This window comes from Pinus tabuliformis, chromosome 5_2 (genome assembly GCF_031772625.1).
Source record: "Pinus tabuliformis cultivar Carrire ecotype Pingquan chromosome 5_2, CPIR1, whole genome shotgun sequence".
NCBI lineage: Eukaryota > Viridiplantae > Streptophyta > Pinopsida > Pinales > Pinaceae > Pinus > Pinus tabuliformis.
The window spans coordinates 392,172,389-392,244,477 of record NC_142306.1 but is presented as its reverse complement, the minus strand read 5'-3'; positions in this window follow the sequence as shown (position 1 = coordinate 392,244,477).

Below are 72,089 nucleotides of genomic sequence, written 5' to 3'. Positions count from 1 at the left end.
ACCTACCAAAGTAAAAGGGACTTAAAGAAAACATATCAATGCCTATGAGTAATGAAATTCAAATCTAAAAAGGGGATTTAAATGAAATCAATGAAAGCTAATGAAATAAAAGAAAAAGGCTATTAAGTAAATGGTGGAAAAGTAGTGTCAAGGAAGAGGTAACTCAAGTAAGGCAAGAAATTCTTCCACAAAGACACTCACGGATGATGGTCTTGCATAGCCCATGTATAAGACTATGACATGTCAGACGAAGTACACCCTAGACCATATCACTTATTACTTACACTTATTGATTGATTTTTTAGTCTAGGAACTATTCTTCTCCCTAGGGTTGGGAGCACCTAATAGGAGAATTTAATGATCCTCCAATACCTAAATATGGAAACTTGTATAAGGATATAAGCTAGTGTAAATTTTGAATTTCATACTTGATGGCATAAAATTAGGTGGCTTTAACATTGAAATGGTCCACTTTTTATGGTTCAATGACTCTTGCGCCCATGTTACTTGATCTTACTTGATTCTTAGAGCTTGTAATTGATGATGATCTAGACATGGTCATGGTCCTTTGGAGGATGTTGCTGATGCTTCTACTACACTTCATGGATGATTATACATACTCTTTGAATGGTATTCTACTTCACCTTCAACATTACAAACTTCATGGTGATTTAGCATGAACCTAGTGACACTCCTCCATCCCCAACACCTTATACATTTCCCATTGGTCCTAGACATTTATTGAGACACTTGACATGGGTTTGAGGAGGATGACATGTTAGAAATGTGTTGTAATTGGTGGAAAATATGATGAAGATGATAGAAATAGATGAGATGAATGCAATGAATACTCAAGGTAGAGTTGGTGAAGGTGCAAATATTTGAAGCCATTTTTAGTTAAGAATATCACTTCAATTGTAGTTGGGACCCACTTAGATGGCGAGACCTCTGAAAGAGCTTTCAAGTGGTATGTGGAAGATAAAAAATGGCCTCTTGGATTGTAAGTTATTACCATTCAAAGTTGAGGACCCCAAATTCAAATGAGCAAAGCTAATGTTGGTTGGAGAACCTATGGAGAATGTGTTAGTTTGGAATTTTTCTAAACGTAGTAGAGTGGCTAACCAAAGCTTCGAGAAAATGTGGCTGACAATAGAGCAGTGAGGAGCATTATTATTGGCTGAAGGTGAAGCCCGTATAACAATTGAGCCTAATGGTAATAGCCTGGAGGAAATTAAAAGCACACACAGAGGAATGTTAGGGATGGCGTAACTCCAGGAGAAGTTAGAAGGTGTAGAAAAATTTGATTGACATAGGTTTAAAGAAAAAGGTCCCCACTTGATAGCTAAGCCTGCAAAGGCTCGACTAGAAGAAATTAAAGCAGAGCATAGACAGAGGCACTAGGTTGATTAAGAGGCTAGCTAGCGTAGCGAAGTGGTGTCGTAGTAAAGGCCCAATGGAAAATTACTTGAGATGACAATGCAATTTTAATGAAATGGCCAGGACCCTTATAAAATTTACAAAGGAAATGGTTGCAAAAAACAAGGCCCGAGACCCTTTTCTCTCTCCTCTTTGATAAACATGTGGAAGAGTTTTAGTGGATGATGATGTTAGCATGACATCAGTATGGATGCAACATGGTAGGAATATTCACTGTCTTTGGTTACCCTCGTGGACCAAATATGAGTGAAACGTGTCACCACTCAGACGGCACCACGTGGTAGTGTTAATGTAAGCATGATGTCTTCCCGTAGGTTTTATCCTAAAAGGTTTATAAAGTGCTCGAAGGAGGATCTATGGGATGAATCAACGTTGGGAGAATGTGGAAGTTTTCAGTAATAGTTAAGCTCAAATTGTCGTTTATTAGTGCACATGTGTAGTGGGCGGAGCCTCCGGGATAGCTCATCTTGATCCTTAGATCCAAAAGCAACATATGTTAGCAAAATGAAAAACCTCTAGGCTAACAGGCTCTAGGACATGGTAGATGAACACAATGGAGTTGAAAACTTATGGAAGAAGGTGGAAAGGCAAACCCATGTTCACACATAACCCCAAAAGGTGTCTCCCAGAGGTGTTTATGAAATAACAATGAGGAAAAAAAGTTTGGGCCAAGGCTAAAAGTGTTAGGACATGGTTTAGTTGTGGCATGAAAACCAAGTGTAGCAGAGGTGTTTGTAATGTAAAATAAGCCCTCACGAATTAAGGTAAACTGAGCCCGACAAAGTCATGTTTTGGAAGAATTTTACATATAAAAAGCGCTTGGGCTTGAGAGTTATATAAAAGCATTTGGGCCTATGTTTAGAGGCCGTGGATGAACAAGTTGGCAATGTTAAATTGTGGTATCTTTGGATGTCTAAAGCCACCACAATGGCAGGAATAAAATTTCATAATGCAAGCATGAACGGGTTGGCATCTTAGAATCGTGGAAAAAAATGTTAAGAGACAAATTTGGTAATTTGGATAAATCTGAGGATTTCCCAAAAATAGAAAGTCCCAACTAAATCCTTTAAAAATTCCAGAATAGGAATTTGAGCACTGTAATTCAACATTTTCTTGTAGAGACAGGTGAGTAGTGTTTGAAGACTTGAACATCACATTTAGAAGAATTAATTGAAGCGGTACAAAGAAAAAAATAAATATTTATGCACAAGGAAGAGATGAAATGACTAAAGTCCAATTCCAAAAATATCAGTCCATAATTCTTTAAAAGAAAAATTCAAGAAACCAAGTGGAAGGTTGTTGATGCAATGAGATGCATAGTGTGAGTATGCATCAAGGGTGAATCAGAGATCAAATTTGATATATGACGAGGTGAAATTGGTGATTTTTTTGAATGGTGTTTTGTTGAAGAGTATTTTATGGTGATATTGGAAAATTGCAAAAGGTTGATGCTGGTAATATAGTTGGTGACTTGTTCAGTAATCAAAGATTGTTAAAGGTGTTTGTTTGGTGGCTTTGGTGAGTGACTGAGGTAAGAAATTTTATTTGTTTATGAAATAAAGTGGCCTATTGGTTCTAGTTTGAAAATGGATGAAAGATGGATAAACAAGGCCAACAAGTGGTAGCTTGTATTCCAAGGGCAAGAGTCCCTTTCAGTAGTGGTTAATAAATGAGTAGGGGATAAAGAGTCCCTTTCAGCAAAGGATGATAAAGAAGCAGGGGTAGCAGTCCATTTCATCAAAATATGATAAACGAGCATGGATTGAAGTTCCTTTCAGTAGCAACTGATAAACCTACAAGTAGTATCTTGTGGGGAAATGGTGTAATTACAAGTTGAAGCTTATATTTGTCAATTAAATAAAAGGAATATTGATGTCTTATATATATTTTGCACATGGGTATTACAATGACTATAATATATGTTTTACACGATTGAGTTGTGTTTTTTATTCTAGAGTGATTAAGTGATTGAAAAGTGTAATTTGTGAAAAGATATATAATTTGGTTAGACTACCGATTCACCCCTCCTCTCAGCAGTTCCTTGGTTTCCATTGTTTCTAACAATTGGTATCAAAGTAACTTGGTTCCTTTAGGACCTGTTGAATAGTTGGATGGAAGATAAAGGACCATGGTAAACCAGGATGGAGGATTTACCAATAGGGAACCCATGTTCAATGAAATAAACTATGTTTTGGAACGTAAAGAGGAAGACCTACATTCAATCATTTGGAGTTGATCTATGGTATGATATAGAAGAAGAATATAAAAATCCTCTAATAGTGATTACTAAAGACTAGAAGTTGGAATTCACACGTAATTGAAAAGCCATGAATGCACTGCTTGCTAGCCTACCTGAATCAGAACTAGTCAAGGTTATGGACTGTACAATTGCAAAGCTATTCTAGACAAAATAAGAAACTATTATGAAGGTGACAACAAGGTAAAGAACAAAAAAATTCAGGGTTTTAGAATGCAATTTAAGCCTTTGAAGGTGCAGATGAATATATTAAAAAGTCCTTCTTGAGAGTTGATAAGGTTGTGAACGCTATAAGAGGCCTTAATGAGAAACTAGAAGAAACTGTTGTGTTTCAAAAGGTGTTGAGATCTCTCCATCAGATATTTAATCCGAAGTTTTCAGTCATTGAGGAGATTAATAAGTTAAAGAATATCACTTTGGACCAATTACTTGGTACACTCACTACCTATGAGATGAGGATTTTGAATGGAAAGCCTGTAACAAAGGATTCAACCTTCTAAGTAGATAAGAAGCCCAAGGAAGAGCTTGATGATTCATGTCGTGAATCAGATGAAGAAGAAGAAAATTTTGTTAATCTTAAGTGAGGCTCAGGTAAATATAAAGGTAAGCTACCTTTTAAGCTCTTTAATTGTGGTAAAGTTAGTCATTATCCTTCCAAGTGTCCTGAATAGAATAAAAATGAATGTGATCCAAGATTGAAGTTCAAGAAAGTGAAAAAAGATAGGAAGAAGGTAAAAAGTAAGAGCTTCTACACCCAAGAATCGAAATCATCTAAAAGTGAAGGAAACCAATCCTATGATAAGGATAGAGATGATGAAATCAAAAAAGAATTCATGCTTATGGCTATAGAAAATATGGAAGTTGAAGCCAATAATTTTGATGCTAAAGATGCCAAGGTGGATTTATAAGGAGAACTGGTTGGTGCTCTTGAAGAGATTGAAATGCTGATAAGAAAAATAAATCTCAGAAATAGTTTCTTATCAAAGGCAAAGCTGAATTTGTTGAAGCTATGTTGCTGCAAACTAAGGAAGGCAAGAAGATACAAGAGAATTTAAACCAACAATTCAATGATAATAATCAGGCTTGTGAAAGGCTTGGAAGAGAAGTTGTTTTGCTAAGAAAAGAGCTAGAGAATGCAAAGACCCAACTGATTTTTAATCATAAGTTTGGAAAGGGGAATAATAATATAAATGAGCTTTTGGAAGCACAAAGAGTCTCCATAGATCAAATTGGTCTTGGATATGAAGCAGAATCAAGCTCAACAACTGAGACAAAGGGAAAGAAGTCGATTACCTTTGTGCAAGTAGCCAAAAATGGTGACAATGCAACAATAAAGTAAGGGTTAACACAACCACAAGGAGACAAAAATATCACACATCTAAATAGCTAGTAAGAGACAAATCAACAATAGCGTAATAAAAGGAGAATTGTTCCCCAGCAAAAGATAAACAATGTTGAAGAAGATAATCAAAATGCACAGAGATCAGTACAACCAATGTTTAGAATATGTGTTGCTCCCAGGTATGTAGACATATTTCTAAGGTATTTCTTTACATGCACTAATTATTAACAAAATAATTGAATTACAGAGTGAATCTATCCTACAGGTAGCTCAAACCAATAAGAATAAATTATCAGCAAAATCAATTAGTCATACAGAGGAATAGTTTACTCAGGTAAAACAATTTATTTTCTCCTCTGAATAATCTGATTCAATTCTTTAGCTGTCAAAATTTTGGGCATAGAGCAACAAACTGTAGACTTAAGGATAAGAGGCCTACACAAGTTATTGAAAAAACAAGCTAGGAGTCTAAGGTCTAGAAAGAAAAGGAAAATTCAAAATAATGTGATATTGTTTTGTATGCTCAGAATGAAGGTAGTCATTGGTATGTTGATAGTGGATTTTCCAGGCAAATGTCAGGAGATAGAAGCAAGTTTTTGGCATGGAAACTAGTAGAAAAAGGTAACGTGACCTTTGGTAATAATTCAGCTTGTAATATTGTTGGTAAAGGAGTTGTCATTGGTCTAATGACAGAGGTAAAGCCAAGAATGTGTTATTTGTTGATGGGATGAATCATAATCTGCTAAGTGTGTCTTTGATGTGTGACCAAAGTTATGACATGATTTGCGAGGCCAAAAGTTGTCAAATCAAGTCTATAGGCACTGGTGAAGCTGTAGCTGAATCTATGAGAACAAACATCAATGTGTATGTTCTAAATGAGAAGGCAAAGAGGTGTTGCTTGTTAAAGATTGATGAGAGATAGTTGTGACATAGGAGACTTGGACATCTGAATTTTGATCACATAGTTAGATTGGGTAAAATGAATGAAATCAAGGATCTTACAAAGCTATCTAAGCCAAATAATACTATTTGCAAGTCTTTTTAGTTGGGTAAGCAAGCTTGAGTACCATTCAAGTTGAAGGAGAGCTCATCACCTAAATTATTGTAGCTAGTACATATGGACTTGTGTGGACCACAAAGGACGTAGCCACCCTCAGGTAAATTATACCTTATCCTTATCATTGATGATTTCAATAGAATGATGTGGGTTGCATTTCTAAGAGAAAAATCAGAAGATTTTGAGAAGTTTCAAGAATTTAAGGCCATGGATGAGAATGAGAATGATTATAAAATCAAAAGCATAAGATTTGATAATAGAGTTGAGTTTACTTCAAAATAATTTGATGAATTTTGCAAGAAGCATCAAAAGGCAATTCACTATAGATGAGACTCCATAGCAGAATGATGTAGTAAAGAGATCAAATAGATATGTACAACAATTAGCCAGAGCCATGATGGGAGAAAGGAATGTTCATCAAAGGTTTTGGGATGAAGCCATTCTTACGACAATAATGATTCTCAACAAAGCACATTTTAGACCAACATTGACAAGAGTCCCTATGAGCTTTGGTTTGACATACCGCTATAGTTAAGTATTTCAGAGTTTTTGGAAGCAAGTGCTACAACAAAGGGAACGATGAAAATATTTGTAAGTTTGATGCATGAGATGATGAAGGCCGAGTTTGAGATGTTTATGCTTGGAGATATTTCTTATTTCCTTGGCTTGCATATTGCATAAACTTCCAAAGGAATTTTTATCTCACAAAGCAATTATCTCAAGTAAGTATTAAATAAATTTGGCATGGAGGAGTGTTCTTTGGTGAGCACACCAATGGTTATAGGTTGCAAGCTTTGCAATATTAATGAATCACTAGAATTGGACCAAACTTTATACAGGTCTATTATTGGTAGCCTATTATATTTTATAGCCTTAAGACTAGAAATTATGTAGGTAATTGGTATTGTTGGAAGATTTCAAGTAAAGCCTAGACAGAGCCATCTTCAAGAAGCCAAGAGGATTCTAAGATATCTCAAAGCTACGATGGACTATGGAATTTGGTACCCAAGAGGTAAATATTTTTCACTAAATTTTTATACTGGTGTTGATTGGTCAGGTGATGTAGATGATCGAAAGAGCACTAGTGGTGGTGATTTCTTTCTTGGAGAATTTATAGTTTCATGGTTGAATAAGAAGCAAGCTTTGATCTATCTCTTAACTAATGAAGCTGAATATATAGCAGCAACTTCTTGTTGCACTTAGCTCTTATGGGTGAAGAAAACCTTGCAAGATGTACAAGTTTTTTATGATAAGCCTATTCTTATTATTTGTTACAAAACAAGTACCATCAACATGTCAAATAATCTTATTTTTCACTCAAAGACAAAGCATATTCCAATCATGTACCATTTATTAAAGAGAAGGTTGCAAATCAGGTTTTCAAGCCAGAGTATGTTCCTACAAAGAGCAAGTGGCTGATATTTTCACCAAAACTCTCCTAAGAGATCAGTTTGATAATTTAAGGAAAATATTGGGAATATTTCCTCTTGCCTCCCTCCACTAGATCTTCCTTAGGAGGAATAAAGGAAACCAATAAGCTTTCAACATAGTAGGATGAGGCTGCCAAGTCCACAGGATCTATAAGACAGGGGGAGAATATTTGTAGGGGAATCATGCTAGTGTCTTTGCCATTGATTTCAAAGGGGGAGAAGTATTTATAATCAAACAAAGATGGAGAAGAACTTTAGACTAAGGGGGAGATGTATTGGTGATCAGAAAGGAAAGGAGAAGTACTCCACAACAATAGTACTATAGTAGAATATGAGTGCATTTCACATGGAGCAACATCCAAAGGAGGAAGAGATAATGATGCATCCAAAGGAGAAATAAGAAACACAATTTTTTTCTTTATGGTGCTGATTATGTTTGATCAAGTTGTTGCCATCAATGCCAAAGGGGGAGAATGTTAGAAATGTGTTGTCATTGATGGAAAAGATGATGAAGATGAAAGAAAAAGCTGAGATGAGTGCAAATTATACTCAAGGAAAAGTTGGTTAAGGTGCAAAATATTTGAAGAAATTTTCAGTTAAGAAGATCACTTCAATTGTAGTTGGGATTCACTTAGATGGCTAGAGCGTTGAAAGAAATTTCCAGTGGTATGTGTAAGATCAAAAATGGCCTCCTGGGTTGTAAGTTAATGCCAGTCAAAGTTGAGGACCCCAAATCCAAATGAGTAGAGACAATGTTGGTTGGAGAACCTTTCGAGCATGTGTTAGTTTTGCATTTTTCCAAACGTAGAGGAGAAAGTAGCATAGCAACTAACCAAAGCTCCAAGCAAACGTGGTTGACAACATAGCAATGAGAAGCATTATTATTTGTTGAAGGTGGAGCCCATATAACAATTGAGTCTAAAAATAGTAGACCGAAGGAAATTAAAAGGGAATGGAGAGGAATGTCAAGTATGACATAACTTTGGGCAACATCAGTAGGTGTAGGCATAATTGATCGATGGAGTTTTAAAGTGGGAGGCCCCCACTTGACAACTAAGCCCACAAATTATTGGTCAGAAGAACTTAAAGAATAACACATATGGAGGCGTTGGAATGATTAAGAGCCAGACTATCGTATAAAAGTAGTGTTGTAGTAAAGGACCAATGGAAAATGAATCAAGAGGATAGTGCAATGTTAAAGAAATGGTCGAGACCCTTATAAAGTTTGCAAAGGAAATGGTTGCAAAACACAAAGACTGGGATCCTTTTCTCTCTCCTCTTTGACATGCATGTGAAAACATTTTAGTGGATGATGATGTCAGCATGATATCAGTACAAAGGACACGTGGCTAGAATATTCAATGTTTTTGGGTAACCTAGTGGGAAAAATATGAGTGACATGTTTCACCACTCAGATGTCACCACATGGTAGTGCTGATGTAAGAATGACATCATTCGATAGGTTTTACCCTAGAAGGTTTATAAAGTGTGCAGAGGAGGGTCTACGGGCTAACTTGGAATTGGGTGCATGTGGTAGTTGTCAATGAAATTATGCCTAAATTTTTATTTATTGGTTTGCAGGTGCAGCGGGCAGACCCATCAGGATAACTCATCCCTAGACCCCGGAGGTAACATATGTTAGCGTAGGGAAGAACCTCTGGGATGACAGACTATGGGCAATGGTGAATGCCCACAGTGGAGCCAATGACCAATGGGAGAAGGAAGAAAGGTGGACCCACATTCATATGTAATCCTAGAAGGTAGACCCCAAAGGTGTTTGTGAAATAGAATTACGGAAAATAAGTTGGGGCCAAGGCTAAAAGAGTCATAACATGTTTTTATTGCAACATGAAGACCAAGCACAACGAAGGATTTTGTAATCTAAAATAAGCCCTCGGGGCTTAAGGTAAATTGGGCCTGACGAAGTCTTGTTTTGGAAGCATTTTATATAAAAAGAGCTTGAGCCTGAGATTTATCTAAAATCGTTTGGGCCTATGTTTAAAGCCTTAGATGAACGATTCAACAAGTTAAATTGTGGCATATTTAGGTGTCTAAACCCACCAAACTGACAACAATAAAATTGCATAATGCAAGCATGAACGAGTTGGAAACTTAGAATGGAAGAAAAAAAATTTAAGAGACAAATTTGGTAGTTTGGATAAATCTGTATATTCGCCAAAAATAGAAAGTCCCAGCTAAATCCTTTAAAAATTTCAGAATAACAAAATTGAGTAGTTTAATTCAATTTTTTCTTATGGAGACAAGTGACGAGTGTTTGAAGACTTGAATAGCACATTCATAAGGCTTAATGGAAGAAATACAAAGGAAAAAATAAATATTTATGCATGAGGAAGAGTTGAAGATGACTAAAGTCCAATTCCAAAAATACCAGTCCAAAATTCTTTTAAAAGCAAAATTTGAGCAACCAAGTGGAATGTTGTTGGTGTAACGAGATGCATAGTGTGAGTATGCATCAAGGGTGAATCCAAGATCAGGTTTGGTATTGGAAAATGTGCAATTGGTGATATTGTTGAAATGGTGTTTTGATCAAGAGGCTTTTCTGGTGATATTGGAAAATTTCAAAAGATTGATGCTCTTAATATAATTGGTGATTTGTTTAGTAATCATTGATTATTGAAAGTGTTTATTTGGTGGCTTTGGTGAGTGGCTAAGGTAAGAAAGTTTATTTGTTTATGAAAGAAAGTGGCCTATTGGTTCTAGTTTGCAAATGGATGAAATATGGATCAATAGGGCCAACAAGTGGTAGCTTTCATTCCAAGGCCAAGAGTCCCTTTCAATAGTGGCCGATAAACAAGCAGGGGTAAGAGTCCCTTTTAGTAGATATTTATAAACGAGTAGGGGTAGAGGTTACTTTCAAAGAAATCTGATAAACAAGTGAGTATAAAGGTTCCTTTCAGAAGCTACAAGTAGTAGTTTGTGGGGAAATAATGCAATTGTAAATTGAAGCTTGTATTTGTCCAAGAACTAAAAGAAACATTGATGTCTTATATATATGTTGCACATGTGTATGAAAATGGTTATAATGTCATGTTTTACATGATTAAGCCGTGTTGCTGATTCTTGAGTGATTAAGAGATTGAAAAGTGTAATTTGTGAAAAGCTATATAATTTGGTCACACTACTAATTCACCTCCCCTCTTAGTAGTGTCCTGGTTTCCATTGTTTTTAACATGACATTGGGCTTTAGATAGAAATTTTTGATAATGAGACATAACCTTTGATAAGGAAACATGCCCCTTAATCATTCATTGTTGTTTTTAATGGATTGGGATGCCTTTTAAGGATGAAGTCAACCTTTTGAGGCCTCTACACACATGTGTGGTTGTTTTGAGGGTGTTTTTAATGTTTTATCATTATATCTTAATAAAGAAGGCTATGTTGGGGATTATCTTATGACTTATCCACATTGTATGATGGATTTGTTATTCTTAGGGGAATTTAGCCTAATTAAAGCTAAATCATTTGGTTTCCCTAGTATAAATACGAGAATGCATAACTCATTTGTATCATTACACAACTTGGGAGACATACCGTCTATTGGATTATATCTCTTTTATCTAGTTATCTATGGTGAATGCCGAGAAACTTGCTTTGGAACTTCATTTATGTAGATTTGATCTTTCCATAAATGGTTATGGTAAATCTTGGATGAATGCACGATAAATTTATTAGGTTAACTTCTTTCGTATTGGTTTTGTTGGATAGTTGATTTATGATCCAGACTTATGCAGGAATGCAACAAAATACTTATATAAACATAAACACATAGATGCAACAGAAATAAAACTTCATTTCATTAATATCAAAGAACTGAAAGATGCTTACATACAAAATGGAAATAAACTAGTTCGAGTGATGGTAGATTATCTCTGAGAAGAGATATGACAGCTACATGCCTCTAAATTATGTTACAATGAGGCTACAGGGAATTTTTATTATTGAAAAATAAAGGAAAACCATAAACAAAAAAAACCCTAACCCCAAGAGATGAAACACCAAGAGTTTGTGGGCACTGTTGGGGTTAGTTGGGCAACCAACTTCCTGAGGTCATAACTTGGTCATATGATCTCCATTTGGTGCATACGATACGTCATTGAAAATATGTCTCCAAGCACTACAAACTTTTCCACAAGCCCATGCATATGGCTATGGCTTGTTGCAAATCTCAAAAAATGTTGGTTAGTGGGTCAATATTGCTCCGGAAGTTCAGGACCTGAAAAAATGTTAAAAATAGTAAATGCTACTATAATCAAGGAAACATACGAAACCACCTGGAGGCCTAGGTAGAATAGGTAGGTGGCCACCAATATCCACTTGGATCAGTCCTCCCCCCTTAGGAGGCAATGGTCACCATTATGTGCAAAGCCTCCATGAGGTGAGGAAATTTCTGTTGAATCTGGTCCCTAGTGAAGGAGTTAGCCTGCTTTGACAATTCGATATAGCTGGATCCTCTACCAACGAATATTATTGATTTGTGTTTCCATGATATTTTCAGTTGTGGCTTTCTAGATGCAGCTTGGGTTGAGCTCTATTGGTGTCTTCTGCTCAACAACATCGGATGTGTCTAACAATGGAGGAAAGTATGGTCGTAGCCTTCCACATTGAATATTGGGTGCAGAACAGGAAATAGTGGAATGTTGAGCTTGAAGGAATTATCCCCTATAGCCTTGGTGATGGTGTATGACCCATATCAGAGCGGGAAAAGTTTGTGGTGGGGCCCAGCGAGGTGCTCCTTCTGCAAATGTAACCAAAATTTGTCGCCCACCTGGAACTTGTGTGGTACTTGATGTTGATCACGACACTACTTGTACTTAGCATTGGATATGTCCAATATGTCATGGACCTACTTGCAGATGTGCTAAATGTGCTTAATTAAGCTATTAGTTCAATTAGCTTCGAACTGGACATGCGCCAAATTTGCTTGAGTAGCTACAAATGGTATGGCCACATCAATGGGACGTAGTGGCTAGAATCCCAAGCCCACCTGAATGGGTTGTGGCTAGTCATGCTATGGAGAGATCTGTTGTAGATGTGTTGAACATAGGGGAGGCTTTCATCTCATGTGTGTGGATGCTTCAAGTTTTACATGCAAAAAATGTGCACGATCATATTTTTGATGACCTCTTTTTGGCCATCAGTTTGTGGGTGGAAGGTCATGGACTTAGTGAGCTTGGTATACAACATCAACCAAAGGCTTGACCAAAATGTACTCAGGAACCTGCTGTCCTGATTTGAGATAATGGACTATAGGATCCCAAAATATACCCACACTTGTTTAGAGAAGAGATTAGAAATGGCTTCTGCTATGATACTCTTCTTACATGCTGCCAGAATGGCCATCTTAGAGAATTTATCGATGACCATGGACACACAGTCATTGCTATGCTTAGTATAAGGAAGGCCCAACATGTAATCCATGGAGATAGATTACCAAGGCCAACTAGAAGTAGGTAGAGGAGTATATAGGCCTTTCTTCCTGTTTTTTGGTTTGCCAATGGTAAAGGATATGATGTACTTACCAACATATTGTCGAAGGTTCGTCCAATAAAAATTCTTTTACATCACTGCCATTATTTTCTCTACTGCGAAATGTCCAGCAACTCGACTGTAGTGCGCCACCCAAATCATCTCATCATGCTTGCTTGTAGGAACACAAAGGTTTCCCAAGTGGCATAACAGTGTGCCATAGAGGTGACAATATAGAACTTGCCTTCCTTCCAAGAGAATCTGGTATGTGTTGCCAAATTCTGGATCGCACTTGTAAAGATGTGACCACCTCGAAGTCTCGTGTCCACAAGAGTCGAGAACAATGGTTAGTGCCATAACCGGTGGTTGGCTGAGACAGTCTGAAACATTATTGGTGCTTCCATTTTTGTAATTGATGTTCAAATGGAACTGTTGCAGATATGTGGACTATTTCTGATGATGACTATTATGCAATTTCCTTTGTGTTTGTATGAACTGTAGGGGTCAGTGGTTTATGTGGATCACTGTTTCCTTCCCCATAATGTAATGCTTCCATTGTCGGAAAATTTGCATAATAAAATATATCTCTTTGTAATAAGTGGGATACTTTCAGACTATATCTAAAAGTTTCTCATCGTGATATTCCACCAGATGCCCTTGTTGGGTAAGAATTGCACCAATAGTATAGTTAGAGGCACTTGTCTCAAATTCAAATGGTTATTGTAGGTCTGGTAGTGTGACCACTCGTGCAGAGTAGAGGCAATGCTTAAACTCTAAAAATTCCTTCTATTGGGATTCAAACCAAAATAACTTTTCTTTCGCTCTGCCCTTGGTGACTTGACTCAAAGGCCAAGTGATATGAGAGAATCCCAAAACAAACCTGCGATAGAAATTGGCAATACCTAGAAAAATGCGGAGCTCTGTTAGAGTGGTTGGGGCTGGCCAATCTCGAATAACTTGTATCTTAGATGAATCCATATGCACACCCTTCTCATTAATGATGTACCCTATATATTGAACCTAGGTCATACCAAAAGTGAATTTCTCCAAATTGGCACATAATTTGCATTACTGTAGGGTTTAGAGGACCTGCTGGATATGGTGTATGTGCTCTTCCCAACTTTAGCTAAAGATTAAGATGTCGTCTAGGTACACTACCAAAAATGAGTTGGTAAAGGGCCACACGATATCTTCCATTATTCACATGAAGTTTGCAATGGCATTCATCAACTCAAAAGGCATGACCAACCATTCAAAAAGGCCATCCTTGGATTTGAAGGTAGTCTTCCACACATCAGAGGGTTCAATTGGTACCTAGTGATAACTAGACTTCCATTCAATTTTGTTGAAATATTTAGCCCCCTTGAGATAGTTTGGAAGGTCATCAATCCATGGGATTAGATACCTATTCCAGACAGTAATCTAATTCAGCACCCGATAGTCAATACAGAGTCTTCAGGTGTTGTCTTTATTCTGTACCAACACGATCGGGCTCCCATAGGGTGATGACTTAGCCCGATGTTCCCTTTCTGTAACAAATCCCAAATATGCCTCTTAATTTCATCGTTCTCTATAACAGAGCATCAGTAGATTAGCCTGTTGGGTAGCGGCGTGCCCGGGGTCATATCGATGGAGTGCTTGACCTGAAAGTGTAGGGGTACCCTTGTGGGTGAGGTTAATATGTTCTTGTACTCTTCCACCACATTGTCCATATGTTGCTGCCATGTGGAGGAGCCCTATCTGGAGGTTGTGGATATGGCCACAGTCTTCTTCTTTCCCTGAGGGTGAATCATAAGGTAGACAAATTTCCCAGTATGGGAAATGATATTACTGTATTTCTTCACAAATATCAAAAATATGGAAGTAGGCGGTGTTACCTCTGATATCCTTTATAACTTATTTCCCAAATAAATAATGATAGTGTGAGGCCTAGAATCATACACAATATGATGCTTCCAAAAGTATGGTTCGCCTAATATTACATCAAAAACTTCAAGAGGAGAAACATCACACAATACCTCCTCTATGAAGGGCTTGATGTTGTAGGGAAGGCAACATTATTGGCTAATGCAAAGATATTTCCCTTGGTGAAGCCAAGCGATGATTGCAACTGCGGGTGTGGTGTGGTTAGTGGGCCTAAATGCTTCATGACCTCTGCTGAAATGAGGTTCTTTTGTCTTTACCTATTGACAATGAACTACAATAGAGAACCCTTCACCCACATCTGTGAGTGGAAGAGTCTCTCCCCCTCCTCTAGATCTTTGGGCTCAAGCTTCTGGATCTTGGCGGTGGCAATGATGGCACTAGGCTTTGCATCAATAATATTCTTCCCTTTGTAATTCCCCTTGTTGGTTACTAACTCGGAGTCAAAACATGCATCTAATTCAAAAGCCTTTAGCTCAGTTTCCAATGACTACTTGGCTCGACACTCACTTGTGTTGTGAGTGGGGATCTTATGGAACTCACACCTTTTCCCTATGTCCTTCTTTGTCTTTGTGGTGTTTTTCTTTGCTTGTAGCTTCAATGGGTTGTCCTGGGTCACCCCGTCTTCGATTTGTTCTTTGTTCTGTGGTTTGGGGACACCTTTCCCTTGCTTCAGATTCACATATCCAAAGTCTCGCTTATTTTGTTTAAATTTATGCTTGATCTTGACAACGTATTGATAGGAGGTGCCAAGCGAGGAGATGTCTAGGAACTCCATCTCATCCTGGATCTACCTGTGTAGACAATTGTGATACTTTAATACCAAATTCCACTCAAAATTCTTGATACCTAGATTCGTACGAAGGGTATGAAAAATATTTGTGAACTCCGACACATCTTGGTCCCTTCCTTGCCACAACGTGGTCCACTTTATGTATTTATCTTCATATCTTCTGATAGGGTAATATTATTCCTTGATGGCGTCTCAAGAATAATTCCAAGTGGGTGCGAATGAAAATAATGAGGATTCCCTCTCGTCCTGTACATCATAGTAGGTTTCCCACCATTCCTTGACATGGGGGGTGACTTTGAGGAGTGTAAAAGTAATATTTTCCCAATTGGAAAAGTCATGAACCAAAAATATCCTTTTAACATATTTAACCAGATATCTATGATGTATGCATCTATCTAGCCTTCATATATGGGAATATAAAAGTTAACTTGTATCTTAAAAGGAGTGGCACCTCCAAAGTGGCTACTAGATGAAGATGTGTCGCCTGTGGGTAACTATCAAAGGATCTGGGAAAAGTTATCCATCATCGCATTCCTTTATCGCTCAAGTGCTTCCTTGAGTAATATTTTGAAAGGATATCTTGCTCCCTAGTCTTTCTTTTCTTCCGCCATGGGAGGCTGCCAGGGTTTGTGAGGCTCGAAGGATTTGGGAAAAGTTATCCATCATCGCGTTCCTTTATCGCTCGAGTGCTTCCTTGAGTAATATTTTCCTTTATCGCTCGAGTGCTTCCTTGAGTAATATTTTGAAAGGATATCCTGCTCCCTAGCCTTTGTTTTCTTCCGCCATGGGAGGCCGTTAGGGTTTGTGAGGCTAGTCTTGCAAAATTTCAACCAGTTTGAGCCCTAACTCCTTATACCCTGAACTCGTTGGGGACATGCAAATAAAAATAGAGAGAGAGAAGACCGCTCTAATACCACTGATTGAGACTTATGTAGTATTGAAAAAAAATGGAAATATAAACAAAAACACAGAGATGTAGCAAAAATAAAACTTTATTTCATTAATATCAAAGAACTGAAATATGGTTACATGCAGAATGGAAATAAAGTAGCTCGGGTGATGGTAGCTTATCTCTGAGAAGAGATGTGGAAGATGCATGCCTTTGAACTATGTTACAATGAGTCTCCAGGGACTTTTTATTATTGAACAACAAAGAAAAACTCTAATCAACCAAAACCCTAACCCCAGGAGATGAAACACATTGAGTGTGTGGGCCACGCCAGGGTTAGTTGGGTAGCCAACTCCCCGAGGTTGTAACTTGTTCATATGATATTCATTTGGCGTTTATAATACCTCGTTGAAAATATCTCTTTGAGTACTACTGGATTTTATGTAGTCACATGCCCAAGGCTACGACCAATTGCGCACCTGAAAAAAATGTCGTTTAGGGGGTCAAAACAACTCCAAAAATTCAAGACCTAAAAACTGCTAAACATAGTAAATGTTTCTATAATCAAGGAAATATATGAAACCAACATGAGGTCTAGGTGGAATAGGTGTGTGACCACCGATATCCACCTGGATCAATTTATGTATTAATCATTTTATTACAATATTTTTTCATGATCCTTGTTAAAGAAATAAATCTTCCAATTCTATAAGGAAGTAGCATATTAGTTGCTTCCCTTAATTCATTTTTTAAAATTGATATCTTTAATTCAAAACCCTAGGGTAAGTAGGTTACCTTGCCATATTTCTTTTCAATCCTTATATCTACTCAATATTTCCTTAATTTTGTATCTTCCTAGGCTCCATTAAGCCTAAATTTAGAGGGTACCAATCTTGTCTCTCTTGTGACAATTAATTGTACTTTTAAATCATTTTATTTTATTTGTTTTAGGGTAAATTAGTGTTTTATTACAAAAAATTCATACATTTTCATCATTCACTGACATGGACCTTGATGTCATAAAATTAGGAATTATTTGGAATGCATTTGATGAATAAAAGTTACAATTTATTAGCATTTCTATCCACTGGTTATACATGATGTCTATAGGATTTTAAGTGCTACTATATTCCCTTTTAAGCATGGAAATTTGTTGTATTTTATTCTCTTGTCTACTTTAGTTATTCCCCATTTTTACAATTTATTATCATAATTTATAGGGTTAAATTCGTCGTTGTCACAAACTATTATATTGTTTTAATTTCTGATTTTTGAAATTAGTTTATGATAGCCAATGCAATTTCTTAATTATGTTTGGGAACCTATTGTTATAATTGAAAAATCATACTCGTAATTGCAATAGCGAGGATGGAAAACACTGAAGAATGACATGTGCAAGTGTACTAGTGGAGGTAGGAAAATCATAATTCAACAAAAAATTGAAGGTTCCTATGGTTCTCATTAAAATAATTAAACCAGGCAAAGCTACTTCAGTATTTTTAAATGGATCATCGTCGTTGTTTCTTCGATATCCATGCAGATCCATGAAAGTGAAAACTCAATAGACCATGAACCACTTCACATTAAATGAGAAGCCATCTATTGATTGGACAAGGCTAGTTAGCTCAATCTCGAGCCATTCCACTCTTGAATTGGCATTAAGGAGCCTCTAAATGACTTCCCTTGTCTCCCACTAGATAAAATCTCATAAATGAGCTAATGGGAACCAAGGCTTGAGCGTGGGGCTATAAATATCAGTGGAATTGGAAATAAGAGAGAAGCCAATTCAAAGTTATGCTACCAAAGTACCAAGCTAATTAACATTCATTTATGTTTAAAGAGTTGACCATTGAAGATATCTCATAGGACTTCTTTTCGGAGATATCATTCTTGCAATGAGAGGGAAAATAGAACTTCCTTTAGGAGAGTGATAGGTCCCCTTTCCCTTTCAACTCCCTTTAATGTTTCTAGTATTTGTAACTCTTTTCATCAAGAAATAAAGAGAATTCTTTCTTCCCTACTTCTTGTGTTCATTTATTTATTTTTCCATTGTTATTTCATTGTAGCTAATGTTCTTTGATATATTTAGTTACATTGTTCATTTTTGTGTGTTTATTTTTCTAATCATTTGCTAGCTATCTCTATGAACGGAATACAAACCTTGTAATAGATTGGATTTTGGTAGAATATTGTGTTGATTTTCTTATTGTAATTAGGGTTAGGACATTATTTCTGAAATTTTGATAATTATTTTTTATGTAGATATTCTTATAGTGTTGGTATGAAAATTCTTTGCAAGTGTACCAAAAATACTTCACTTAAGTCATTGGTGACAAGTGACCCTAACAACAATATGTGGTTGCTTATGCTTCAGATTTGCAATTATTAAACAAGAAAACCTTGTAGAAAATAGAATGTATGCAATCTAAAATAGAAAACAACAATAGATATCCAATGTAATAACCCAATATGGAAATTTTTTTAAAGTGAATAATATTTATTAATAGCACCTAGTGAAGGAGATCTACAAAAAAGGGTTTGCAAATCCCCCTCTGTGGGATGGGTATTTTGATATCCTTGTGCTTCAATGATCTATTCTCTCTCTCAATATGTGAAAAATCCAAAACAAATATAGAACTCAATTGGGGGATCAAATGTGAGAAGACGATAATGGTGACAATGATAATGATCATGGTGAAAAGTTTTAGAAAATTATATATTATAGAGCAATGGAACACATAAAATATTGAAGAAACACAAACACAGAAAATGCATAAAACAAGAGAGAAACAAATATACGTGGTTCACCCAATTTGGGCTATGTCCACAGAAAAACAACCAGTCCTTCCTATATATTATCTAGCAAATGAAGAGATACAACCTATAGAAGATGTGTTGTAATTTCCCCTTCATTCTCATACATTCTCCTCTCTCTTTCTCGCCGAGAATACAAATATGCACAACTGCAATACAATTCCCTCATATACAGTAAGGGGTTTCCTTCTAGGGAAAACAACCCTAAATTAAACATAACTTCTAATGTCAGATCATCTGCTTAATGAAAAACTTAGATTGACTACGAAATTAAAATATTTTACAAGGAAATTTTACATCTATTTTTAGCTTTAGGGGTGTTTCCCTTGAACCCCCGCTAGGGGGCGGCTCATAAAATCACTGTTGACCCCCTTGCATGCCCCTGACGGTGATTAAACGATGGTGTTTCTACCCCATTATGAAATGGGGTCCAACACAACAATACCTCTGAATAAAGAAGATAATCAAGCTCCACACCCAACAACCTCCTACTTGGAGACTGATTATAGCAACTCCACCGCTACTCTATTTGCTAGACAATGCTTCCACTTTAGACTTTGTTATTCCTCATATTCATCATCATACTTGAATACCAATTGAAACCGAGTAGAATCTCAATTTCTCCCTTGTTACAACTTTTGTTAACATATCTATAGGATTTTGGCTAGTGTATATCATTTCCAGCTTCAACTTTCCATCTTCCAACAATGACCATATGAAATGGTACTTGAGATGTATATGTTTAGTCTTGGAATGAAATTTTAAGTTCTTTACAAGATGAATGGCACTTTGGTTGTCATTATATAACTTGCTCATCTCCTGCTTCTTACTCAATTCATCCATAAACCTTTGCAACCAAATAATTTCTTTACTAGCCTCTGTAGCAGCAACATACTCCACTTTCGTCATTTAAAGTGTAACAACAATTTGCATTTTTGAAACCCAACTAACAGTTGTTCCACCTACAATAAACACATACCTTGTGGTTCTCCTCCTGTTATCTCAATCTCTTGCCATATTTGCATCAACATATCCTTGTAGAGAAATTTTTGAACCACCAAAGCATAATTCTTAATTTGTAGTACCTCTCAAATACCTGAGAATCCACTTCACTGCCATCCAATGTTCTTTTACTGGATCGTTCATGTACCTACTTACAACTCCCACTGGATGTGTAATATCAAGCCTTGTGCAGACCATTGCATACATTAAGCTTCCAACTGTTGACACATATGGAACTTTAGACATATAATCCATCTCTTCCTGAGTCTTGGGACACATCTCCTTACTTATTTTGAAATGGTTAGCCAAAGGTTTACTAATTAGTTTTGCATTCTCCATATTAAATCTTTTCAACACCTTTTGTATGTACTCACTTTGATACAATGTTAATTTGCGAATTTTCCTCTCTCGAGTTATTCTCATACTAAGAATTTGTTTTGCAGCACCAAAATCTTTCATTGCAAATGAATTTTCCAATTTTCCTTTAAGCACATTTATTTCCTGCATGTTAGACCTTGCAATGAGCATGTCATCTACATACAATAAAAATATAATATAGCTTCTATCATTTTTCCTTTTGAGATAAACACAATGATCAGAGTGACATCTAGTATAACCTTGTTGAGACATAAACCTGTCAAATTTTAGATACCACTACCTTAGAGACTATTTTAAGCCATACAAGCTCTTCTTCAACCTGCACACTAGTTTCTCCTTCCCTTTGACCTCACATCCTTGTGGCTGCTACATATACATCTCTTCCTCCAAATCCCCATGGAGAAGGGTTGTATTTACATCTAACTGCTGAAGATGAAAACCTTCTGCTGCTACTAGACTTAAAATAGTTCTGATTGAATTCATTTTAACAATAGTAAAAAGTATTTCATCAAAGTCTAAATCTTTCTTTTGTGCAAAGCCTTCACCACAATTATAGCTTTATACCTTTTTCTACCTCCATCTTCTTCCTTCAACCTGTAAACCCATTTATTCTGCAATGTTGTTTTACCTACAGGCAACTTGACTAAGTCCCAAGTCTGGTTATCTATCAAAGAGTCCATCTCTTCTTTCATGGCTAGCTCCCACTTCTTCCTAGTTTCTTCCTACACTGCTTCTTCATAACATTTTGGTTCACAAGAATTAGTCAACAATACATAATATAATGAAGGAGTATCATTCAGGGGGTCTACTTATCCTAGTATATCTTCTAACACCACTTTCAGGTGTTTGACGTGCTTGTTTTTGTTGTGGTTGTTGATCATTATGATTTTCAGACACCTTTACTTGTTTTGTGATCTCATGAAGCATTGTGTATTCTTTGTTTTCCTTTTCCTATTTATTTTCTTGCATCTGATCCTTATACAAGACCCTTTCATTGAATATGACAACTCTACTCCTAATAATTTTGTGATTTTCATAATCATATAAGTGATAACCAAAATCATTAACACACATCCAATAAAGGTACATTTCTTTGATTTTGCCTCAAGCTTTGTTCTATTTTAGTTATTAATGTGGACAAATTATTCAAAACCAAAAGTCTTTAAAAATGAGTAGTATACTTTTTTAACTGTCCATGCCTCCTCTCGAATACCTCCATCCAAGGAACTTGAAGGCCCTCTGTTTATTAGATAAAAAACAATATCTATAGCATCTGCCCAAAATTGTAAAGGCAATCCTGCATGCAATCTCATGCACCTTGAACGCTCCATGATTTTCCTGTTCATCTTTTCTGACACCCTATTTTCCTGTGGTGTTCCTGGAATTGTCTTTTCTCTGCGAATTCCATGCTTTGAAAAATACTTATAAAAATCTTTTCTGCAATATTCACCTCCATTATCTGATCTGATACACTTCAACTTCTTTCCTATCTCATTCTCAAACAAAGCTTTCCATTTCTTGAAATTATCAAATACATCATATTTATTTTGAATACAATAAATCCATGTTTTTCTGGTTGCATCATGAATAAAAGTAACACAATAATGTGATCCACCAAGAGATGATACCTGAGCAGGTCCCCATACATCTGTATGCACAAGTTCTATTTTTTCGCTCTTCTTTTCTTTCCAAACTCTAAATAATTTGACTCTCTTATGTTTTCCACAAACACAATTCTCACATAAATCTAAATCAACATGCTTCAAACCTGGAAACAAATTTCTTGAGTGAAGAATCTGCATCCCCTTCTCACTCATATTCCTAAGCCTATGATGCCACAATGTTATATCTACTCTTATGGAGGTTAAAGCATTAACCGAATTAGAAATACCATTGCATAAATAAAATGTACCAACCTTTTCTCCTTTTGCTATTACCAGGGCTCCTTTAGTGACCTTCCAGGTTTTATCTGTAAAAGTAGTTACACAACCTTCACCTCCCAACTTCCATGTTGAAATTATAGTTTTATTCAGATCTGGAACATGCCTTACCTCCTTCAATATCCATTGGTTTCCATTTTTCTATTTTATGAAAACATGACCTATTCTAATGATTTTACAGGGTTTATCATCACCTAAACGAACCTGTCCAAAATCTCCTTGAACATAATCATGAAAATATTTCCTATCAGGTGTGGCATGGAATGGGGCCCCTAAATCTATCACCCAGGCATAAATAATATTTTCTAAAGAAATAATCAAAGCATCTTGCAACACATCAGCTATCACATTCAATTCATGATTGTTTTCTTGTTGTGTGTCTCCTTCTTTTCCCTTCTGAGACTTACAATCTTTCTTCATATGACCTTTCTTCCCACATTTCTAGCACACTATCCCCTATCTGGACTTGGATCTTCCTTTCCTTGGCTTACTGTGATATCCTGGGATATTTCCTCTTTCCATTTTTCTTCCCCTAGCCTCTGCAGTAAAAGCATTACCTGATGTATCACCAAAGCTTTTCCGTTGCATTTCCTCACTAAGGATTGCACCACCAACATAATCAAAATTTAAAGCACTAGATCCAGAGACAGAGTTATTATTGGCCATACTAAACCATTCCAACTTTCTCACAATGAGCATAGAAATAACATATCCCTAACTTCATCATCAAAATTTACCCCTATAGAACTTAACTGACTGGAAACCATATTAAATTCATTTAAATGATCAACAACAGATCCACCTTTTGGAATCTTCATATTAAATAAACACTTCATAAGAAATACATTGTTGAGGCCAAGGGTTTTTCATATAGTTTGGAAAATTCCAGCATTAAACCCTTTGTTGTCATTTCCTTTTAAATATTAAAGGCTACCGACACTACTAAGAAAAACTATATTGTTCCAAGTGCCTTTCTGTCGAGAATATCCCATTCTGTGTCTATTATACTCTTTGGCTTCTTTGTTTTTCTGCTCAATGGTAGGTACAAATATTTCGGATACAAATAATATTCCATCTACATCTTCCACAGTGGGTAGTTTTGGCCGTGAAATTTCTCGACCCTAAACCTATCATCTTCCACAATTGCTCCCACTCAAAGCAGCAAGCCTTCTCTCCTATGAGTTTAACAGCCAAATAGACCTTCGACTTTGATATTAGTTGTTAGAAAATTATATATTATAGAGCAATGGAACACAAAAAATATTGCAAAAACACCAACACAGAAAACAAGACACAGATATATGTGGTTCACCCGATTTGTTCTACTTCAATGGAGAAACAACCAGTCCTTCCTTTATACTATCTAGCAAATGAAGAGATACAACCTACAACAGATCTTTTGTAATTTCCCCTTCACTCTTACATAGTCTCCTCATTCTTTCTCACTCAGAATACACATATGCACAACCACAATACAATTCTCTCATATATAGCAAGGGGTAGCTTTCTAGGGAGAAAAAACCTAAATTAAACATAAATTCTACCATCGGATCATAAGCCTAAATAGCGGCTCAGATTGACTACGAAATTTAAATATTTTGTTGGAAATAATACTGAGAGGGGAGGGGAATCAATATTTACAATTCAATAATTTTTTATTTCATAATCAAATTTATATACGCTACTTCAGTGAAGTGAACTTGTGTGTGCACACAACTGTGATTAAGGAAACCAACTTATATCCAATGAACTTATGATTCAATTAATTCATCATGTGTTGATCTTTAATCAGTGCATCAATACTTTATTAAACAACAACTATGTGCAGTAATAGCAAAATAAACCATCACACATAAGAAACACATGAACACTAATATTTTAGGTGGAAACCCAATTCGAGAGAAAAACCACCTATTGTTGTCGTCTCTATCTTCTTTTTAATATAAAGAAAACTTGTTTATAATCTTGTATTGGTGCAGACTCATACCAGTACACAAGAACCCACCTGCAAAAGGCTACAACCTTCTCTCGTTCTCCAACTTCTACTAGAAGGGAGCTACAACCCCCTAGCTCTTGTACTAGCCGATATGTTAACCAATACGTAGGCCCCGACCTATAGAAGGCTACAACCTTCTCTCTTCCTCCAACCACCACGTTTCATAATTTTTTAGATTGGATACTCCTAGTACACAACAACACAATATGAAGGTCATGTTTAATCAATTTTTCACACTGGACCCATCAGTAACATTGAAGCTCAAACTCAATAATAACTGCATCAACCAAAAATCATTCAATTTGAATCGTCAGATTACTGTCACCAGAACACTTTGCTGAACCTAGAAACCTACATCATCCTCCAGAACCAAATGCAGCGTCAAAAATCATATGTCAGAATGCATACACTACTTCAGTGAAGCCAACCTGCGTGTATACGCTACTTCCTTTAATCAAACTTGCATATACCTCCAAAATTACTGAATTGTAAAAAACTTTGAATCAAAATTGTACCAACCAGTAACATTATGAAGATCTATTGTCAAATTATAGAGATCTAAACAGACATCAACAAAGATCACCCTTCTCACTTAATCAATCAATCAATCAGACTCAATCTCCCTATGCATTAAGTTCTACTTTCAGATCTAAGAAGATATCATTGACAGGCAATAGTAAAACAACAACACTGATCAGATAGATCAGTCATTTCTGAACAACATGCTTTTCTTTTGCATACGCTACCTGGAAGAGTCGAACTAGTGTGTATACACGCCTTCACCAAGGCAAACCGGCATATAGATCTGCAAATGCTAACTCAAATCTTCGCTGCTATTCCAAACTTCAGACATACCTAGATCATAACATTTAAATAATAAAACATGTGAAAACAATAAGATCTAGCCTAACTAATATTAGATCATACAATGATAAGTCATTTTAGGTCTCATGATCCTGATCCAACATTGTATCCAAGATGCACAAAATATTTTAGATCATACCATAATCATAGCCCTTGCAACATAAGATATACTTTAGATAGAAGTATTCATGAAAACCCCTTTCACTTGCACACATGGCCCTTTGATCTTCTCCTCCTTATATAGTTTTTGGCCTTTCTCAAAACCTCAGACCGAAACAACACTTATAACCTGTAGTATTCTTGGATGGGATCAAATAAACATTACTCCACTTAATATTGTGGGCTAATACCATGGTATTGACCCTTGGTATTCTTTAATCTTAAATTTCCTTGATTTTCCAACCCACACTGTTGGGTCCCTATAATACTAGTGATTACCCCATTACTATTGTAGTTATACCCCTTATTTATATTGTTGTGCCCCTATTACCCCCATGTTGTTATTTCTGTGCCCCATACAATCCCTCTATTGTTATTTTTGTGGCTTTATATTATTATTGTTAAGTCGGCTGGATTATATTGTGACTCCTTAGACTCCTATATATAGAAAGGAGGTTTTGTCATTTGAATCATCCAAGAATTTTTCATTTATGTAATGTAAAGGAGGTTGCCCCCTCGAAGAGGCTGAATTCTAAGGCGTTGATCTATCTTTTCTATCTTTTCTTGAGCTGGTTTCATAACATTTGGTATCACAGCTTTTGATTCTAGGGTTTCGCTGCTCCAAACAGGTCATCGTGGAATTTTCGCTATAACTTTTTTTTGTGATGTTTCATAAGTCGCAAAAAAAACCCATTTGAGAAGAAATCGTGCTGAACCTTGGGTCTGAATTTCAGAGATTTTAGTGCGACATTTGCGGAGATATGATCTGAGGAAGTTGGTCTTTTTGCAGACTCCTGAATTACATTCAAAATAGGTGACCTGGGGAAAATCATCATAACTTTCTCTCTGGGGATCGGATTGAAATTTCATAAGAAGTTACAGAAAGAGGACAGACTGTAGTTTCTTGTATGGATGTTTCAGATCCAAAGGTTGAAACAGTGACTCGTGGCACGTCGTACAAGTTAGCTCTACTGAACTAGTCTAGAAGCAAGTCACTGTGGGAGATTTCACATAACTCTTCCTTGGAGAAACCAATTTGGGTTAGACTTGTGGCATTGGAAAGAGGACACAAAAGGCTATTAGAGGTCGTAATTTCAAAACTGGATGATCTGAAATTACAGAGATACATCAGATTCAATATCAGGCTTCTACAAAGTGAAAAAAGGTGTGTAATTTTTTTTAAAATTTTTGCTTAAGCTTGGTTTAACAAAATTCAAAGGGTATAGTAAAGCATTATTATCAGTAACTGATGCCCTGAGGAAAGAAAATGCAAACACCTAGTAAGGAACCTGAAAGCTCTAGCATGACTCATGAAGAAGAGGAAGAAATGCTACATGATATATCAAAATTACAAGAACAAGTGCAACAAATGTTACGCTCACAAAAGCTAACAGAAGCTAAGATAAATGGCGTGGAATCTAAGATAAATGGCGTGGAATCTAAGATAAAGGGCATGGAATCTAAGATGGATGATTTGAAGACATATTTGAAGAGAGACATGGTAGATTTGAAGACAGATTTGAAGACAGACATGGCAGATTTGAAGACAGATTTGACAAATTTTCTACAAGAAATACTTACTAATGGTGAAAAGGTTGTAAAGGAAACTCATGATGTGAAAAAAATTAATGTTAATCATGATTCCATAGACTCTAATGTTGGATCGAAGACCCACCATATTCCAAAAATCGATATGAGGAAGTTTGATGGCAAGGATCCCGCCACATGGATATTACAGATGGAGCAGTTCTTCGATCTCAATAATGTGCAAAACACACAAAAGGTATGTATGGCAACTGTATATTTGGAACCAAATCAGTTTGTATGGTATCAATGGCTTTGCTCTCGTAAAAAAATTATCACTTGGGCAATTTTTACGGAAGAATTGATAGCACATTATGAAGATACAAAAAGAAACACTTTTTTTAGCCAATTGATAAGTCTCAAACAAAAGGGTTCAGTAATGGAGCACATTGAGGAGTTCCAAAAATTGAACATAAGGGTAAAAGATATTCCAGAGGAGCATAGGATTGATGTGTTCATAGGGTCTTTAAAGGATAATATCCAACATGATGTTCGCCTTTGGGAACCTGATTCATTAGAGAAGGCATTCAGGTTAGCAAGAAAAATGGAAAGCAAAATTATGGCAACCAGGAAGCATACCACTCACAACTATAAAGACGGAAGTGTTGTTGCCCCTAGTCTTCCACAACCTATAAGGTTGACACCACAACAATTGGAAGAAAAAAGAGCAAAAGGGCTTTGTTACAGTTGTGATAGCAAATACACTAAAGGTCATAAGTGTGCTGAGAAGAAATTATTCTACATAGATTGTGAAGAGGAAGAAGAAAAGGAGCAAGAAAGGTCAAAAGAAGAAGATATACTCCAGGAACAAAGCCTAGATGAAGAACAAATAAAACCGACCATATCTTGTAATGCATTGGTGGGAATTACCACTCCTCAAACCATCAAGATAGAAGGACAAATCAAGAAGAAAAAGGTAATAGTGTTGATTGATTCAGGAAGCACCCACAATTTTATTCATTGTAGGGTAGCAAAAGAATTGAATTGCTTCCTATATCCAGCACCAGAGTGTCAAGTGATGATTGCAAATGGAGGAACAATAAATTGTTCTGGAAAGTGCCATAATATCAAGCTATCCATGGGAGAATATGTATTGACTAGCCCAATGCTTTCCATTCCAATGGGAGGTGCTGATGTTGTACTAGGAGTCCAATGGCTACAATCCTTGGGTACAATAGCTTTTAATTTTCAAGAACTTTTCATCAAATTTTCTACGGAAGGAAAGGAAGTTGAATTAAGGGGTATTGCAGGGAAACCAGGAAAGATAATCAGCTCTAATGGTATGACAAAGCTTCTAAAAAAGGAGCAAAGAGGTGTAATTGCACAATTATGTTCGCTAGATGTTTCCACATTGGAATCATCTATTTCTCCAGATCTCCAAAAAGTCTTGGACAATCATTCCAAGGTATTTGAGACTCCCAAAGGTCTCCCACCTATGCGTGATCATGATCATGCTATTCATCTGATTCCAGGAAGTGTTCCTCCAAACATCAGGCCGTACAGATATCCCTATGTCCAAAAAAGTGAAATTGAACGTATGGTTGCAGAAATGCTAGAGGCTGGTATAATTCAACCAAGTCAAAGTTCTTTCTCTGCTCCAGTAGTATTGGTGCACAAGAAGGATGGATCATGGCGCATGTGTCCGGATTATAGGGAGCTCAACAAGCTCACTATTAAAGATAAGTTCCCCATTCCTGTCATTGATGAATTACTGGATGAATTGCATGGATCAATTTACTTCACCAAGTTGGATCTTCATTCGGGATATCATCAAATCAGAATGAAGATTGAAGACATTCCGAAAATGGCATTTAGAACTCATGAGGGTCATTATGAATTTTTGGTCATGCCTTTTGGCCTTACCAATGCACCTTCAACATTTCAAGGTTTGATGAATTCAATTTTCAAACCATTCCTTAGAAAATTTGTGTTAGTATTTTTTGATGATATACTAATCTACAACAAGTCTTGGAAGGATCATGTTGAACATGTTGACAAGGTGCTACAACTATTGGAGGAGAAACAATTATATGCAAAAAGATCCAAATGTTTCTTTGGAGTCCAGGAGGTGGAATATTTGGGTCATATTGTATCTCATGAAGGAGTTAAGGTAGACCCTAGCAAAATTAAAGCCATTAAGGAATGGAAAATCCCCACATCCATAAAGCATCTGCGAGGATTTCTTGGGTTGACAGGGTATTATCGCAAGTTTGTTAAGAATTATGGGAGAATAGCAGCACCTCTAACAACATTATTGAAGAAAGATGCATTTTTATGGACTTCGGAAGCAACAAAGGCCTTTGAACATCTTAAAGAGGCAATGTGCCAAGCACCGGTCTTAGCTACACCAGACTTCACAAAAACCTTTATTGTGGAATGTGATGCTTCAGGAAATGGAATTGGTGCTGTTCTAATGCAAGATGAAAGACCCATTGCTTTTGAAAGTCGTCCAATCAAGGGAAAGTTTTTAAGCAAAGCTATTTATGAGAAGGAAATGTTGGCAATACTCCATGCACTTAAGAAATGGTGACCCTACCTAATGGGAAGACACTTCAAGGTAAAAACGGATCATGATAGCCTTAAATACTTTTTAGAACAAAGATTATCCTCTGAAGAGCAACAAAAGTGGGTCACAAAGATGTTGGGTTATGACTTTGAAATCATCTACAAAAAAGGGAAGCAAAATGTGGTGGCAGATGCACTCTCAAGAAAGGATGAGGATGTGGAAGCATTGTTGTGCGCCATTTCTATTATCCAACCAGATTGGATAAACGAAGCAAGGGAGGAATGGAAGAATGATGAAGAAGTGTGGGCACTTATTCGAAAGCTACAACAAGATTCCAGTACATCTGATACATTTAGCTGGAAAAATGATTCGTTATGGTACAAAGATCGCTTATACCTCTGTAAGAATTCCCAGCTAAAACAAAAGATTCTTATGGAATTGCACACTTCTCCCTTAGGAGGGCACTCAGGATTTTTAAAAACTTACCACAAGGTTAAGAAGGAATTTTTTTGGGATGGCCTTAAATCAGATATTCAAAAGTTTGTGGCGGAATGTTTGGTTTGCCAACAAAATAAAGTTGAAACAATTAAGTCACCGGGTCTATTACAACCTTTATCCATTCCAAGCCAACGTTGGGAGGAGGTTTCAATGGATTTTATCACAGGTTTACCCAAGTCTGAGGGAAAGAGTGTCATCATGGTGGTAGTTGACAGACTTACCAAGTATGCACACTTTTGTGCATTATCACATCCATTTAAAGCCAGTACAGTTTCTACTGCATTTATGGAAACAATTCAAAAGCTACATGGAAACCCAAAGATTATTGTAAGTGACAGAGATCCCATTTTCACTGGAAATTTTTGGACAGAATTATTTTCTTGTCTTGGTACTCAGTTAGCTCATAGCTCATCTTATCATCCTCAATCTGATGGGCAAACTGAGATAGTAAACAAATGTTTGGAAGGATATCTTCATTGCTTTGTATCTGATAAACAGACACAATGGGTCAAATGGTTGCCTCTAGCTGAATGGTGGTATAACACTTCCTTCCATACAGCAACAAAAATGACCCCATTTATGGCACTTTATGGGTATCAACCACCATCCATCACATCATATTTAAGAGAAAATTCTAAGGTTCAGGCAGTGGAACATCACATCGAACATCAACAACAAGTCCTCCAACTCTTAAAGGATAACCTCGTGTTGGCACAAAATAGAATGAAACAATAGGCAGATCAACATCGCAGTGAAAGAAGTTTTGATGTAGGTGATTGGGTATTCCTACGGCTACAACCATATAAGCAAATGTCCCTAAAGCAAGCTAAGAAGGATAATAAATTATCACCAAAGTATTATGGTCCGTACAAGGTGTTGCAAAAGATTGGTACTATGGCATACAAATTGGAGCTTCCTGCAACTTCTCGATTGCACCCAGTTTTCCATGTTTCATGTTTAAAGAAGGTTATAGGCGACAAGCTCCCAGTTCAAACAATATTGCCAGAACTTGACGAGGAAGGAAAAATTATATTGGAACCGGAAGCAGTCACAGAAACAAGAACTCGACAGCTACGAAATCGATCAATTTCAGAGTATCTTATCAAGTGGAAGAACTTATCCACTGAAGATTCCACATGGGAGGATGAGAATTTTATGCAGAAGTATCCAGAACTACTCAAGCGTTGAGGACAACACTTTTTTGAAGGAGAGGGGCATGTTGGGTCCCTATAATACTAGTGATTACCCCATTACTATTGTAGTTATACCCCTTATTTATATTGTTGTGCCCCTATTACCCCCATGTTGTTATTTTTGTGCCCCATAGAATCCCTCTATTGTTATTTTTGTGGCTTTATATTATTATTGTTAGGTCGGCTGGATTATATTGTGACTCCTTAGACTCCTATATATAGAAAGGAGGTTTTGTCATTTGAATCATCCAAGAATTGTTCATTTATGTAATGTAAAGGAGGTTGCCCCCTCGAAGAGGCTGAATTCTAAGGCGTTGATCTATCTTTTCTATCTTTTCTTGAGCTGGTTTCATAATACATATGCGCTTTTCCTATGTGAAAGTGCGTGCATATGTATATGCTTTTTCTGTATAGTGAAACTGCATGTATACACTGCTTGGACAAGGTGAAGCTACATATACAGCTTAAACTAACTTAAAACATACTTTTTCTTCAACTTCTTGATTCTGATCATTAGTCCTTTGTTCCAACATCCAGTTCTTCTGTACCATTTCCTTGTTACCTCTTAATTGACCTGTTACAATGTGAGTTTCCCTTTATCAAATCTGGACTGACCTGTGGGTGAGTTTCCATCAAGGACAACACCTGTATCATAATGCCAACAATCTCCCCCTTTGAACTTTGTTGTAGCCTACTCTGTCATTTAAATTTTTATTTTTAATATTACTCAAAATTCAAAAAAGTAGAATATTAAGTTTTGAAATTCAAAAGAGAATTAGGAATTTTGGAGTATTAGTTACACTAGCGGTAGCATTAAAGATGTTATGAAAGTGGGCCCAATCCATCGGTTAAAGCCCAAACATGTCAGCGAAGTGTGATTGAATATCTGCAAGGGAGATAAGTAAAGTGTTCTGTGGGGGAACAAGGAGCACGGGTTATAATTCATAAACCAACCCCCGCAGTTGACCCTGACATCAACATGGCTGACTGAAATAAATGGCCCATGATTGCTCCGAGGGTTCAACCTTGATCAAACTCCCGTACACTCCATACCCCCACAACGGGCCACCCAACATTGTTTTCTCCACATCACCTTTGCCATGCCATCTGCCACTCCCATTCATTTCTGTCCAGCTCACCCACCGTACCCTGTCACCTCATCTGCCACTCCATTAATTTGTTACATTAATTACAAGTTTTCCTTTGTTTTTCTTACCATATATAAAAAAGAAAATGAAAACCCTGTTGCACTAGTCATTTGCTTTTAGTACCGGGTAGCTTCACCTCTAGTTTAGCGTTCTGAGTCTACGACTATCATTCACAGACGCCGTGGCAAAACAAGTAAGTTCCTCCTTTGTCATCCATACCCCTTAAATGGATGTTGAACATGATATTTCTAACACCTTGTGCACAATTAAGCACCTTTCCATGTATCAAGAAGTCACTCTAAACCATAAAAAGTCCCCTGTATTCATGGAAATGGTTAGATCAGGCGTTTTAGCAGCATTTGTCCCAAAAACTCACTTGTTCCCTGAATTCATTCAATGGTTAGCCTCATCAATGTACCCTAAGAAGTGTTTTGTAATGAATTAGTCTGGGGAGAATGTTTTCCAAGTAACCTCTCAGTTAATTCGCTTTGAATTACCCTGTATCTAGAACTTATACCACCTTTATTGAAGAGTCTTTGGTCTCATATTATGCTAACCTATCATCCTAGGAGTTTTCTTATGCTACCTCATTCTTAGCTCCTAAATCTAGACAATTCTCTCTAGATGGAAATGTTTTCTCTTTAGACATCTTTACAGCAGATATAAGAAAAATCTTGCAGGTGATTTCTAATATTTTGGGGAAGGAAGATTCCAGATGGATTGATAAAGCAGTCTTGGGATTTTTCTCTTTAATGATGAGACCATAAGTTGTACTAGATATTCCAACATTTTGGGTAGACACTATTAATACTCAATTCATGACTTTGTCACTTACTGGTTCCTTCAATTTTCCTTAAGTTATTACTTATTTATTTCTATAACAGAATGCTAAAAATTTTACAAGTTTGGGACTAAATATTGTTGACATAAGCAAAAAGAAGCAGCCAGTGGTATTCAAGACAGACCTGATAAGGGGTGATCCAGGAGATGGCGGCCTTTTTGAATTCACTTCTTTATTCCTTTTAATGGCCCACAAGATCTTGAATGGGACCTGGCCCCCAACATTTCTTCCCAAATATCAAGAATTCCTTCAATTGAGCAAGGATGTAAGGTGTGGAGACTAGTTCATATTTCAATAACATGCAAAGATCAAGCTTTATGGAGCCTCAATCAAACCATATAGGTTACAGAAATTTGTGCCAATGAGGCTCTTTTCTCTTGAGTTTATCAAGTAGAGCTTGAATGTGGATCAGGTTCATTTTGTTCCCATGAAGAAGGGTTATTTCTTTAAATTTCCCAGAGTAGTAGGACCCTTCATTGTGAACACTAGACACACTACTCAAGAGGTTGAGAAGTTATTGAATGACATGTGTCTCTTACAGGTGGTTGAGTGGGCTTATGACCCTCATCAAATTATTTCAATAAGAAGGTTAGAGAATGGATATTCAAAATTTCTGCATGAAATTAGACCAGAAATGGAGAAAATGGCAAATGGGGGTCTACAGAGCACCAAAGGGGCAGATATTGAAACCCTTAGTATTTCAGAAAAAGGTGCCAAGAGGGCTAGAGAAGATGTTATTGATCTTGATGAAGAAGAATTAGAAATAGAAAAAAGGGCTAAAATTTTGGATGCAATGTCTTCATCACAACCTGGTTTAGTAATCCAATTGGGAGAAGCAGAGGGCGCACCAACTTCTCCATCCTCCAAAGAATCTGTTCATGATTAGGTTCCTCTGATTCAAAACATGTTTTCCCAGATAGTTGAGAGAAACCAGGAAGTAAAGTCAAATATGGAAGCTCAAGCTGAGTCTCAAGTTGTTCCTGAGCAAACCCGATTATTGTCTGCTATGGACTTAGAGAAAAGTCAACTTAAAATTGCATTCTCTCATCCTACTGAGATGTCAGTTGGGTCCACTAGTAATTTCAAAACTATTAATTTGATTGTTGATACTCATAAGCTTCCTATGCTTGACAAGATCAATTTGCACATGCAGATTGGGAAATTGATTGTCAATGATTTACATAAGACAAATGTAGCTGCCATTAAAGAAGAAAAAATGTTACATAAAGTAATTAAGCAATTAAAGTTGGAAAAAGCCAACTCCAGGGCTCTGAATGCCCAGGTGGATGAATTAAAGAAGATTATTATTAAAATAGGAGTCAACCCTGATGATCAACCTGCAATACAAAAATTGTTGCAATCTGCTAAGTCAGAGATTGGAATTTTGAAGAAGAAGTTGATTCTGCCTCCAGTTGAGCATCCTATGGCTGTAGGGATAGCTAAGGTTGAGAATGAAAAGGAGAAGCTGTTACATGATGTATTGTAGAAAAATGAAGAAGTTTCTTTACTTAAAGAATCATTGGATAAGTTGCAAAATAGGTGGATATTCATGTCTACACAGTAGTGATGCTAGCCAATATAGAGGATCCAATAGCATAGATATTACAGCTAGGGAAAGAGTTAAAGATGGCCGAGCATGATGTGAAGAAAGCACAAAGGGACATGGAAACAACCTATAAACTCTTAAAACTAAGTGAAGAAGAAGCTATAACGGAGAAGCAAAATGCAAAGAAATATAGAGAAGACCTTCTAAGGGTTAAAGAGGAAATTAAAAGGCTGAAGGAGAAGACAAAGGGAAATATGTCCTTAATACAAGCTAGGAGATTCTATGGGATGAAATTATTGTAGTTATCAGGAGCATCTCGAAGTTCCTTATTATTATGTCTGATGAAAAAGCACTTGTTAGAGATATGGAAAGTGTGGTTATGCAGGACAAACAGAAAGCATTAGACAGATCAAAGTTTGCAAAAAGAATGATAGATTTTATTAATTCTAAGTCTGCTTCAGAGCTAAAGGAGCATGACATTACAAATAGAACACTATGTGCAATAGATTTTAATAAGATGATTGTCAGAAAAATTTACAGAAATACTATTGAGAAGAAGATAAATGAAATAAAAGAAGCATTTTCCAAGTTTAACATCCTGTTTGATAAAAGAGTTAGAGTTGGGCTTCCCCCTTGCTAGGATTTACAAGGAAACTTGCTTCCATGGAAAACATATGAGTCCTTGCTAGTTGAGGCGAAAAGCAAAGTTGACAACACCCATGAGAAGACAACAGTATTGAAGGGAGCAACTATTGTGAATTATCTTAATAAAGATTTTAAGCTTCTGTGGATGGTGAAGACTTTGTTTACAGACAAGCCTACTTATAGTAGGATTACAACATGCAGAATGACACTCAACAAATTGGAAGAAGCACCAAAGTCACATGTACCTTTGTGGAGAAAATGAAAAGAGTGGATGATAGAGCAGACAAAAAATGCACCAGTAGGACCATCTACTCAAGCCACTGATTCGAACAATGATCATCAATCACCAATCATAGTTTAATTCCTTTCCATTTTATGTTATCTTATTTCCTGAGGAAAATGAGGTGTCTTTTACCCTCCAATGTAATGTTCTGAAATGATTTTTTACTTTAGGCAGTTAGAAAGTAGTTAAGTAGTTTGACAGTTTTGGTAGTTTCCAATTGTCCTATAATGTCTAAAGAGAGGAAAAATCAAAGAAGAAAGGTCCGATTTTTGGAGAATATGAAGACTACACATTTTGTACTTGATAAATTGATGATTAATAAAAGAATCAGGAGTTTCCATACAGTGTTGGGTATGACTTGTAATCTCTCTATTATGTGTCATTTTGTCTCTTCCTCTCTTTAAATATGGTAATGAAGCTACAGGTCTTTGTTTACTTCTGTGAATAAAGTTAAATTTCCTTAAAATAGTGCTCCCATGTTTAAAACATCTTTATCTCTATTTCTTCTAAGTTAAAGATAATAATTTCTATTAAACAAAGCATATTACCTTTAACTTCTCAAAGTATTCTTCACACAACATTTATATCTAGCACCACATGGCATCTCAAGGCTTTCATATCAACTATATATTAAGGGTTTAAGATCATGTTCTTCATACTCCTCAAAATGAAGACACATTATACAAATAAGTGACATGCATAATAAATTTTAATGTATTAAGCACAATTTCTCCACAACCTAGAAATTGGTTTCTTAAGGGACAACATTAATTGGCACTGTTTCCAGGGGGCGAAGACAAGAACGTTTTCCCTCGGTTTCTAAATATTTTCCTTTGGTTTTTCACTGAGGAGGAAAAATTTGGATGTATTTAATAAGAATTGAAATTATAGCTTCAAAAAGGCCTCATACGAGGTTAGATACCTCACAACAGAAAGCTCAAGTTCTTTGAGACCCTAAAGGATTAGTTTCTAAGAGGGTTGGGAGGCCAAAAAATTTATCCACACCGAGTCCCACACTGTCTGCACCTGGCAGCAGTTCTTCATCTCTTTCACCCAAACATTTAGCAAAAAGACCACCTCTCTTTATTCAAGAATCACCTTTTATATCCATTACATTTCAAGAACCTAAATTTCAAGAAAAGTCTTTAGAGTCTGTCTCTTTTTTAGTACTTGAAATATATCTGCTATAATTGTTCAACCTGAACCCATATCTACATTACCTCCTTTTTATACCCCATTTAACTCAAGGGCAGGTTCTGCATCTGCTAGTACTCAAGGTCCAACAAATTCAGGTGTAAACATGGCAGCACCTGCATTCTTGCTGAATAGGTATGCACCTATTCAGTTAGCTCAACAACTAAATCCAATGCCTCAAGAATACTTAGAAATTCTTCCCCACTTCTCAGGGGAAGATGAACAAACAACAGAGAAACATATAGCAGTGTTCTGTAACTTTGCAGAAAACCTTAATGCTAAACACTTGGATGTTGTGTTAAGACTTTTTGTGCAATATTTAGATGGTGAAGCAATAAATTGGTTTAAAGGGCTTGCTAATAACTCCATCTCTACCTGAGAAGAAATGGAGTGCCAGTTCACCCAGAGATGGGGAGAGAAGCGAGATAATGGATATTCACTTATGGAATTCAATTCTATTAAAATGAAATCTGATGAAATCATTGTTGATTTCATGGTTCAACAAGCTTTACAATAGTCTTCTAGTGGAGATTAAGCCCCCTCCTACTGGTGCCAAAGTGACTTTTGTAGGGGCATTTGAATCAGAATTTGGATTCACATTAATGGAGAGAAGATCCACAACCCTTGACTAGATTCAAACTGATTCTCTAGAAATAGAGGCAAATACGGTGGTTGCAGGAAAAGCACTGGAGACACAACCTACCCAAGATAAGGGAAAGGCTAAAGAGGAAACATCTCAAAATAAAACCTTAGAGGATATGAACAAGGTGATTAAAAATTTATCTAGCAAATTGATTAAATTGGAATTGGAGAACAAAAATTCTCAAAGGAGAGTACAATAAAACAAAGGCTTTAATCCCCAATATAGAAGACAACCTTTGCAGATTTTGCAGAAGGAAAGAAAGGACCAAGATTAGGTCCAAGCTCCACTTTACTTAGAAGCAGATCTTGGTGAGGCATCAGAAGAATATTCTAAAAATCATGATGATCATGTTTCCACATTGTATGCAGGGGATGAAGATGAACTAGGTATTGAAGAAGAAGAAGAATATGCTAAAACAAATGTCACTTTTGATGAAAATGAAATTGATGAGTATTGGAAGCAGTTTACTGATTTTATGCAGGAAAAATTGCACAAGATGTATGAATTGAGATCAAGAAAACGATATAGAGTTCAAGAAAATGAAAGTGAGCAGCAAGTTCCTGCTCCCTCACAAAAGGCGACTCCACAAGAGGTACAACCTGCAAAACAGTTGAATAAAGGAAAGCAACAACAGGGTATAATGGTAAAACTCAGATGCATCAGTGTGAGTCCTCCCAAAATAAAACTGATAAAATTCCTTTAGAAAGAATTGTTTCCATTCCGGAAGAAATTCCAATTATCAAGAAAAGTGAAGAAGAAACAGAAAATAATGCAAGACAACTCCATGCATTTAGTCTCACTAAAGAATTGGAGAAGATTAAAATTCAGGTATTCTCTCATATCTTTGGTCAAGACCCCAATTTACAAAAGGGAGATTGCTGAGTTTATCAACTTGTCTCAAAATGTGAATGTAAATGACACTGTGAATCTACAAGAAGATAAACCAGTAGTTGTTTTTGGCCCACATGTGGAGGAGGTAGATTCTTCAACCCCCCTTTCTACATTTCTTTATTAATTCATGACTTCATCTTACATAACTGTATGCTCGACTCTGGAGCTTCACATAACCTCATGCCACTGTCAGTGATGAAGCAGCTGAATTTGCAAGTCACTAAGCCTTACAGAGACCTATATTCCTTTGATTCAAATAAGGTCAAGTGTCTTGGTGTCATTAAGGATATGGTGGTGTCATTAGCTCAGATCCCAGCCAGAATCTTAGTAATGGATGTAGTAGTGGTAGATATCCCTGCTAGGTTTGGAATGTTGCTATCTAGGTCTTGGGGAGCTAAATTGGGAGGAGTTCTGAAATTAGACTTTACTTATGCTATTATACCAGTTTTTGGTGGGGAAGAGAGAAGGCTATATAGGGAAACAAGGTTTGTTAAAACAATTACAAAGAATGGAGAAAGTAATTCACCTATGTACAACCAAGATAAAGATGATTTCTCTTGTTTTATGCTGCATGACAATGTAGAACTGGCTGAAGATAATCATAGGCAGTTCACTTTAACATGTGTAAATACAAAGCTACAAACAGAAGGAGTATGGAAGTGCTTCTTTGATGGTGCTTACTCTAAGGAAGGAACAGGTGTTGGTTTCTTGTTGATTACACCTGGAGGTAACATGATACCATTTTCTTTTAAATTAGAGTTTGAACCAACTAACAATGTGGCAGAATATGAATCCTTAATCATTGCTCTTCAGACAACAAAACAAATGGGGGTTCAATCTATCTCTATTTTTGGAGATTCAGAATTGATTATAAAGTAGATGAAAAATCACTCTCAAACAAAACACCTTAGACTTAGGGCATATAGAAATGAAGTTTGGCATTTAGTCGAGAAGTTCTTTGAGGCTTTCAATATACAGTTCATTCCAAGAGATGGGAACATGTTAGAAGACTCCTTGGCTGTGGAAGCTAGTACCTTCAGACCTCCTATAAATCCAAGACTAAGGTATGAGGTCAAGATGAAGTACAGACCATTGGTTCTAGATAACATAAAGCACTGGCAGGTTTTCAAGGATAACCAACAAATTAAGGAGTTCCTGACAATGATTGAAGACTTTCAAGGCATCGAAATTGATCAAGATGGGGATGAAGTAACAAAAAATGTAGAAGTATGTGATTTTAAAATGTCCATAGCTAATTAGAAGATCATTCAATTGAAAGATAATGTTCTGCCAAGAGGACTTGCCCATCTTGAAAGACTTTGTAATTCTAATGATGTAGTTGTTGGTTCAGAGAAAGTTTCACAGGATGAACAGGTCCAAGATTGCAACATTGGAACCCAAAAGGAGCCTAAGTTAGTCAAATTGCTTAAGGTAGTTCCATTTAATTATAAAGAAAGGTATATTGAGACTTTCAAGAAGTACATTGATGTTTTTGCTTGGTCATATGAGGATCTCAAGAAATATGATGTGAACATAATTCAGCACAAGATTCCCCTAAAAGAAGGGATTAAACCATTTAAACAGAAACTCAGGTAGATCAATCCTTTGATTTTGCCATCAATTGAGAAGGAAGTTAAGAAGATTCTTGATGCCAAGATAATAGTTCCACTCCGGTACTCTGATTGGGTGGCCAATTTAGTACATGTAAGGAACAAAAATGGAGAAATAAGGTCATGTGTGGATTTTAGGAATTTGAACAAAGCCTCCTTAAAAGATAACTATCCATTACCTAAAATGGGTCATGTGTTGCAGAAGGTAACTGGATCACTTAGAATGTCAATGGTCGATGGTGTCTCCGGGTATAATTAGGTAGTTGTTGATAAGGAAGATCAAAAGAAGATTGCATTTACAACCCCTTGGGGAACCTTCATGTATGCTCGGATGCCCTTTGGGCTAATGAATGCAGGTTCAACATTCCAAAGAGCTATGGACATTGCATTTGTGGGTGATAAGTTTGTAGTGATATACTTGGATGGTATCATTGTTTTATCTAAATCAGATGAAGAACATTTGGAACATCTAAAAAATACTTTTGAGAAGCGTAGGAAATATGGGCTATCTTTGAATCCCAAGAATTCTATTTTCTCTCTAGAATAAGGAAAACTATTGGGGCACATTGTTTCAAGAGATGGAGTAAAAATAGATCCAGCAAGGGTACAGGCTGTACAAAAAATACCTCTACTTAGAAGTAAGAAAGACATTCAAAAGTTTATGGGAAAATTAATTTTTTTAAGGAGATTTGTGTCTAATTATGCTAAAATTGTGAAAGATATTACTAATATGCTGAAGAAGGAGAATGAAGTACATTGGACTAAGGAGGCTAAGGAGTCATTTTCCAGAATCAAAAAAGAATTACAAGCAACTCCAGTTTTGATTAGTCATGATTATCAAAAGCCCTTTCAAATATTTGCATTTGCATCACCTTGTTCAATAGTTGCTGTTTTGTTACTAAAAAATGATGAAGGAAAAGAGCAGCCAGTTGATTTCTTTAGTAAGGTGCTCAGGGATGATGAACTCAAATACAATATTCTTGAAAAGCAGATGTATGCCTTGGTGAAGGCCCTAAAAGCCTTCAAGACTTATGTGTTACAGTCACAGATTATTGCTTATGTGCCAAATGCTGTAGTGAAGGATGTCCTAGTCCAGAGTGATGTGGAGGGTAAAAGAGGAAAATGGATAGCTAAGATCCAAGAATATGACCTAGAAATAAAGCCAATCAAACTAGTGAAAGGACAGGGATTGGCGAAGATGTTGACTGAGTCAAACTTTCAGGCCTTGGGAATCAACTTATTAACACTTGAAAAAGAAGAAATAAGTAAAGGGAATGAAGAAAAATCAAATTCATGTATGAAGATTCGATACAAATTTTTATGCTCAGAATGGTATAAGCACATAGTTCACTATTTATCTTTTCTTTCTTGTCCTCGGTCATTGGATTGAACAAGATATAGAGCATTAAGAATCAAGGCATAATGATATGTGATTATGGAGGGTAGATTGTACTAGAAAGATCCTGTGGGAATTTTGCTGCTATGTTTGACAAAAGATGAGTCTACAGAAATGATTAAGGATTATCATGAAAGGTTATGTGGTGGCCATTATAGTTGGAAGGACACTACACACAAAATTCTCCAGTCAGGATTTTAATGGCCTACCTTATTTGGTGATATATATAGGTTTGTCAGAAGTTGTCAGAAGTGTCAGCTTTTCGCTGAAAATAAGAAGTTAGCCCCATTGCCATTGATCCCATTTTCCATAGAAGAACCATTCAGACAATGGGGGCTAGACTTCTTTGGAGAGATTAATCCACCTTTGAGTGGACAATACAAATGGATTGTTATAGCAACTGATTATTTCACCAAGTGGGTAGAAGTTGTACCTACTAAAAAGGAAAATGACCAAGTGGTGATGAAGTTCTTAGAGGAAAACATGTTTAGCAAATTTGGGTGCCCTGTCAAAATCATAACTAATAATGCTCAAGTGTTTAGTTCAATTAAGTTTGTTGCTTTTTGTCAGAAATATAATGTCATTCTATCTCATATGACAACTTATCACCCTCAAGGGAATGGATTGGCTTAATCCACTAATAGAATGTTGATGAAAATTCTTACAAAAAACCATTGTAGAGAATTAGAAGGACTAGGATTCAAAATTAAAGTTTTCGCTTTGGGCCATCCGAGTGACCACAAAAAGGTCTATAGGCAAATCACCTTTCGAGCTAGTGTATGGAAAGCAAGCCCTGTTTCTTAGTCATCTTGTGAAACCTGTAATTGCAATGATTCAGGAGGCAAATGAAGAACCCAATGCCTTAGTGAGGAGGATGCATAAGGTAATGGATTTGAATGAAAGAAGAGATAAGGTAAGATATAATTTGATTATGTATCAATAAACAATGAAGGGTATTTTTGACAGAAAAGCTAAATAAATTGATTTCAAAGCTGGAGACTTGGTGTTAAGGTGGGATAATAGGAGAGAAGACAAGGGCAAACATGGAAAATTTGACCCTCTCTGGTATGGCCCATTCAGGATTATAGAGGCAAGGGAAAATAATACATTTTTCCTGGAGAACCTTGATGGTGATATTTTACAACTGCCTGTCAATGGGCAGTACCTCAAACATTATTTCCAGTTCTATGTCACGTACACCTTATCATTGTAAACACTGGGGTGAATCCATTGTACATTTTTCATAAAGCTGAATATGGTGGCGAAGCAATACATGACTCCATGCCCGATGTGAAGGCACTAATCTACGGTTCTTAGTGCTTTTGTAACAAAAGCACTATCCCCAGGTGGAGCGAGGTGTTGTAGCCTACTCTGTCATTTAAATTTTTATTTTTAATATTACTCAAAATTAAAAAAAATAGAATATTAAGTTTTGAAAATCAAAAGAGAATTAGAAAATTTGGAGTATTAGTTACATTAACAACAACATTAAAGATGTTATGAAAGTGGGCCCAATCCATTGGTTAAAGGCCGAACATGTTAGCGAAGTGCGATTGAAGATCGGCAAGGGAGACAGGTAAAGTGTTTTGCGGGGGAACAAGGAGCACAGGTTATAATTCATAACCCAACCCCCACGGTTGACCTTGACGTCAACATGGCTGACTGAAATCAACAGCCCATGATCCCTGCGAGGGTTCAACCTTGATCAAACTCCCATACAGTCCCTACCCCTGCAACGGGCCACCCAACATTTTTTGCTCCACATCACCTTCGCCACACCATCAGCCACTCCCATTCATTTCCATCCAACTCACCCACCGTACCCTGTCACCTCATCTACCACTCCATTAATTCATTACATTAATTGCAGGTTTCCCTACATTTTGGTTACCATATATAAAAAAGAAAATGAAAACCCCATTGCATTAGTCATTTTCTTTCAGTACCGAGCAACTTCACCTCAAGTTCAGTGTTTTGAGTCAGCAACCGTCATTCACAGACGCCATGGCCAAACAAGTAAGTTCCTCCTCTGTCATCCACACCCCGTTAATGGACGTTGAACATGATATTTTTGACACCTTTTGCACAATTAAGCACCTTTCCCTGTATCAAGAAGTCATTATGAACCATAAAAAGTCCCCTGTATTCATGGAAATGGTTATGTCAGGCGTTTTAGTAGCATTTATCCCAAAAACTCACTTGTTCCCTAAATTCGTTTAGTGGTTAGCCTCATCAATGTACCCTAAGAAGTGTTTTGTAATGAATCAGTATGGGGAGAATGTTTTCCAAGTAACCTCTCAGTTAATTCACCAAGATTTGAATTACCTTGTATTTGGAACTTATACCACCTTTACTAAAGAGTGTTTGGTCTCATATTATGATAACCTGTCATCCCAGGAGTTTTCTTATGCTACCTCATTCTTAGCTCCTAAATATGGACAATTCTCTCCATATGGAAATGTGTTCTCTTTAGACATCTTTGCAGCAGATATAAGACCAATGTTGCAGGTGATTTCTAAGATTTTGTGTAAGGAAGACTCCAAACAGATTGATAAAGAAGTGTTCGGATTTTTCTCTTTAATGATGAAACCAGAAGTTGTACTAGATATTCCAACATTTTGGGTAGACACTATTAATACTCACTTCATGACTCTGTCACTTATTGGTTCCTTCAAGTTTCCTTCAGTTATTACTTATTTATTTCTATACCAGAATGTTGAACATTTTACAAGTTTGGGACTAAATATTGCTGACATAAACAAAAATAAGCAGTCAGTGGTATTCTGGACAGACCTGATAAGGGGTGATCTAGGAGATGGTGGCCTTTCTGAATTCACTTCTTTATTCCTTCCAATGGCCTACAAGATCTTGAATGGGACCTGGCCCCCAACATTTCTTCCCAAAGCTCAAGAATTCCTTCAATTGAGCATGGATGTAAGGTGTGGAGACTGGTTCATATTTGAAGAACATGCAGAGATCAAGCTTTATGGAGCCTCAATCAAACCATATAGGTTACCGAAATTTGTGCCAATGAGGCTCTTTACTCTTGAGTTTATTAGGCAGAGCTTGAATGTGGATCAGGTTCATTTTGTTCCCATGAAGAAGGGATATTTCTTTAAATTACCTAGAGCAGCAGGACCCTTCATTGTGAACACTAGAAATGCTGCTCAAGAGGTTGAGAAGCTATTGAATGACATGTGTATCTTATAGGTGGTTGAGTGGGCTTATGACCCTCATCAAATTATTTCAATAAGAAGGTTAGAGAATGGATATTCATCCTTTGTGCATGAACGTAGATCGGAAATGGATAAAATGACAGATGGGGGTCTACAAAGCACCAAAGGGGCAGAGATTGAAACCCCTAGTATTTTAGAAAAAGGTGCCAAGAGGGCTAGAGAATATGTTATTGATCTTGATGAAGAAGAATTAGAAACAACAAAAAGGGCTAAACTTTTGGATGTTATGTCTTCATCACAACCTAGTTTGATAATCAAATTGGGAGAAGCAGAGGGTGCATCAACTTCTCCATCCTCCAAAGAACCTGTTCATGATTAGGTTCCTTTGATTTAAAGCATGTTTGCCCAGATAGCTGAGAGAAACCAAAAAGTAAAGTCAAATATGGAGGCTTAGGCTAAGTCTCAAGTTGTTCCTGAGCAAACCCGGTTATTGTAAGCTATGGACTTAGAGAAAAGTCAATTTAAAATTGCATTCTCTCATCCTAATGAGATGTCAGTTGGGCCCACCATTAATTTCAAAACTATTAATTTGACTGTTGATACTCATAAGCTTCCTATGCTTGACAAGATCAATTTGCACATGCAGAGTGGGCAATTGATTGTCAATGATTTACATAAGACAAATGCAGCTACCATTAAAGCAGAGAAAATGTTACATAAAGTAATTAAACAATTAAATTTGGAAAAAGCCAACTCCAAGGCTCTGAATGCCCAAGTGGAAGAATTAAAGAATATTATTATTAAAATAGGAGTCAACCCCAATGATCAACTTGCAATACAAAAATTTTTGCAATCTACTAAGTTAGAGATTGGAATTTTGATGAAGAAGTTGAATCTACCTATAGGTGAGCATCTTATGGCTGTAGGGATAGCTGAGGTTGAGAATGAAAATGAGAAGCTGTTACAGGATGTGTTGCAGAAAAATGAAGAAGTTTCTTTACTTAAAGAATCATTGGATAAGCTACAAAAACAGGTGGATACTCATGTTTGCACAGTAGTGATGCCAGCCAATACAAAGGATCCAGTAGCACAGATATTACAGCTAGGGACATAGTTAAATATGGCCGAGCATGATGTGAAGAAATAAAAAAGGGACATGGAAACAGCCTATAAAATCTTAAACCTGAGCAAAGAAGAAGTTCGAATGGAGAAGGAAAACACAAAGAAATACAGAGAAGAACTTCTAAGGGCTGAAGAGGAAATTAAAAGGTTGAGGGAGAAGATGAAGGGCAATATGTCCTTAATTCAAGCTAGGGAGATTCTATGGGATGAAATTATTGAAGCTATGAGGAGAATCTGGGAGTTCCTTATTATTAGATAGAGGATCCAATAGCACAGATATAGAGGATCCAATAGCACAAATATTACAGCTAGGGAAAGAGTTAAAGATGGCTGAGCATGATGTGAAGAAAGCCCAAAGGGACATGGAAACAACCTATAAACTCTTAAACCTCAGTGAAGAAGAAGCTAGAATGGACAAGGAAAACACAAAGAAATATATAGAAGACCTTCTAAGGGTTAAAGAGGAAATTAAAAGGCCGAAGGAGAAGACGAAGGGCAATATGTCCTTAATTCAAGCTAGGGAGATTCTATGGGATGAAATTATTGTAGTTATCAGGAGCATCTCGAAGTTCCTTTCTATTATTCCTGATGAAAAAGCACTTGTTAGAGATATGGAAAGTGTGGTTATGCAAGAGAAATAGAAAGCATTAGACATATCAAAGTTTTCAAAAAGAATGATAGATTTTATTAATTGTAAGTCTGCTTCAGAGCTAAAGGAGCATGAAATTACAGACAAAACACTATGTGCAATAGATTTTAATAAGATGATTGTCAGAAAAGTTTACAAAAATACTGTTGAGAAGAAGATAAATGAGATCAGGTTTAACATCATGTTTGATAAAAGAGTTAGAGTTGGGCTTCCCTTTTGCTGGGATTTACAAGGAAACTTGTTGCCATGGAAAACATATGAGACTTTGCTAGTTGAGGCGAAAAGCAAAGTTGACAACACCCATGAGAAGACAATGGTACTTAAGGGAGCAACTATTGTGAATTATCTTAATAAAGATTTTAAGCTTCTGTGGATGGTGAAGACTTTGTTTACAGACAAGCCTACTTATAGTAGGCTTACAACATGTAGAATGGCACTCAACAAATTGGAAGAAGCACCAAAGTCACATGTACCATTGTGGAGAAAATGCAAAGAGTGGATGATAGAGTAGACAAAAGATGCACCAATAGGACCATCTACTCAAGCCACTAATTCGAACAATGATAAAAAATCACCAATCATAGTTTAATTCCTTTCCATTTTATGTTATCTTATTTCCTGAGGAAATGAGGTGTCGTTTACCCTCCAATGTAATGTTCTAAAATGACTTTTTACTTTAGGAAGTTAGAAAGTACTTAAGTAGTTTGACAGTTTTGGTAGTTTCCATCTATCCTATGATGTATAAAAAGAGGAAAAATCAAAGAAGAAAGGTTCGATTTTTGATGAATTTGAAGACTACACATTTTGTACTTGATAAATTGATGATTAATAAAAGAATCAAGAGTTTCCATACAATGTTGGATATGACTTGTAATCTCTCTATTATGTGTCATTTTGTCTCTTCCTCTCTTTAAATATGGTAATGAAGCTGCGGGTCTTTGTTTATTTCTGTGAATAAAGTTAAATTTCCTTAAAATAATGCTCCCATGTTTAAAACTTCTTCATCTCTATTTCTTCTAAGTTAAAGGTAATAGTTTCTGTTAAACACAACATATTACCTTTAACTTCTTAAAGTATTCTTCACACAACATTTATATCTAGAACCACATGGCATCTTGAGGCTTTCATATCAACTATATATTAAGGGTTTAAGATCATGTTCTTCATACTCCTCAAAATGAAGACACATTATATAAATAAGTGACATGCATAATAAATTTTAATGTCTTAAGCACAATCTCTCCACAACCTAGAAATTGGTTTCTTAAGGGACAACAGACTTGATGGCAACCATATTGGTGTTGATTAATTCAAGCTGTAGAAACTGTTAGAGATATCAAGCAACACCAAAATACTCTCCCCCTTTGACATCAAGGGCAAAGGGCAGACCAAGATATTCTCCCCCTTTGAGATACACCATGATGTCCATGCTCCCCCTGAGTACATGCAAAGTCTTCAGAGATATTTTTCAAAATAATAACATGACTCCATAACTCAACTAAGTGAGTATGACCTCCCTATCACCAATGACTCATACATACATCAATCACCCAAACAAGTGGGGATATACCAAATGTTCATACATGACTGAATAATTGCAATTATTACATCATCCTTCCCATGCATAGTGGGAGTACAAATTACATCATATGTCCAAAAGAATTCATTTATAGACTATGAAAGAAAGAGACATATTATGAAATCATAGGCCTTTACATGAACTTAACAACAAATGATATGAATATATAAAAACCATAGCTAAATTAAGCAACCATGATGCCAACATTGTATAATGTTTTTTGAGGCTAATGGTCCCCCTGAACCTATGCTACCTGTGCATTGTCAACAAATCATTCATCAAGGCATCTTCATCAGTCAAATAAATAGTAATGAATAGAGCATATCAGCATACTGTAACCATCAATATCAGACTGAACATCCACATCAGAAACTAATTTTGAGTCTGACCTATTGTTTTTCTATCAGAAAAACATATACGCTTCTGCAGCAAAAAAAACTCGTGTATATATGCGACTCTTCTTCATGAAACCCACGTATAGGAAGCATTTCTTTGAAAACTGGATTTAACAGTAGGATGATGCAAAAACTAATCCCAACTTTTGTTTGAGATATTCAAATATTTCTCTGGGAAGCAGTTTGGTAAATATATTAGCAACATGTTCTTTGGAGGGAACATACTCCAAATTAACCTTTTGTTCAAGCACTTGTTCTTGTAGAAAATGGTACTTAATGGGTATGTGCTTGGTCTTGGAGTGCATGATAGGATTTTTTGAAATACTAATGGAATTTGTATTATCACATAGAATGGATATGGGTGGAGAACATGTGATTTGAATATCTTGCAATGTTTGCATCATCCAAAGTAGTTGTGTGCAGCAGGATGCAACAAGCACATATTCTGCTTCAGCTGTAGATAAGGCAATCAAATTTTGTTTCTTACTGAGCCAAGACACTAACCATGATCCCATATAGAATTCACCTCCACTAGTTCTTTTTCGATCATCATCATTTCCTGCCCATTTCGTATCCGTATATGCATGAAGAGTGAGATCTGCATCTTTAGGATACCATAGACCAATGTCCTGAGTTCCTTGGAGATATTTGAATATTCTTTTTATAGCCTAAAGATGTGATTCCTTTGGATTTTCTTGGAACCTTCCAACAATTCCTACTACATGCATGATGTCTAGTCTAGTGCCTTTTAGATAAAGTAGACTTCCAATCATAGATCTGTATGCTAGTTGATTCACTATAGGTGATTCATCGTTAGCACTAAGACTACATCTTGTTACCATTGGAGTACATACTGGTTTAGAATCTTCCATTCCGTACTTCTTTAGAATCTGCTCGAGATATTTAGTTTGTGAAAGAAAAATGCCATCTTTTGTTTGTTTTACTTAGACCAAGAAAATAATTAATTTCACCAAGTAAGGAAATTTAAAATTCTTGTTGCATAACATAAGCAAAGTTATGACTCATATATTCTTCATTGCTACCAAAGATGATATCATCAACATAAACAACAATAATTAGCAGTTTAACATTCTCAAACTTGTGTATAAGTTGATGTCTGCAGATCCTTTTGTGAAACCTTTTTGTTGTAGATATTTGTCAATACGATAATACCAGGCCCATGGAGCTTGTTTCAGTCCATATAAAGCCTTTTTTTAGCTTGCATACAAGTTTTGCATCATTTACTAGAATGAATCCTTCTGGTTGTTCGATATAAACTTCTTCTTCTAAATCTCCATAAGAAATGCAGATTTTACATCCATTTGATACACTTTGAATTTTCGAAAACTTGAAAGAGCAAGAAACATTATTATGGCTTCAAGTCTGGAAACAGGTGAAAAAGTTTCTTCAAATTCTATACATTCTTGTTGATGATACCCTTTACAAACAAGCCTTGCTTTGTTTCTAATCACCCCTCCATTTTCATTCAACTTATTCTTGAATATCCATTTTGTTCCTATAACATTTTTATTATATGGTCTAGGAACTAATTCCCAAGTATCATTCTTTTCAATTTGGTCAAGTTCTTCATCCATTGCCTTAACCCAACATTCATCTTTGCTAGCTTCATTAACATTCCGTGGTTCTATGGAGGATAGTAATGCTAGATAACTAGAAATTCCTGCAAGAGTTATTCTTTTCTGTACTCTAGACCCTTTTTCTCCTAGAATTTGAGATTCTGGATGATTCTTTTGAACATACCTAGATGGAGTCTTTTCCCTGTCAATTGTATCTTCTTCTGATGCTTCATTGGTTTCTTCCTCTATATCATTTTGATTTGATATGGGAAATAGTTCACCTTATTCTTCATTATCATCTTCCTTTGTCGATTTCATCTGTTCAGGATTTCTGCATGCTTCATCAATTACTACGTCAATGCATTCAACAATTTTTTGAAGTCTCTTCTTATAACATTTGTATCCTTTACTTCTATATGAATAACCAAGAAAAATTCCTTCATCTGCTCTAGGTTCAAACTTACCAAGTTTTTCATCATTTTTTTTTTATGAAACATTTACTTCCAAAAAATCTGAAGTGTTTTACCATAGGAGGCTTACCATACCAAACTTCATATTGAGTTTGATCACTATTTACCTGAACATTAGTTTTGTTGAGAATATTTATGGCAGTAAATGCAGCTTCACCCTAGAAGGTGCCAGGAGTTCCAGATTCATCAAGCATAGCTCAGGCCATTTGTTGAATTATTCTGTTCATTATTTCCACCACACCATTTTGTTGAGGAGTTATGGCAACATAGATCTGTCTTTTTATTCCGTGTTGTTCACAAATATCAAAAAATTCATCTGATATGAATTCTCCTCCTCGATCAGATCTGAGACATTTGATTTTTAGATCTGATTCATTTTCAACTAAAGCTTTGAAGGCTTTAAACTTTTCAAATGCTTCATCTTTATGCTTTAGTAAACAAATCCAACACATTCTAGAAAAATCATCAATGAATAAAATGAGGTATTCTTCTCCACGAGGTGACTTTTCATTGTTGGCCCACACAAATCATTATGAGTTCAAGAGGCTTACTTGCTGATCGTTATTTGTAATTGAAATGAACTCTCATTTGCTTACCCACTTGACATGGTTTGCAGATGGTATTCTCTGGGATGATGATATCTGGAAGATCACAAAATGCCTTGACCCTGCATGCTTTTCTTATTTGAGAAAAGCTTAGATGCCCCAATCTTCTGTTTCATAACCAGTTCTCTCCTGTTTTGCTTAGAGAGCATTGTTTTTGATGTCATTTTAGTATATATAGATTGCTTGGAGTTCTTGTACCTTTGATTACAGTCTTTCCTGTATCAAGCTCACGAACCACACATCTGTTTGATCGAAACACAACTTCATTTCCTTGATCACACATTTGACTGACACTCAATAAGTTATGTTTTAAACCATCAACTTACATAATATTTCCAACTTTAATAATTTCTTTCAAATAGACAGAACCTTTACCCTTAATGACAGTTGGTGTGTCATTTCCAAAAGAGACTTTCTTTTCCTTTTCTAGAGTATTATATGAAAAGAGTTTATCTTTATCACCTGTCATGTGTTTAGAGCATCCGCTATCAATGTACCACTAATTTTCTTGTCCTTCTGCAAACATAGCTATGCCACATCTTTCTTATTGAAATTCCTTCTTTCTCCATACCTTGGAATTTGATGATGTTTGCTCCTTTTGAATTGTTGGCTGAAATTTGCTCCTACATTCAGATTCTTCATGACCAAAGTTATTGGAAAATGAACATTCAATTTCATCTTCAAGACTCGGAGAAAAGTTACTATAATAACTTTTCTTGATTCCTGTCACGCTCCTTTGTTTTCGTGCTTCTTCAGTCATGATAGTTTTGTAAGCAACACATTGAGCAACCTTATGACCAAATTTATGGAATGAAAAACATTGTCCATTAAATAAGTTTCCGTGTATCATAATATCTTTTGGTATAGTTTACATTTTGGTTGATGCTTCTATTGACGTTGACCCTTGGAGTAAAATGAGCATGATTTACCTAAGGAGTACTTTTAGGATTTTGCTGAGGATTGACGCACTGCTCACTGGTCTTTGCTACATCAAGATAGTTTCTGGTGATGGCTAACGGATTTTGTAATTGGGATGTTTCTCCAGTATATCCAATACCAGTGTTTATAAGAGTAGAAAGAAGAACCTTGATGATTTCATCTAAAGTTTCTGATCATTCAGCGAATCTAAGATTAAGGGATTTTGTCTTCTCAAGTTCTTTTGTTAGACCCACTAATTTTTCAGTGTTCTTTTCTCTTTCAGTGAGTTGACATGCCAAAGTGTCTATGACCATATTATTTTCTTCCAAACAAATTTTAAGTTTAGTGATTTCTACAAGGAAATCTTTCTCTTCTAGGGCATCCATAAAATCATCATTGTCATAATCCATGAGTAGTTTAAAGTCTTGTTTAGAATAATCTTCATCACTATTAGACAAGTCATCACTATCTTCATAAGTATAATAAATTCTTATATTAACAAACTGTTTTCTATTACCTTTTGCAGACTCCATTTCTTTTTCATGATTATCTTTATGAGGACATTTAGCAGCATAATGGCCAACTCTAGCACAAGAAAAATATTTGAATGGAATATTACCTCTGAATCTTCCAGAACCCTGTTGAATATTCTTTACAAATTTTACCACATATTCTTCTGAAATATATCCTGATTCATTGAGATATTCCTTTTATTTTCCCTTTGTTGAAGCTTTGAAATTAGCTTCTCTAATATCTGATGGACCTCCTTTCCTCATTTCAAAGGCAATTAAAATTCCATGAAGTTGAACAACAATAATAGATTGAAGATCCTGATTTTCTTCTATGGCAGATACTTTTGACTCAAATTTAGAAGACAAAGATCTCAAAATTTTCTCTAATAAAGTAGCCTCCTTTATTTCTTCACCCAGATTCTTCATACAATTTACAATCTCATATACTCATAAGAAGTAACTAGCAATACTTTCATCACTATGCATCTTGAGAGTTTCATACTGAATTATGAGAGTTTGGAGCTTAGCACATTTTACCTGGGAGTCTCCTTCGGAGCTTTGAATAAATTTTTCCCATATTTCTTTGACTATCTTGAGCTGCATGACTTTGACGAATTTTGATTGTGACAGACTTCCCAATAAAGTATTGATGACTTTGGCATTGGTTTCGTATAACTTCTTTCCTGCTATATATGTGGGTATTTCTACTGGAAATTGGTATCCTCCTTCCAAAATTTCCCAAACATCACCTCCAAGTGACTGAAGATAGGCTCTGGTTCATATCTTCCAATATACTAAGTTGTTTCCATTGAAGACTAGTGGTCTGATAGATCCCATGCCTTTATTATTGTTCATCTTGTGAGATCTCCCTTCAAGCGATCAAGCTTCTTTTGAATGAACTCCTATGATACCAATTGTTGGAAATAATACTAAGAGGGGGGGGGGGGGGGGGGGTGAATCAATATTTACAATCCAATAATTTTTCATTTCATAATCAGATTTATATACACTACTTCAGTGAAGTGAACTCACATGTGCATGCAATTGTGATTAAGGAAACCAACGTATATCCAGTGAACTTATGATTCAGTTAATTCATTATGTGTTGATCTTTAATCAGTGCATCAGTACTTTATTAAACAACAACTATGTGCAGTAATAGTAGAATAAACCATCACACATAAGAAACAAACATGAAAACCAAGATTTAAGGTGGAAACCCAATTCTAGAGGAAAACCACTTGCTGTTGTCATCTATGTATTATTTTTAATATAAAGAAAATTTGTTTACAATATTGTACTGGTGCAGACTCATACTAGTATGCAGGCACCCACTTGTAGAAGGCTACAACCTTCTCTCATTCTCCAGCTTCTACTGGAAGGGAGCTACAACACCCTAGTTCTTGTACTAGCCGATATGTTTACCAGTACATAGGCACCGACCTACATAAGACTACGACCTTCTCTCTTCCTCCATGGACCACGTTTCATAAATTTTTAGACTGGATACTCCTGGTACACAACAACACAATATGAAGTCCACGTTTCATCAAATTTTCGCACTGGACCCATCAGTAACATTGAATCTCAAACTCAATAATAACTGCATCAACCAACAATTAGTCAATCTGAATAGGCAGATCATTATCCCTAGAACACTGTGCTGAACCTAGAAACCTGCATCATCATCCAGAACCAACTAAAATCTCAAAAATCATATGTCAGAATGAATACGTTACTTCAATGAAGTCAACCTATTTGTATACGCTGCTTCCTTTAATCAAACCTGCATATACCTCCAAAATTATTGAATCATAAAAACCTCTGAATCAAAACTGTACCAACCAGTAACATTATGAAGATCTACTATCAAATTACAGAGATCTAAATAGAAAGCAACAAATATCACCCTTCTGACTTAATCAATCAGACTCAATCTCCTTATGCATTCAGTTCTACTTTCAGATATAAGAAGACATCATTGATAGACAACAGTAAAATAACAACACCGACTAGATAGATCAATCATTTCTAAGGAACATGATTTGATTTTTCATATGCTACTTGGAAGAGTCGAATCAACATGTATACATGCCTTCACCAAGGAAAATTGGCATATAGATATGCATATGATAACTTACAACTTCACTGCTATTCTAGACTTCAGACATACCTACGTCATAACATTTAAAGAATAAAACATGTGAAAGCAATCAAATCTAGCCCAACCAATATCAGATCATACAATGATAAGTCGTTTCAGGTCTCATGATCATGATCCAACATTGTATCCAAGGTGCACAAAATATTTTAGATCATAACATAATCACAGCCCTTGCAACATAAGATATACTTCAGATAGAAGTATTCATGAAAAACCCTTTCACTTGCACACATGGCCCTTTGATCTTCTCCTCCTTATATAGTTTTTGGCCTTTCTCAAAATTGCAGACCAAAGCAACACTTAGAACCTATGGTATTCTTGGACAAGATCAAATAACCGTTACTCCACTCAATATTGTGGGCTAATACCATGGTATTGATCCTTGGTATTCTTTAATCTTAAATCTCCTTGATTTTCCAACCCATACACGATTTTTCTCTTGTGAAAGTGCATGCATACGTATACACTCGATCTGTACAGTGTAAACACGTGTATACTCTGCTTGGACAAGGTGAACCTGCTTATACAACTTAAACTAACTTAAAACATCCTTTTTATTCAACTTCTTGATTCTGATCAGTATTCCTTTATTCCAACTTCCTGTTCTTTTGTACCATTGCCCTATTACCTCTGAATTGACCTGTTACAATGTGAGTTGCCCTTTATCAAATATGGACTGACCTGTGAGTGAGTTTCCATCAAGGACAACACCTGTATCATAATTCCAACATATTTTATAAGACAATTTTACATCTATTTTTAGCCCCTCCCTGGACCCCCCTGACGTCAATTAAACGTGCGGCGTTGCCTCCCCATTACAAAACAGGGTCCAACATGGAAATACCTAAGAATAAAGAAGATAATCAGGCTCCACACTTGTTGTACTATGAAACAACCCCCCATTTATGAATAACAATAGCTAAGGTTAGAGATATAAATGGGGACCCTTTTTAAATTTTTAGCCTTAGGATAATAAAACCTAACTCTAAGAAATTGCCTTAAGAAATCTTGCAAAACAACCCAAGGATGTGATCCTCATCGCAAATCGCAAATCGCGCTTTTCCATGTGATGATCATAAAACACCTTTAAAAAATTGTGATGCGCGATCAAACCTCCTACTGTGATATCCCGATCAAAAGCACCTTGTTATTTCGCAAATCACACTTCACAAAAATCGCAAGTAATTAAGCTATGCCACTATGACATCCATTAACGATTTGTGAAATGAGATATTGCGACAATCACAATCACATTTAGCCTTATTGAGCAGGGAACGCTATATTGCATCGTTTTAAAGATTGCGTTGTGCAAATAAGAGCAGTAAGCATGTGAAATAATTGCATTTTAATATAAAAATGAACCGATTGACAGGTTAATAAATGTTTAGCTGCTCGAGGAGAGGTAATGATTTTCCAAGTTATGGGTAGTTAATGTTGAATATCTCATTTAAACCTTTCTCATGATCCAAATTCATTTCAGAAAAGCTTTCAGTCTTAATTGCCTGACACCGTCTGTGCTGATATATCTTGTCCATTTCAGGCAATCTACAAAAGACATGTCATTGAGGAAGGTGATGCTGAAATAGGAAAAGCAGAGCATCACTGAATCCGAGTTACAAATATGGCTCGTATATTCTCCGATACAGTCTACAGCACTAACGAAGGAGCAACAGCTTGAGATGTCATATACAATAGGCTTGAGGATGAGTGTCCCAAGATTAATATCACAAGAGCAACAATTGACTCAACAAGACCTTCCGGACTTCAATTTAGGGATGCTTCCCATTCTTTCCTTCATAGGATAGGAGCGAGAGCTAAAATCCTCCCATACACTGATATGATCAGGTGGGTGGTCGAAAAAATCACCATTGAAGATAGGAAATTCAAGAATTCAAGAATGGAACTCATGGGGTCATTTAGAGCAGAGGAACCTGAAGAAAATTTACCATATACCCGACCCTCAGGATATATATGAAAAGACATACGTGGCCAACTTTGCAAAGAAGAACCTAGACACCTTCAAGCTGATTCAGGGCTGGAGAGTATTGGAGAACAAATTCAAATTTTTCAAATCGGGTATGTATGCTATAGCCTCTTTGGCAAACCCCTACAATTATGCAGCTACTATGTTATGTAGAATATATGGGTTAACCAATAATTCTAAGTTTTCCATAGAATGGATTCCTCTGGTTGATGCCTACATTAATTCCCACATCATGAATTGGGCCACCATCCTATCTGATAACCTAGCCACCATCATTACTAAATATGGACAAAAGAGATCCTCCTCTCCAGAGAACCATCCTCCATTCTATTTTAGTGCCCACATTATGGACGCCATATGTTTCTACACTACATCTCTGACCATGGGTTGGAAATGGACCTTACAAGACCCCTACCCTATCCATCTCAGTCATAAGAAAATATGGGAATCCCATTATATACCCCATTTCTATAAAATACGTCATGATGCTATTTTTCCCCTACATCAAATAATTTTCAATAAGAAAGCCCCCAGGTTTTCCCAAGAAGCTGCTACAGACCTTCTAGCTGTCAGAAAATATGCTATTGAAGAATAGTTCACCTATGTTAGGGTTTTTGGTAGCAAAACCAACCCACATATCGTTCCTTTGTATGTTTATGATAAATTTTTGGCAAGGGAAATTGCCCACTAGACTGTGGGAAAAGGCCTAACTAAAGTTCTCAAATAAAGAAAGAAGTTATTATGGCCATCTTTTCCTGTTAAGTGTGATTCTTTTTCTTCAGCAAATTTTAATCATGTGATTAAGGAGTCAGTAAGCATGGAAGCCCTCATGCTTCATACTTTTCTGAAAAGGCAATTTGATCTAGACAAGGTAGCATATAACATCACTACTGCGATAAAGCTCAAGCCATACAACCATGAGGATAACGATTTTGAAGACCTGTTATAGTCGGCTAAATCCTTCAAACAAGCATTCGAATGGGCTAAAGCCAACCTGAGTCCTGAATATTTTGAAAAATTTTGGGAATTCAGAAATGAAAGGCTCAAAGTAATCCCAATGCACTTGTTGAAGATCGAAAATAAGCCTACGCCCAGTGTGACTGTTAACAGTGAAGGACCTAGTTCTCGCATAGAATCTTAGGTGAATACTGAGAAAACACCAGGTACAGGGAAGGCCCAAGACACAGATAATACAACAGAGTCCAATAGGAAGTTAGCCGAGAAACAGGTTATGAGCACCCCACCTAAAAAATCAATTCAGAGGTCAAAAGTAGTGGTTTGGAGTAGGAGTGGGACCATTTTAATCAAAAACTGCAAGACACTCCAAAAATGACAGATACCCAAGAAACAATGGAGTGTCAAAATCCTCTACATATTCAAGATAATATAGAGGCCAAGTCTATGGACAAGCAATCCAAATCCATGGACGAGCAGTCCATATCCATGGATGAGCAGTCCAAGCCTATGGATGAGTAGGCGACAACATCCTAGCAGACTGATATTATCCCTGCTCTGTCCACATCAGAGATCGACTTGAAAGTGATTGAAATCCCCCCACTTGATGTTTTATACAGCCCGCTCCACAAGTTTGTAGTAAGAAGACAAAGGAAAAGGAAAAGGGTAGAAACACCCGAGCGCCCACCTGGAAATGCCCAATGGACATAGTTTGGATGTGCATTCCTTTCATCCCAGCTGAGAAATTGACTATATTGTTACAGCTCACGGGAGCATATGCAACGTCCACCATGGAAAAAGCTATTGAAGTCTCTACTTTGTTGTGAGAAAAGGAGGAGAGGATTGCATAGCGCGAGCAACAACTCGAAACAGAGAAAGAAAGTGTGAATAGGCAAGCAGATGAGCAGCTTGCCCAATTGCAACAGAGCATGGAGGTCCTAAAGATAAGCCATGAAGCTGATATATAGCCAAAAACATGCAACTCCAAGAATTGCAGCAAGCCATGGAAAGATATAAGGAAGTTCCTACGACCAAGGAATTCATTAAAGAGGCGCTGGAACTGAATTCCCTGATGAAATAGCAAGAGTACTTCTGCCAAAAGATGTCACACATTACTCCTTATCTGATCACTAGCGACCAGCTAACAGATAAGGTGATCGACCAGAGAACCGAGTTTACTGATCTGAACACCAAAATCTCAGAGTTCATCGAATGGCAGGAAACAAAAGACAGAAGGAAAGCCAATTTCCCTGAGATTGAGGAGACACACAAATACATTATTTTCACGTATTGGGATGTGATAATCAAGAAAACTGAGCCAACAGTGGCAAGGGCAGCTGGGGTATCGAAGAATATAATCAAGGTGGTGAACCACACTTTGTTTGTCACCAACCTGGTAAAGGAAGGAAATCTAAAAGAAATGCCTGATTTAGGTGATTTGCATAAAAGTTGGCAGAAAAAGGCAGAGACTCAAAGGAAAGAAATCACAAAATTGACCAAGATCGACTGGGATTCATATTGGAAATACCTCGTCAAACCGCACAGTCAAATCATGACCCTTAATTGCTCACTTCATTCGACTCAGTGGATGCTGCCACCTCTCACCGATGTGATTTTCGCGGGATAGCTCAGGACACATTTTGGGGCACCTCCTCAACTCAAACAAATGACCGATATATGTGATTTGAAGGACAAGCTGGCAGACAAAAAATCATCATCTTAGCCTCTTCTCATCAAGCCACTGTTTATTTTTAGAGTTAGTTAACTAGTTAGGAGAAAGGTTGTTTGAAACTTCCTCAAATTGTTGTATAATATATTTTTGCACATTAGTTAGAATAGTATTTATAACCTTCTCATGCATTTAGAGAAGGGTTGAGAATTTTATCAAAAACATTTGCAAAGAATTCACTTTTGTAAGTTTTTGAATGCTTTGGTGAAATTATGGAACATGATCGTTTCTTTTAGATATCAGATTACTTTTCTTTGTTGATGCACTATTGTGTTCTTGGGAGATAATTTGATTTGAAGAAAGGAGTTGATCCATGCCATTAGTCAAATGAGCTAAACTTTGCACATATAGTACTATTATCTTGTATGATTGATTATGTTTTTGTTTAATTAGTGACAACACTTTACTTTCATGAATTGTATGTGAGATTTATCCATCCTGTTAAGCATTAATTGCACTATTGTATGATGCCTAGATGAAATTGTTGATTTGCATATATAACTCATCATATATGCGATATATTTTATAAATTTCTTTGACTAAATATTTAGTCAAAGAAATTATCTTTTTACGTTATCATCTCCGTTTATGCGCAATTGGTATTTATTATCACATGTTAAGCATATATCTTTGTAGATCGCATACAACACAGAAATACCTAGGTTTATATTAGAATAAGTTAGTTTAGAGATTTGCATGATATATTAGGTCATTTAGATTATCATGATTATATTCCAATCACTTGTGAACCACCCACTCTCATCTTAAAACCCACACTAGGAAACTGGTCCCATTATCCCTAGTTGGAGCCACCACTTTAAACGGAAAAGGAGTTGTCTTAAGGTCTGGACCGGGTGGTTATCCCCCATGTTGGGGTAGCAGAATTCTGAGGCTGCAACAACACCCAACAAAAAATGAATGGAAAACCCTCTTATTGATAGAACAATCTTGGATTGATCTCAAAAATGAAAAATAACAAAATAATATTGACCAATCAAGATCTAATCGTTAGAAATGCTTTATTATATTTTTTGGAGAGGGAAAAGATATTCAAAATGGTCAAATATCTTTATTTAGAAATAATTAACAGATAAAATTATTTATTAATTAGTTTTGTGAGGATTAAGAAGGGTGTGAAATTGAAATAATTATTAAATAGTGGTTTAACAATGATTCCAAAAATAGAATTAAGGAATAATAAATAAATAATGATTTATTTAATTATTTCTAGGTGATTTAGTCAAATGTGACAAGGAATAATTATCAAACAAAGATTTAATAATTATTCATAGAGAAAATTAAATAAATAATGATTTATTCAATTATTCTCACGGGGTTTTTTAAGTTTAATTAGAAATAATTTAATAAAAATGGTTTACTAAATTATTTCCCGTAGTGAAAGTGATTTTATTATGGTAAAATTTATTCTACATGGTGTATTTCAATCCACCTAGTTAGAAATGGCTAGGTGATCATTTTTTGGTGATAACAAATTGCCCCCCAACGTATGAGTGTTAGGAGAAAATCGTATGAATGAAATACATTGTAGGTTACACTTCCATGAGACATCAAGGGGGATTTAGAGAGAGAGAGAGATAGTTGAAGCAATGCAAGGAAGGATAGAGGAATGGAGGGGATGATACCTACTAAACTGATATAAGTCTCCTTTTATTTTGGAGTACATGATCTCAAATGAGGCGGGGGAGGCATACCCATACCCATCGAGATAAATGAGTAAAAATAATAATTATGAGCCCAACAATTTGGGACTGAGCTACAAAGTACATGATACATGGTATGCTGGCATCAATGGTCTAGAAAATAATACAATGAATCCCATATACATAATGTGCCTAGAAAAATAGAGGCCAGGACTGTATACAATAAAATTTGAGTATATGAGACATAATGCCCCTCAAGTTGACATGGTGAGGGGGGGGTAACAACCAATGAACCCTTGTTGAATAGGAAAGGGCTGTGAAGATCTGAATGGATCATCTGAAGGTGACATGCATGTTATGGGCACGACAAGCGACTGAAACTAAACCCATCAAACCTGCAGAACTACATCTGAAGCTGGATCAATATATGTGGACATTGGGCATGTGGGGGGATACCTAAAGGGCCACCCCCTCATGAGGTTCATAACATCTCACACACATGCGATAATCACTAGTACAATCGTCTAGATCTCCAGACCATCAAGTGTATGATTCTCAATCATGCAAAAATGAACTGTCATCGAGCACGTGAGAGACAACCAAGTAAAAGGGCAATGCTGATTCCCTTTGCTTGATTCGAGGTATCAAAAAATGATGAAGGTTGGAAACAAGGTACACCGCCCTCTAGACCACAGTTCTAGAATAAATGTGCTGAAGTCGACAAAAGAGGGTATGCCAAAGTTAAGGTAATGAGGAATCCTCAACAAAGGCACAAGGGATCATAGTAAAATGACTGATGGATTGAAACTAGGGATGATGATGGAAGGAAACAAGATGACTGGTGGGTTGAAGAATTCGCTTATCGGAACATAATATGCATGTTTGACCTAGAAGAAACTAACTTGATTCTAAAGGGGATGGTCAATTACTCACATGGGGTTTTTCAAATATGGAGCAATGTAGATGGAGGCCAAATATGAGCACGATGGGATGAATGTGACACAACAATGGATGATATATTGTAACAAGACACAAGGGGGATCAGAATATACTCAATATATGCAAGGGAGACTCATCTCAGATACTCTGAACAAGGGTGACTTGATGATGCTGCCACATGGGGGAGGCCCAGAGGGGACCATGAAAAAACATGAATAGGTGATAGTTACTCATGGCAAAAATCAACACGTGAGCTAACTAGTGAAAAGGTAAAGTGGTACCAGAGTACAGGTGGCTCAAATGAATAATTTTGATTTTAATAGGTGGCAAACTGAGACCCCATGGAATAAATGGCTTCCCGGTGAAGTATAAAATTACCAAAAGCAAAGAAAGATGGACTATAGAACTTGGTGAGACATTTCCAACGGTGTTGGAGGTTCATCAAACTGAGCTACGGTTTGGTCGCAATGGGTGACATAAAAAATAGGGTTTTTCCTATAAAAGGGATTTTTGCCATAAAATCCAATTCATTTGCACATTGAGCTGTTGGAGAATTTGGAGAGGAGGAGAAGGCCCTAAATCCCGTGGAGATCGTAGTGGAAAAACCGATCGTTGGAATCTAGATCTGTGAGTCGGAGGTAGGTGGCCTAACCTTACTTGTCAATTTTAGTGGATTAAATTTTTGAGATTAGGGCTGCTACTCACTGGGGGAAACCCTGCTCTTCCTCATGGCCACAACACACGTTTTGGACCCGGTTATCCATTTTGGAATGCAAAACTAGGCCAATAAATGTGTCCAACACAGTTTTGAGGACAATACTGCACTTTGGGTTGAGGGGAAACGCAAGATGGAGGGTCTCCTTTGAACTGATGCTTTGAACCAGAAGTGTATACCTTTGAATCTGAATTGACAAAACATAATGTTATGCTGCAGGTATGGAAGAGTTAAAGGTGTCATGGCTAACGAGATTTGGAAACTCCTCATGTTGGAATTCAAGGGAACCAAGGAGTTAGAGGGGTTTTGGCATGGTATGGGGTGTTGAAGTTCTTGTAGAACCCATTGATGAGGGATGGTGAGCCCTTGCTATCTAGGATTGTGAGATATTTGGATCTAGATCAGGAGGCCTTTGTGGTATAGGGGCACAAGATCGAGATCACTATCCTGGAAATATAATTTTTGGTAGGATTCCCACCCCTGGGGTGGTGGGGGAGATACATCCAGTGCTGCCTCATGGGAGGCATATAGGGGAGTTTGTGGATCATCATTGTGTACTGGGTGTTCGTGAAAAGGGAACAACCATCTAGATCAGTGACTTAGAAAGACTCGAGACACGAGTTATAGCTGCAACAATGGTGCATATTTTGGGTAGTCATGCCTTTCATCACATCACTAGGGGGAAGATGATTCTTGCAGAGAGTGTGTTGGAAGGGCCCTACTATGGGTGGGCCTAGATGATGCTATCATCATTGAAATCACAATTGTGGTTATGCAGGTGACAGACCAATGAGAAATGTTCATTTGGGACAGTTGTATGCTTATTCTTCTTTGATAAGATCCTGACCATCCGACCACATGTACAAATCCATGATGGGGGCCCGTAGGAGCCCAAGATGCGCCACTGGGGGTAGATACTACGACGAAGTGGGGGGGGGGGGTGAGTCAGACGAGTGTTCTAACATGAGTTCTTTGCAAATTGGGACCAAATTCCATTGTACATTAGAATGAAATATCACAGAGATCTTGACTTACCACTTCTGCGAGGATGAGCATGGGTCCAGATGATAAGTGAAAGTTTCTATATATTTGATGCATTTTGAAGTTTAGGAAACATGTGTATGTGGTACTGATTTCTAAAATTTTGGTATGAAGATATAGCACTGATGAAGTCGACAAGATATACAGGATGAGCCATAGCACCAAGGTCATAGATCAGGGTCGTTCAATATGAAAACAAAGATCAGATGGTGATGTTGTACTAGAGGATCTTTGTTGTAGGTTCGATGTTCTACTGACTGGGGTGAAAGAGCGTGGATGGCATGAATTAGAAGATCAGTATATGGATCAGTGCACTGGTCTTCCCTCGGACTGGTGAGGTATCATGAGGTGCATAGCTATGGTCAGTCAAGTAGTTCGAGACTTACGGGCTAGTGGGATGGAGCCATTAGCTCGGGAGACTCTAGATGATAGTGACTGGGGATAGGGACATGTGGGTCACCCTTTTTTTGTTGTAACATAAGAAAATAAAAAAAGAGATGAAATAAAACCCCATCAAAATAAAATAAAAAAATTGTATAAGTGTGCTCGTTTAAATGCCACTTTATAGAAATAATTTGCTTTGTAATAAATAAAGGTTTTTTGTTCATCTTGTTTTCATGCCACAACCTTTTCTTCTGATTTGAATCATATAGTTTAATCTTGATCAAATCATTTAAATTTATGTATTAGATTAGTGAATAAGTTCACCAAACTATTTAATCTTGGTTGAACACTAGAATATAGGATAAAATAGGATAAATTAATGGCCTAATATGCTCAAAATTTGGCCAAAGTTGTATTAGATTAGGATTAATTAGTGAATTAGGAAAATAAGGGTTGCTAGTGTAAATGCACCAAAATTAGATTAGTTTTTAATTAGCATTTAATTACTTTTTAAATGGTGATTAATTTTATGTAAATAAACATTATATGTTTTTAGTCAAAGTCATATACGAAAAAGGCGATTTGTCGTCAAGTGCTAAAGGGCAAGCAATAATGAATGGTGATCCGCTTCATCACCAAGATCAACAACGGGGAAGCCACTTCGCACCCCATCGCTATGATATTGGATAACGGAAGGGGGGGTACGGAAAGTTGTTTTACCCTCGCTGGCCCCCCGCTAACATGTCACCGGCTCCACGCTTTGCACCCCCCTCACGCATTACCGCTTACCACTACCCCCTCCTCCGAAATCCGCCTATCCATCTTCCCGCTCCTCTCGATACTGTGTCAACAATAACATCTCCCGTGCCTTCCACTTCCAACCGTTGCGTGCCGCGTGTCGCTCATCTGTTGTCGTCGATTGATTGCTTCCCGTTACTGATCTCCCTCCATTAAATGCCCAATTTTCCGATCAGTAATGACTTTCCTGTAATAGTAAATTAATCCTGACATAAATAATCCCATCTCCCCACAACTCCCTTTTCCTAAACTTCTATTTCACTGTTTGAATTCACTATTCCTGTTTTTACATTTTATGCTGTTGTCGAGCCTACAAACAATACACGTTATCTCAAGGTATCCCTGTTCCTTTTTCTCTTATCCTACATTACAGTTCTGTTGTCATGGCTCCTAAGAATAAAGACAATCCATCTGCCATTTCTTCTACATTACTGGAAAACCCAAAGGCCTCTGATGCCTTAGACCTAGACCACATTCCATTAGCTCGCAAGTATTTTAAAATCACAAACATAGAATGTCAATTCGACATGTTAAAATTACATAATTGGCTAAAACATACCTATATTGATTTTGAAGATGACATAAATTTATGGGAATCCCTTCTACCTCTGTACATGTTCCCTCAAACCCATCTTTTTCTTGATCTAGTCATGTTGTGCCAAGCTAAGTATAACCCTTTACAAAGAACTGTGGTAGCCCATAATGGATACATTCTAATATCCATCACCCTAGGAATCATCAACAAAATGATTCTAATCCCTGAAAAGTATTCCCTTATCTTTTTCTCCACTGCAGTATTAATGGACCTATATCAAAAGCTCACCTTCCCTCAAAGAGCTCAAATTTTTGAGATCTTTCTCCCTGAAGATGTTGAGCTCCCTAAAAAGAATCCTCCTTATCTAGCATCCATGTTCCCTGAGAGAGCTAAACACATAATTTCCCTAGTTTCTTGCTTGTTAGGCTACCAAACAGATCAATGGGTAGATGAATCTATCCTAGGTTATCTATCCATTTTCTCTAAAGAAAACAAACCCACCTTCATGTATAATTATAGTCAATTCTTGGTTGAAGCTATGCATGAGAAATTGATGAATATAACTACTGAAGGAGTGTTTAAATACTCCTTTGTGCTAGTACATATGTTTATTTTTCAATAGGGAGACATGTTACCTATTGTTCTACACAACCAGGATGATCAGCAAGTGAATCAAGCAGTCACACAGTGGACCTCATTAATTAGGAAGAACTCAACTGAGTTCAGATTTTAGAATTCATTGATCGTTTCATTCACCCAATTGCATAGCTTCTCAGTAAGTAGAGTGAACCTAGGATCAGTACACAAGTCAAAAGGATCCTGCATCTTAGTGATAAAGCTAGAACAGGAGACTGATATCTTTACCAGAACAATACAAATATTAGAGTATATAGCTGCGAATTGGCTCCATATAAATTGCCCAAATATGTTCCAATGAGAATTTTCTCTCTGGAATATATTAGGAAAATGATTAATATGGATGAGCTTCATTTTATTTCAGGAAAGAGGAAATCTCAGTTCAAGATAAAGTCATAGGTAGGATCATTCATTTGTAATACTAGATCAACCGGTTTAGAAGCAGATGCAATACTCAAACACATGGGTTTCCAACCAAGCTTCACCTGGTCTTATGATCTATTCAGTATTATATCAAACTTAAGGGTGGAACTCAAAACCACACCTTAAAATCATACACCAAGACCATAGATTGAGAAGTATAGAAATCAAGATCAGTGGGAGGAGAATACACTTCAAGAAGAAGAATAACAACTTTTACCTACTTCTCACACCAAATAGAACAAGAGGCCCAAAGAAGGATCTTCATCATCAGCAGTTGGAGAAAAGGAATTCATTCACTATAAGAAGAAATCAAGGATTGACTCCGAAGGCACTACTACTACTCAGGGTCAAAAGGATCTTATCATCATCAATTTGGATGACTCAAAGGTTTCCATAGGGATAGAAGAACAGGTAATCACTACTCCATCTTCTTCTTCAACTTCACAAATTTTTTTAGAAATCACTCAATATGCAGGAGAGTGAAACTGAGGAGCCAAACATCTTCACTAATGTCCTTAAAATTAAGCAAAAGACTGAAGCTTTAAAGGCAAATATTTATGCACAGTTTTGGAAGAAGACTTCCACTTCATAGCAAAGGTTGTTGACAACTTTTGACAGCGAAATGGGTAGAATACAAATGGATTTTATACAAGCCCAATTACATTTTCCCAAGGCTTTTTCTGATTACAAGAATTTTGTATTTTCTTTTGATGCTAATCAGATACACCAAATTGATCAAATGGATATGCATAGGTAGTCTGCTGAGATGCTTTTCTCTACCCTGACCAATATTGTTTATGGCATTGTCAAAACTCAGAACTGCTCTATCAAATGTGCAGTCACAATTGAATATTGAAAAGATATCACATTTAGCAAATGATAACAGGGTCAAGTCATTAGAAGACTTAGTGATTAAAATTGGATATGACCTTACTGATGTTGAATCTGCAGAAGATAATATCAAAAAGAAAAATGTAGATATTACAACATTGAGGAAGCAACTCAAACTGCCTTCTACAGAGGACCCTCAGACCAAGGAGATAGTAGAAATTGAACAACACAAGGAGCAAATGCTCAAGCTAAACATTGAGTAGAATGTACAGATAAAGACCATGGAGGAGCAAATTGAGAAATTTCTTAAAGAAAAAGAGAAATTTACTCAGTTAGTTATAACTCCCATCACATCTATTCCTATTACAGTGTCCAAAACAACAGGGGAATCGACATCATCCACATAAGAATCTACAACAATAGCATGAGATTTGAACAAACTCTTACAAAAGTTGACTCACTAGAAACAAGAAAATGAAAGGCTTCATAACAAAATTTAAGAATCTGGAAGCTCAGAAGATTGAAAGTGACACTTTGTATGTTGAAGAAATGCAAAATACTCATAGGTTGACTAGAGGGATAGAAGAGTTGCAGATTGAGTCATTAATGGCTCAAACCTTGGCCCAAGCCAAGGAAAGCATTTGGGAAGATATTAGTCAGGCCATAACTGAAGTATGGCCCTCCATTCAGATCATTTTTGAGCAAGAGGAACTTATAAACATATGTTAGATAGCTATTGATGAAGTGAAGCAACTTCTTAAAGACAAACCAAGTGAAGCTACAGACATGATCAAAGTTCTTAATTCAAAAACCAGGGCCGAGATGGAGTAGATTGAGATTATGGATAGAACAGAAACCATTTTGGAGATCAATAAGGTTTTGAAGAAAAAGAACCTTATGACTTAGTTAGAGACTAAGTGCCAAACCTTGAAGATTTTTGTTCAAAGATTCAATTTTAAGTTTAATTTACTAAACTAGAGAGGATTCCTAGGATTAGTGGCCCCAAATGACAGGTTGATTAGTTTGGAAGAATATTGCCAAAAGCTTTATACTATATCAATTGATAAAGAAAATTTTTCAGGCATAAAGGGTCATATTACAGGAAAACAAATGTTAGAAGCTTTAGATTTTGACTTGACAATTAAGCATGAGATTAAACACATTTTTGTAAATAAGCCCACTTTTGAGAAGTACACCGAGGTTGATGAAGTTTATAGGAAATTGGTAAATCTTGCTATACCAAGTGAAGAAAAATGGGATCACTTGTGTGAAGTTATTGATTAACTTTCATCAACAACTGAAAGACAGTTGGGAAACACTTTTTGGGGACCACATCATCAACAGATTCCTAAAGAATATTGCCAACACTTTGCAGTTTTGAAATTCCTATAGTTTTGTACTATTTTTGTATTTTTGTTTTGAAAATATCTCGAAGAAATTTTTGTATAAATGAATCCTCCTTCCAGTTATTAATGGTTGAGCCCTTGGATGAGTTTTGAGAAAAAAATTGTAACCGATCTGGAGATTTTCTTCAAGTTAATGAAAGGGTTCTGAATTTGCCTTCTATAGTTTGTCTCCTAGCAAGTTTTTCTTATGTGCTTATTTCATTGTCTTTCTTCATATATTTAAGTCTTGATGTAGAGATCTGGGTAAGATCATACTGAGTATCAGTCAGTCTTAAATCCCCTACGAAGTTGTAAACAATAACTAGGGACTAGTTTATAAGACTGTCTATTATTATAAACTCATCTATATCAATTAATTGTCACACCCATCTGCATTCATTTAAATATATTTTGTTCTACAGGAAATGTTGTTTGCCTGTATTCTTTTCTTATAACCAATCAAATATTTTGTCTGAATATTTAGCAAGTTATATTTCATCAAGGTTCTTCTATTCACACATTTCAAATCAATTGGCTATAGCTAGACAAATAGAAACCTTAGATCCAACTTAGTAATTGTTAAGGCTTAATACCTATTTTCAAATTATTCATAACATTGGTCATCCAAAAAACTTTAAAAACAAACAAACATTTTAGATGCTGTGGCATAACTAACTGACCTAGATTCATCTCAGAGGACAACAGGCATGGCGAATCTATTTAGAGTAGTGGAATCCAAACACTATATGTTGGATATTATGGCACATAATATGGTTATGCATCGTTTGTGACATTTGTGGCTCGCCATTTGTTTATTCTATGCATGTATTATTGTATATGCATGTGATAAATGCTAATCTAGAATGTTATTTTCAATGGTATCTAGAAATCAATTTTTCACTCTAGGAACATGACTGAATGTAATGGATTCAAATTCACATGGAAAAATCTTGACTTGTAGATATTTTCTAAATAGGAAAGGATTATGCACATGATAAACGTCATTCAATTGCATGACGAGTAGTAATGAATTAAGAGAAACATGAAGGTGAAGGATGTGATTATCAAGGGAATTGGATAAAAAAGATATCATAACATCGTATTTGTCTTGGTTATTGGTGGGAGATCCAATGTAGATGCAGTTGGAGTTGTATAACGAATGCAAGGGGGTGAAAATGGCCCAAGCTGCTAAGGCTAGATTCTTGGAGAAGTGACTCACACCATTGACATGAATGATATGAGGTGTGGATGATGGATTCACCTGAAAGATGCAATAAGACAACAAATGAGATGATGGGGGATGAAAGCTACCTAAATGCAAGAAAAAAGGAAAATATACATGCATTTTGATGGGAAATGCTATGGGTAAAATTTCTTGAAGTAGAGTGCATTGTGAGGGTTAGGAAGGATTTCTTCTTCTGGACCCTCTAAAAGGTATGTCCCTTTACCCAAACTCTTACAGGTGATGTAAGGACCTAGACATAATGTTACAAACTTCCCATGCCCCAGAACATCATGAGTTTGGTCATAGATGAGAACAAGGTCACCTTCGTGAAAGGTATGAGGGTGGAATTTTTGGTCATATTGACCTTTGGTGCACTTTTTGGTTGCTTCAATGATTTGCAATGCAACACAATGGTCTTCATTGGCATGCTCAAGCATGATAAGTAATTTTTCTAAGGGTTGGGTGTTCGGGAGCAACTCAATAGCAAGGTGGAGGGAGGGGATTTCACACTCAATTGGTAAGACTGCCTCCTCTTCAAAAACAAGGTGGAAAGGAGTGAACCCAGTGGAAGTTTTGACAGAGGTTCTATAGGTCCACAAAGTAGGGAATAACATAAGATGTCAGTTGGTCTTGTGTTTATTCACTTTCCGCTAAAGCATAGTTTTAAGGATTTTGTTGACAACTTCAAGTTGTCCATTTCCTTGGGGGTAATAAGATGATGAATATTGGTGTTTGAAACCCAACACAAAGGATAGATCATGCCATATCTCATCTTCAAAGTGTCATCCATGGTCAGAGATCAATTGTTTCGGAACCGCAAATGGAGCGATAACATGGTTAAAGAAAAAGAGGGTTGCAGTAGCTACAATGTTATTGAACGTGGGCATCACTTTAACCCATTTGGTGAAAGATTTGACTACCACGATAATATACTTATGGTTGTTAGTGAATGGGGGTCCACACTCCATAAAGTTAATAGCCCATTTACTGAAAGGACCGACTGCGATGACAGGATGGAGAGGAGTAGGTGGATCACGTGCCTTAGGGGAATATAATTGAAAATTGGGATAGTGTTTGATTGCTTCAATGCAATCACTAAAGGGAGAAGGCCAAAAGTAACCAACGCGCATGATTTTCTTGGCAGTGGAAATTATAGAGAGGTGACTAGTACAAGTGCCACTGTGGCAAGCATTGAGAACTTGCTTTGCTTCAACATGGGTGAGACAACGACGAAGGATAGTGTCGACACCACGATGATAAAGATCATCATTGATGGGGAGACAGCAAGGGGATTGATGTCGAATATGACATCGATCATCACAAGTGAGATGGGGGAAAATTGATGGGTTCGTAGATAGGTAAGTATGATTTTGGACTCCACAACATACTGATCATGGGTTTTATGTAGAAGGAAGTATGCATGATGGTGCATATCATCCCAAGGAAAATCAGGGGTGTTCATGGATTCCATGATGTCTTCATCGGAATGAAATATGGGAGGATGGGAGGAAGAGAGACCACATGACGAAGAGGAGATACCTGAGGCATCCTCATGAGAGACAAGGTTCACATGTGTATCGTCAAGAAGGGGAGACATATGACTAGTATATGTAACATCTCCCGATGTTGAGACTGAAGTGTTCATCGAAGAAGGTTCAACAAAATCACAATAAAAAACTTCAAGAGAGTCCCAAAAGATCGATCCCATGGATGACGATAGGTAGATAATAGTAGCGATACTATCTTTCATCTCGACGTCAAGAGGAGGGATCACATTGGGTGGTTGAGAGACCTACTATTATGGTATAGTAGTGAGACCGGATCCCATAGGTAGAGGGAAGGTGGACTCAATACAAGCAGAAACTAAATTGTGAAGCACTTGAAGTGTGTCAAGAAAGTATTTTGAGATAGGAAAAGTGATGAGAATAATGGCCAT